Raw genomic sequence first — 60,948 nt, 5'->3', positions numbered from 1 at the left:
TGAAGAGGCATGGAAAGGAGCCATTAACATAGCTAGATCCATTTTTACGTGCAACCGCTTGCAAGAAACTGTCAGTGTTTGAAACGGACTCAGGCGCAGACCAGAAATCCTTGGCAAAATAGAGTGCGTTTATTTACAGTTAAACACAAGGTGGGAATATATATAGTGTGGCAGGGAGAGGGATCCGGTGCTCCGGGGGAAACAGGGATTAATGTTATACAATCTCCTCTCCTCGGCAGATTCCAAAAACACACAGGCTCGCTCGGGTCCAGGGCAGATCTATACACACATACAGAAAGTTGTCCAGGTTAGAAACGATCTCTAACTCGCAGATTCAAATTCACCAGATTCAGAGAGACTGACACTGATGGCTCAACAATCCAGTGAAGAAAGACACAGGTCCACCATTAAAAATAGTGCTCCAATCAGCTGGGATCGGCTGCAGGTGTGACGGTGAGCACAGGTGCATGAGCCTGTAATGAGCCCCGGCAGAGGAGAGAGAGAGAGCAAAAAAACCAAACAAAACATGTTGCCTATCACAGAGTCAGCCAGTAAGGCACGGGGACCATGACAGAAACCCAATACAAAATCCTACACTGCCTATACATCGCCTAATGTTTTACATAAGATCACACCTCATGTTTGGCTCCAAAGGGACCCCGGATATTTTCTTCTTGGCCTACCCTCAAAAGAATTAACATTAAATTACTTGCAGCACAAACTATGTGATAAACTATTGCTGTTAGCTAGGAAATGTATTCCCATTAACTGGGTTAAGGATAACTTTATGTGACTTTATGGTACAGGGAATTATTTAAAGTTATTCCTCATGAAAGAACTGCTGCTGTCTTAGGAGGAAATGAGGATCTGCTTCTCCATGTTTGGTCCCCTTTGCTTTTTATTTGCCAAATGATCTGTCCCAACTGTTAAGGGGAGGTTGTTGCTTTTAAGATGTCGGATAAATAGGAAGTGAACGTAAAGGACAACAGTTCACTCTTGTAGTTTTTTTTTTTCTAAATCTGTGGGTAAATGGATGACAATATATTTTTCTTTTTTTCTTCTTTTATTGTTTCTTTTTTGTTTGTTTGTTTCTTCTTTCTGATTTTTTCTTCTTTTCTTTTTTTCCCATATGTGCTTTTGCAAAGGTATGTAATGACTTTAATGTATGTGATTTCCTTTGGGGTTTTTTCTCTTGTTTGTCTGCTTTGTTATGTTTTTATGCTTTTCCTGATGATGAATAAAAACTGTTAAAAGGGGGGGGAAAAGGATTACGTCGGCATCAGAGTGATCCAGTGATAGTTATCAGTACAGGCAGCGTTATGTTTATATCCTCAAAAATCAACAGACTCATATTCATGTTTGTGTCACAGAGTGGTGACCTGTCCATGTGTACCTCTGCTGTCAGAGCCCTCCCCTGCTCTCACACCAACAAACAAACAAGGAAGTCATATTTAGATATTAGAAGGTAACTTCCTCGTTCTGCTTGTTGGACAGTCCACTGTTTGAAGTTTCTGTCCTTTTTCCAGAGCTTAATGTAAACAAGTCCTTTCATAACTCATATCTACACTGTGTCTTTGTGTCAGTGGGGAAGTCTGTATCTTAAAATTCAAATACTGAGTACAAAGAGAGAGTGTGTTAGTACAGATGGTTATTTACTGCACAGCTGTCTGCATGAACACCAGAGGAGAACCAGATGTAAGTTTCAAACCTGCAGGCTCATTTCATGTCTGTGTACAGAGGTGCTGTGTGGACCACATTTGAAACATTGCTTTTTCTTCATGGACAATTTTAAATAGATGATCATTAATTAATAGTAATCATAAATTTATTATAGCAGTGTATGATAAGCTAGATATCTATGTTTAATATAAAGTGCTGACATGCGTGTCATGGTCTGAGTGAAGAGCTGGAAATTTCCATCAGTGCCTGAGCATCCTTGGATCTGCCCATGGGCAGGACTACCTCAGCTTCACGCATCTGGAGCTAATTGGGGCAATCAGGCCCAATGGCGTGTCCAGCGGGGTGGCCTGGGGGGGCACAGGCCACCCTCCGCCAACCAGACTGGCCACCCCAGGTGGCACCCCAAAGCTAAAACAATAAAATTCAATGAAATATCAAATGTGCGATTATGTTTTCACAGTGATGCTCAGATATCCGAGTGTAAGTGAATGCAGCATCGGCTTCTGGACTATGAGCATCACGTTAGCAAAGGTAGGAGAGCCAAGTGTAACCCAGTGTTAATTTGGTTATCTGATATTGTGTGATATTCAGTATTTATGTATATATCTATATTGGGTGTTATAAAATGTTCTTCAGTGATTTTGAGGTTTTTTTATTGCTATTGGTTTGCGGCTGCTTTACGACAGTCGACTGTGGTAGTACATCCTAGTGGGAGGGGCTACGAGCTCACATGGCTTGTAGCTGAGCCAGAGAGCAAGCTTGGGTGAGCTAGCGGGGAATATCTCCTTCTGCAGTAGCCTTGAAAAGGACTATTGTTCGTTCTCCTGCCAGGTAAAAATCTGTTTCGTATGTATATTATACTATTCCATGTGTTATCATGTGTTTGCTATGATGTGATGTGTAGTAATGGTTATTAAGGTGCTAATCGCTAATCGAGGCTAAGCTAGCAAGCTCGACAATTAGCCGCCATGCTAAGCGGACGTTGGTAGCCAAGTTCGTATGTCACTATAGGGGCTATGAGCTCACGTGGCTTGTAGCTGTGCCAGAGAGCAAGCTTGGGTGAGCTAGCGGGGAATATCTCCTTCTGCAGTAGCCTTGAAAAGGACTATTGTTCGTTCTCCTGCCAGACGCCTCGCTGCTGTGCTGCCTCGCTGCTGTGCTGCCTTACTACTACTGTGCTGCCTTACTGGTGCCATTAAAGGACAACCGGCCGCCATCCCTTCATCCATCCGGACCTTGATTATTTGGACCGAAGTACTCACACACACGCCCGCACTCAGTGTCATACACTCTCTTTATTTTGCTGGCCAGCTAATACCATTGTTTTTTTTTGTTTTGTTTTGTTTGCATTCACAAAGACTATCCAAAGACATTTTGGTTATTGTCAAACAGACACTCTCTGATTACGGACTGAGGAGGTTGTGGTGTTACAACCCCAGGACTGAGAAAAAGGACTCTTTACATAATATATTCACTTGTCTCCTGGTTAGGAAAAGTGACTATTGATGGAAATATTTTTCTTCTTTTTGTCTTTGTTTACATTGTATCCCAGAGAGGTTTTAAGTTGTTCAGGTTGAAACGTTTGCACTTAAAGTCGGTTAAGTTTCCTTTGATATATCAGTGTCAAGCTAATGTTTAAGAGGGTATGTTAAGGACAGATGTGCTCCAGTCCGTCAATCCTTTAAAGTGCTGGACACCGATGGTAAATTGCCATCAGACCCTAAATAAATTGTCCTCTGCTGTTATCCATATTGCTTCACTCATTCTTTGGTGAGTAGACGTATTGGTTACACAAGCACAGTGAAAGACAGCACTGCAGGAAACAATTCTTCGGTGAAAGAAAATGAGGACAGAATAAATGTCCCGGTAAGTAATATTAAGTTTGTTGAGTTTAGTAAACTTCGGTGAAATTAGAATCCCAAGGAAAAAATAACACTTAAAGAATTATTGCAGCCGTGGAATATTTCAGACAGTATGCTACTGAGGGGAGCTAACATAAGAGTTATGAGTTATAAGATGTAATCTAAGTCGTAACATTGCTGTATGGAGCTGCAGATTTGGTTGCAGGTTAACATAGCTGGACTGGCCATCGGGCATACCGGGCATATGCCCGGTGACTTATTTTTTATTTTTTTTGTAACGGCATGAACAATGAGAGGAGGTGGATTGGCCAGATGCAGGTCGATGTGTAAAAATAACTCAGTTGTTTGGTGGTGGCTATGACGGAGCTTCCACAGAGGCCAGCAGGTGGATGAGGGAAGGGGAGGCAGGAGGAGAGCCCCGAGGCGGCCGCCAGTCCGAGTGTCAGGTGAACTGAACTTCAGGTAAGAAGTTATGACCTGCAGTCTATCTGGGTCAGATATAAACCAAGTTTAGGTGGAGTTTATTTTCGTTGTGCTGACTTTTTACCGTCAGTTGCAATAACTAGTACTGGTTCTAGCCAGTTTGACAGAGTTTTTACACAACTGGGTGGGTGCTATGATGTTTCTAATAGTGAACTTTATTTTATTCATACGTTTAGTTAGTAGAGTTGCCAACGGCTCCTTAAAAAAATGGAATGGTCCCTCAATCAGAGAAAATATTACACGTTTCGTATTGAGCTGAGAAGAGACGCAGTTTGTCCCGGACTTTAGCTAGAATGGAAAAAAGACACAAAGCTGGAGTTATTCTGTCTTTGCTGCACAGCTGCCTCTTCTTCTCTCATCCTCTCCCCCTCCCTCTCCTGTTGCTACTTCAATCATGAAACTGATCAATGATCAGCTGATCGGCTTTTCTCTCTTGTTTATTTATCGCCCACTTTGTGCCAGAAAGAGGAAACCAGCGGATGTCGCGCTAAACAACAGCAGCACGTTTAAGCTTGATCAGCTGTTGTTAGAATTTATTTAATATTAATTTCTAGTATCAGCTGATGTTTGCTGGAGCCACAGCTGTAAAGCTGCTGGTCATGATGGTTTGGATATGTGGTGAGAGGGAAATATGAAGATGAAACCAGGAGATGTCCTTACTGAATCATCAGAGCTGAACAGGTGATGGAGAAACAGGTTTACCTTTTAGGTCACATGGATGAGTTGAAGTTATGAACTGTTTCTGAGAGACAAATAACACCAGGATCCTTTTTTATGTAGCTGACAGCTGGTAACTGTGCAGGGGCGGGTCTAGCAAAGTTATGCCAGGGGGCAGGTAGGGCATTAACAGGGAGAGGGGGGCACAAAGAAATACTTTTCTTTCTTATTCTCATTTAAAATATCTAGCTTTTATTAAATAATTATCTGAATCTTACAACCAAAGTTTTTATCTGACGTAAAATGTATAGAAATCATACATATACCAACAAGACTGTACATCACTGTCACAACAGCGTTTGTTTTCATTCAAAGTCTTTATGGCTTTACTACCTGGGGGGCCGGTCTCTAGTCAAAATGCCCGATTTTCTGTCCCAGTCCAGCCCTGCAGGTTAATACTGGCAGTGTCACCGTGCCAGCTGACTGTATTTCATCATCAGCCAGTGTTGTTCTTTATCAATATTACCAAAGTTTACCATAAGGCAGCATAGAAAGTATTTACTTGCTTTCAGGTTTTATTCAAATGTTAGTCTTTTCAGTTGTTTCCCCACTTTTTTCCTGTTTCAAAATCAAACACCAGTTTGTGAGAAGATTATCTTCTTTTTTTAACAGGCAGATAAAGTTTTGCATTGGCATTGGCTAATTTGTCAATTGTTTGTTACAAATGTTCGTATTTTAATATTCAAAAATGTTTTTGCCCAAAACATATGTGCACTACATGTCAGTAAAAATACTATGCAAATATTGCTGTCCTTGACTGCTGAGTAAACACTGACAGATTGTATCTCTTGTACTTTATCAACGCAGTATCTAAAAACTTTGCACCGTAGTGGTTAAAATCTCATTCTAATAAGAGTTAAAAGCTCATTCAGTTATTAGGTTTATAGGGTTATTGAATTATGGTTAATGGTTGGTAGAATTTTTTTTTTAAACATTATCTGCCAATTACATCTGCCACCCTTCTCCAAATCTGTGCCCCTACCTGGCCCCCCCCAACAAAAATTTTCTAGACACGCCACTGATCAGGCCAAAGGGGATTTAAGCTCTGCGCTGTCATCTCCTTCCTGCCAGTTTGTTAGCTACCTGATGTTGGTAACCAGCACTCATGTTCATGGTTCTGCTTTCAATTAGATTTACTTACCTTGTTTCTTGTGCTTCAGGTAGTGATGTGTCCTGTGTGTCGAAGCTTCGAATCGCGCGTCGGGTAATCGCGGGGGCGTTTTTCTGAAGCGCGTATCGAGGCTTGCGTTGATTACGTATGCAGTGACGTTCGAGGCCTCGCGGGCAGTCCGTACCACGTGACTGATTCGGGAACTGGTTCACCGGTTCGCGCCAGATTCGAAATAAAATGGGCAGCAAAACACAGCTGATTCCCTCATCACATCGTGTTGTGGAATTGGATTACGTACGTGTTACATAGCTCCTGGAGTACTGGACACAAATTTCTTTATCCAAACTTGTATAAACTTGCTGTGGTTTTTCTTGCAACCCCTGCTTCATCTGTGCCCTGTGAGAGGATATTTTCAAAAGCAGGAGAAATCCTCTCAAAAAAGAGGAACCGTCTTAAGCCCAGCACTGTGGAAAAGCTGCTATTTTTGAATAAAAACAAATGAAAACTTTTCCCTAGTGTCATGAGCACTGTTATACAAGCACATTCACATCACAACTCCCTCCCTTTTTGTTTCCATGTACATTCCTGTGTTAAGCTGCCAATTTATTATACACAAATATTAATTAAATTAATATAATATAAAATTAGTATAATATTAAATATAACTAATATTTAGAGTTCAGTTATTGGTGTCATGAACAATAGTAATTCCCTTATTCATTCAACTTGAAGTGCCACACACTAGTTTGTGTCATTATTGAGATGTACATAAGAATGATTACGCAGTTACACAATCATCCCCAAAACTGTGTACTGATAGTTTCCACTTTCTCTTTTGTATCAGATATACTGAGACAATATTCGGGATAAATAACCATGAAAAACAATTTATTTATTCAGTTTAGCGGTTTACACATCACATCATTATAATCATTGAGCCCGTTTCACTTGAATTGTCCACTTGATGGCGCAGTAGAGCAAATGACTCATCACAATGCTTCGAACCATGAGTCGACCAGTTGGGTGGAAAGCTTCAGTTCATCATGAGGCTTCATCTCACCATCACTAGCTTCAGGACTTTTTTTCCAGTGCCGACTGCCACTCCACCACTTGGATCTCGGTTCATATCCACTCACTGGAAAATATCTCCAAACCTCACCTGCCTACCCACGATTGCCCCAATTAAATAAGTAAGGTTGGTTTGAGAGAATGTGACAAGCATGACCTGTAATCTAGCAAAACATTCAGCAGTGTAGTGGGTTACTTTGTAACGAGTTAGGGTACTCTACTTTTTTTGAAAAATGTACATTAACGTGTTAGCTTCTTGCATTACATAATTTGTATTTTTGTTATTTTTCTAAAAAAGTAATTTTTTATTTCATGACTTTATCTCAAAAAGAAACTAAATCTTGACTTCAGCCTGGTTTTTGGGCCACCTGCAGCATAGCCATAGTGCTGTGATACACCTGTGCCCTGCTCCTGACCTCTGTGTGTGTGGGTTTTCTACAGAGAGGGTATTTTGTTTGTACAATTTGGTAGCTGCTAGGGTATTAAATTGTATTTAAAAAAATCCATAGCATTTTATCTTACTGGCAGAATTTAAGTAATGCAAAAATACACTTACATTACATGTCTAAAAGAATTCTGGGTCCTCCTCCCGCGGGTATACAGGAAGGGCACGAAGTACTGCAGTGCGTTTCACGTTGATATCAGGCGCCTCCTAAAAAGGGAAAAGAAAAGTTCATTTAACGCAAAGTTTTCAGGTGTCATTCTTTGGGGAGAATACATGTTTATGAAACTGCATGACATCAGACTTTACTAAATTTTGGAGACTTTTCTTTTAAGATACAACCTTTCTGTCTCTTGTGACAGAGAGTCTGTTTCTTAATCATTTGACAAAAACCCTACACAGTATTTTAAAATAGTGTTCTCCAGACCAGAGCTGTAATCTATATAGAACATGGGGTTCAAAGCAAGGAAAAATTGTGTGTTTATCAGTGAAACTTTTAATTTGTGTTAATTTTATCATTATCAATATATGAAATCTTCACCTTAAGGGACTTAATGAATGGTTTCTTCTAAAAATTAGAAATGATTGAGTCATTTCACATCATATGAAAATATTAATTTTTAATACAAATTTGGCCCTACAAAAATGGAAACTCAGTAACAAAGATAATGGAGATTCTCTAAACACGAGCGAATATCACAGTAAAATTGTTGATTGTGATTTACACATTGGATGTATCCTCAGTGATTTGGTACAATTATACAACATTTTATAAGAACTGAACAACTGATGAAACAACTTACTTATGTGACCACATATGAAGTGTTATAACTTACCACAAAAGGTGAACTGTGCCACTGACCCTTGGTAGATCTGCACATGATAAAAAAAAATGCATTATAAATACTAACACAGCTATTAATAATTAGGGGTACATTTAGGATGTTAATGTCACAAAATAAAATAGACTGGTAGAAAGAAGTACAAGGAAATGGTAATGGGGGGAGCCATGAAAATAGATCTTTTCAACATGATTCAGTGTGACAAAGCCAGGGCATGATTAAAAAAAAACAGGTTGTCACGGTCCTGGGTCAGTGACCCAGTGTTTTGAGTTTCTTGTGCCTCTGAGTTTTTTGTATTATGTTCTTAGTTCTCTTTGTTGTCCCAGCTTATTCTTTAGTGTAGTGTCTTAGTTTGGTTTTCTTGTATTCTGTTTAGTTCTGAGTATTTGGTAGCTGCCCTCTGTGTTTCTTAGTTGCTCTGTCTCCCCTAGTCTAGTTTGCATCTGTGCTAATTCCTGTTTTACTTTGAAGGTCTGTGTCTCATGTGAGTGTATCCTACGTTGCTCCCTTGTCTAGTCAGTTCTGATTTCTCCCAGCTGTGCTCTCCTTCTGTGTCTCATTCCCCTCGTTACTTCCCATTGTATTTAAACCCTGTGTTTCTCTGAGTCAGTGCTGCGTCGTCCCTCAAGCTGTGTGTTTCCTCGTGTGCCTCTCTGCAAGCTGTGAGTTTATATTTTCCCAGTTTAGTTTTGTATGCTCGTTTTCTGTGAGCAGCAATTAAAGCTGTGATTTTGAGTTCATCCCCTGAGTCTGAGTCCTGCATTTTAGGTCCAACTCCTGTCTGCTGCACAGCGATTCATGACACAGGTCTTTTAACCTAAAAATGTTTTAATGGCCATGAAGAAAGGTCTCTTCAATAGATCTTTCAACTCACCTGTGTTTACTGTCTCCACCTGAAATTAATTGCAGTCTGAATTTTTTTTTTCTTCTGTCTTTTTGTCTTTGGTCTTCAGCCTTGGAAGAAAAAATAAAAATATTGAAAACCTTATCAGCACACTAAATATACAAAACCTTGCTATATTTCAATTGTTTTAGATAGAAGTTGCCACTGCTAGCTAAGTCACTTTTGAATGATGCTAATGAGAAGGAAAAAAAAACCTGCCGAACAATGAGGTTGCTGTTGTAAAAACGCCAACTTTCTTGCGTTGGCAAGGGGTCGTTAAAATATCACTAAGACCCTTTCTTTGTGTGTGATTCTTAGTAAAACTGTGTTTTAATCGGTTAAAACTGACGACATAATCTATGTTTGAAAAAGAGCGCGAACAACAGCGAACAACTATTCACCACCTGGGTCTGTGCTTTTTAACACAACAGCACATTCGAAAACAAGTTCTTGCCTGCAACATATTAATATACTTGCTTTTTTACGGAAAAAATAAACATAACGAAGGTTCCGTTTTACTTACACGTTTCTCCAAATGTGTTCTCCAGTCGCTTGAGAAGGGCAGCCATATTGAACAGAATCTTCTGTCAACGTCGTTCAGGTTAGAGAGAAAACGTCATGACGTAGTTGACGTCCACATGCGGAGCTCAGAAAAAAAACATTTACTCAAAAATCATAATTAAGAAAGCAGTATTTACTCTTAACTTCTAAGCCATGTACAATTATAACTGTTTGAATCGTTAACCGAACAGAAAAGTTTTAAGTTGTTTCAACTTTGTGAGGAATTTCAATTGTTATAGCCACAAACTTTATAAGTCAGGTAGACTGTTGGGGTTTACAGTGTAGACTTAATAGTTAATATATACAGTAATGGACTTCTATACATTTTACATCAGATTAAAACTTTGGGTGTAATATTCAGATAATTATTTATTAAAAGCTCGACATTTTAAATGAGAATAAGAAAGAAAAGTATGTCTTTGTGCCCCCTTTTCCCTGTTCCTGCCCTATCGGCCCCCCTGGCTAAACTTCACTAGATCCGCCCCTGCACAGTTACCAGCCGTCAGCTACGTAGAAAAAGATCCTGGTGTAGAAAGTAATATTAAATAAATTCTAACAACAGCTTATCAAGCTTAAACGTGCTGCTGTTGTTCAGCCGCTGGTTTCCTCTTTCTGGTGCGAAGAGACGGACTCGCGACAGAAAAGCCGATCAGCTGATCATTGATCAGTTTCATGATTGAAGCAGGAGAGAGAGGGGGAGAGAGGCAGTCGCTCCATATATCGGTCGTTAAGCTTAATATGGGAATGCTTTACAAACATTCAGAGATGGACTTACACACTTGCTTTACTTTTCTCTGAGATCACTTCCTCGGAGATGAAATGCTGGATTGCTAGCGAGGCTCCAAATACACACAGCAGCTCTATCACGTGACCACACTGCTCCCACGTGCTACGGTTATGAGCCGAGTTACGCAGTGTCGCAAGTTTTGTGAGGTGCTTTTTTGATATTTAATGGATCAGATTACATTTTTTATTTCCCTCCGCTATCCGATCCAGTAATTTACGTTAGTGTCGGACCGATACGTAATATCGGATCAGTCCATCTCTAGTAATAAGGCAATGATTTTCTTTTCTTGACTTGTGACCAGGAGATATTTTATTTTGTATTCTTATGATCACAGTTATAATCAGAAGTATCAATCATTAATCATTTACCATGGTTGAACCAGTTGACAGAATAATCTTTGAACTACATCTGGGTTACTTTGACTAGAATATTAATCTACACAGATTATCAGTACTTTAATCAGTCTATTGTTGTTCTACATTATTCTTGTTATTTGCTTAAAGCTGTTTCACAGTTCTGTGACCACTCAGAAGCCTGTGGGTCCTGCTGGACCCTGCCTTAGTTCTATGTTCAGTTCTGCACGTACACAGGCCCTTAAAGAACTTGCACGCTCTTAGATAACACATGCACGTTTACACACACACACACTTAGTAAGAATAGGAGGGTCGTCTGAGGACAGTTTTCTGATAGATATACTTTCACAAAAGGCACAAATGTAATACACACTTGTTTTTCTCTAAAAACTAGTAGTTGATGTCCATATTAGGTAAACTCTCTGAACAGGCCCAAACTGTTATCATTTCCAGTAAGGTCTGACTGTGTGACGTCATCATTGTAATAAAAACCTTGGGACGTGGTTGTTCGGGGGAGATCAGCGCTTAGAGGCTTGTGCTGCTCATCTTCCCCATATGTTCATATGTATAATAAAATCACCTATTCTGACATCTACTGAGACCATGCAGTCGTTTGTCTTCTCCTCAAATTCGAACCATGACAGACTCTTCTGTGATTTGAAAATCATTTACACATGCTTCTTGATGTCAGCAAATTCAAACTGAGGACATTGATTGGGAGAGCTCAGAGCCATCCATACCCACCCAGGTGTTTTGGAGCCAGAAATGGAGTCTCCACTGAAGGCTGAAGATGTCGAATCTCTACACCTTGACATTGATCCCCTTGTGCCTTCATCTAGTTTTGGAAGAGACATTTCCTGGACCGCACTCTCACGTGCTCTGTACCTACATCACCATCTCTGATAGTCGCAGCTTGGCTCATCACAGGGTGAAGTTATAAGAACATCTTATTTTACCAAGTCCTCTCTCAGGTTCCTAAATCATTGATGGCATTGAGATAGTTTTTTACAATAATCTCTTCTTCTGTAATATAAGAACCTCTCCTGCTTTTAATGGTACTTTTCATTTACTTCCTGGTGCATTCTCATCCCAAACAGATGCTGACAAGCTGACACAGTCAGATGGAAGAGGGAGAGAAATCTGACAAAACTGTTTTTTTTAAATGATTTCAGTGAACCTCATGTCTAACAATGACAAATGTATAAAATAAAAAAGATGAAAGTAACACGTCCTCTTTAGTTTTCTGTGTTACTAATACTCCACTGATCAGATGTGTGGCTGGATGAGGCTCCTAAACATGATGAAATGCCCACAGTGGGAGGCCTTTGTCATCACATGCTTGAACTCATCATATGTTTGCATTTGCTGAACAGGCAGTGGGACTGTATTACTACATGCTGTAACTGTCGGGTAGCAAACTGCATGAACACCGTACTGAATATGACAGCTGTGGTTGAACTGCACGGACACTCTGAAGCTTCTCCTCTGGCAGGACAGGAGTGAGGCCTCGTCCTGTGAGCCGCTGTGAGGATGTACTCGGGGAAAGGACAACTGGACTGTCACCGGCCTCAGACTCTTCACCTTTTTAAAGACAAAGCAGTCATTTAGACAGAAGACTGGACAGTGTTCACCTGCACAAAGAGAAATTAAATTAAATGTAATTATTGACCAACACTCACAGTGTAATCTACAGCTGTGACCCAACATTTAGAGAATAACAAGCGTTGCTTTTCACACAGTTTTAGATCTTTTTGTCAGATGTTTTCTGAAGGATAGAAACTTCTATGTTTCTACAGCATGTGATTGATTATATTTGCTCAGCTCTGAGTTCTAATTGTAGCTGATGAGAAATGACTGAACCATCCTAGTGACAGCTCTGGATCTTAGACTGTAGGATCCACAGGAAGTTTATAAAGATGATGACCCCGAGCGTGTTTCTGCTGTGCTGATGGATCTCCACGGAGCGTCCTGACTCTGTGTCACATGTTAGCTTCATGTGGGTCAAAGGTCAAAGCTGCTGACTGTCAGGAAGCTTCAGAGAAGATCAGACAAAAACAAAACACAGAGCTGAAGATGAAGCAGATCTACATGTGACTGTTGATGGTTTCAGATGTAATCAGTGTCAGGAATAATCAGATCAACATTTCAAGATTTCAAAGCGTTTATTGTCATATTTACAAAGAAAAGCGTTTCTCTGTGCAATGAAACTCTTTCTTTGCTGTCCACACACAGATGCAGGCTAATATATACAAATAGAACAAGATAAGATACAAATACTATGAATAAATGAGTGGAGACTAAATGTAAGTGTGAGGTAGACGTATGTGCAAAGGATCTATGAGCTTGATATGAAAGATGACCTGATGTGCAAACATTACTGTTAAAACAGGTCAGCTGTTCAAGAGTCTGATAGCAGTGGGAAGAAGGAGTTGTTGAGTCTGGATGTTCTGGATTTTGAACTTCTGAACCTTCGTGCTGAGGGTAGAACTGTGAACAGTCCGTGTTGGGGGGATGTGGGGTCTTTGAGGATGGCTTTCTCAGACGTGCTGCTAACAGGTGAGTCTGTTACCTGGACTGGACTGAGTGAGCTGCTGTGTCACAGCTTTATCAGTGACACACTCAGCATGTGTGTGTGTGATATGTCATAGTGCTTGAAACACACATGAAAATATATTAAAGGTTGATTCTTTTTTTCTTTTGGTTTGTGGAACAAAAATCAGCAACAAAGAAACGCGAGCGTAAAACTTGGTGTAGAAGTGCAACAAACGTAAGCCGGCTCATTTGACGCAGTGACGCTTGAAAAGGATTTGCGCACCTACATCATTATTTACGGTTTAAGTTGTGCTGCCTTCAGGTGCACCTGGTAAATTCAGGAATCTCTACTCCAAACCACAGCAGGTTGTTTTAGAGGCTTTTCTGGGTTAATGTTGGTTTGTTGGCAGAAACATGTCTGTGATCGCTGTGTTGTTCTTTTTGATGCAGGATTTCATGTAACTCGGTGCTAAAATCATAACAATGAAGTTTAACAGTTCTAGTGCTCATGCGTCAGCTAGCATGCAGCCTGTTTCAGTTGCTCCTGCTTTTACTCTTTACTCTAACTTTTTCTTACTTATTTCTTTGTCCTTTACTGAGTGTGTCCATCTGTTTAAAAGCTTTCTTTTCAAACATGTGGATCAAGAGTTTTTGTTCTGCTGTTGCTTTCACTGAGGAATGGGACCGCAGCACAGCAGCTACACACCAGAGATCAGCTGAGCCGCCTGATGCTGCTGTTGCAGATTAACCGGTGTCTCAGATTAACTGGAGACGGTCAAACAGATGTGTGACAGACTTTAAGGAGCTGCTGCCAACAAACCAGCAAATAAACACTGAATATTTCATGTGTGACATTTGTGAGGTGGCCTTAAACACAGTCCGTCAGTCTTTTTGCTCTTGAACAATGAAATATTAAAAACTGTCTCGAGTTTATTTGGTGATGTTCTCGTGCACGAGGCGAAAACAGCAAACAAACGTCACAGTAAATCTTTCCAGCTGATGTTAGGCATCCTCCACCTGCTGCATCCACTTCAGCCTCTTCCTGCTCATGTTCCTGTTTAGAGGCACAGTCGGCCTGTAAATGGAGAAAACTGAACACAGGAATATTTGGATTTCCTTCTTTTTCTCTGCTCATGTTCAACTTGTCTGATTCAAGCTGGGAATATTTATTAGAAACAAAGTGAATAATATTATTTTATTATCACGTTGATGCAGCACATGGTTCAGTTAGCTTTGTATAAACACGTGTTAGAAATGTTCTTCAATCAGCTCTTTTTACTCTCATTTCACAGCCACTACTTTTTACTTTTACTTGAGTAAAGAAGTTGAATTAGTGCTTGGAGTATTTTTAACAGTAGTACTTCTACTTCAGTACAGACTGTGTGTACTTTTACCACCTGTGTCTGAGACCTCCTTCAGGGTCCACCTGAAGCTCTCAGTCTGCTGTGGAAAAAGGAAAGCTGGGAATATTTATTAGTGTAGCCTGGTCTCAAATATCTATTTTAGACACTACAGGTTAAAATGATATAAATATTGTCATGTAAAAACTTTATTGTAAATAGTTCATATGTGTTTAAAAAACAAAACAAGAGTTCAAATGCATTAAAAACGTGTTTAAAATCACAATAAATAGAAGTCAATTATAATTTAAGTGTTCATGGAGTTAAAGTTACAAGAAACCCAAAGGTTTGTTATCTAATGTAAAACAAGGAAAACTTTGTATTTGCTTCAAGTTGTTTTACAAGCTCATTTTGGGTTGTCAATCTTGTATTTGTTCTTATCCCATTGGTTGATGTAAACATATTGTCCAATCAGACGTAAGGGAGGCGGGATCTAAGTGAGGCGAAGAAAAGAAAAACTAAGCTAGTGAGAGTCGGCAGCAGCACGTTACCGGAGGAGGTTGTGTACCAGAGCTAACGGGAGAATAGTCAAAACAATAGCCGTGGATGCAGAGTCTACGTTCCTGTTATGGACTGTTTTGCCCTGTGATGAGTGAGTACTGAATGTGGAGTTAGCATTGAGCTTAAACGGAATGTAGAAGTGCTTAAAATGTATGATGTTAATCGCGAGTTAGCATGTTAGTATTTTAGAGCCTGTATTGGCTATGTATGCTGAGTATGTAAGCTACAGATTACTCTATGGAACTAAATAGTAATCTCTAATGCACAGTGGACCGAGAGGAATTCTCTGGACCCTTCTGCTGTGGATAGGATTTCCGTGGGTTTGTCCCAGTGTGCTCAGCAGCCCATGTATGCCGCTAATTCCGACCACGTTGCCGAGTGGAGGCCGCATGGTCACAAACCGAGCCTGCCCCTCAGCTTGTCCTCGCACTTAGCCCAAAGGATTTGTGAGTAGCCACGAGCACGTGCGTTTTGTTTTCTGCTTGTTTATCAAGCGAAGCGGCCATTTGTGTGTTTTTTCTGGCCCAACGAGCCCGAGCAACGATCAGGCCTGCAACGGTTTCAGTAAAGGAGCTCTAAAAGGTTACAAATTTGAACTGAACTTGAAAGGGGAATATCTTGGATAAATGTGTTGTTTCTAAACATTGACTGTGAATTGTGAAGAGGGAAAAACCATCCAATTGAATTGTAAGGAAACACTTCAGAACTTGGAATATTGTTTTTTTTTTTATTTTATTTAAATCATACTTTGGTTTGACTAAATCTTACATTTTGAATTTAAAGTTTTGTGTTGTGTCATATTTATGATTTGCAGAGTTTATAAGTGATAAGGGTTATTAAAAAGGTAAAAGAGAGGTTTAGCATGTTAGATAAATTCATTATTCTTAGTGAAGATTAAACAGAACTCCTTATTTTCACTAAGTGGAGGCACCGCCAACATTAAGATTTCTAAGTACAAAGGTTAAAACTGGTTAGCTATCGTTTCTCCTGTTTACCAATAAAACAAGTAACGTACCCAGGGCCCCGCTCAGAGTACTATCACCATCTTAACCGAGGGTTAATCCAGAGCTACTTGAGTTGGGTGCTACACATTGGAGGCACCGCTGGGATTGTTTTGTTGTATTATATAACTTTTAAGTTACCACTAAATCTGCTGTAACCTTAAAGTGACTAAGAGTCACACTGGTCCTAAAAAGTAATTTTAATTTATTTCTTGTCTTCCCCCTGCAAAGTAAGTTGTTAAAACTATGGCCACTAAAAGTAATGTTTCACAACCAAATCTTGCAAATTGGTGCAGAGGTGAAGGGCTTGATCAGGCACATGCCATCCTAGTTCTTGGAGTGTCTGAAGAGGAAGAAATATCCACAGTAGAAGAAACACTCGAACAAGTAAAAACCTTGGGCAAGGTAAGAGTAAGAGGAAAAATGTTTGATGCCAATAATCAAACCCTGACCATGTTATGTGAATGCCGTCAAGAAGTCGATCCTACCAAAGTTCCACCAGAGGTGATTTCCTTTAGAGAAGGAGGTAAATGGAAAATAGTTGTTGCCGAACAAGAAACAAACTCTGACCTATTCACAGAGAAGTTGGACAGATTTCTACATGATGAAGGGAAAACATTGGAGGATGTTAAAAGACTATGTGATCCTAGCACCTCATGGAACAGCAACCCTGAGTCAATCATTCGGGCGGTAGGTGATGTTTTGCAGTCCAAGCCAAATGAAAGCCAGTCATACCGTCGTTTTAGAATCTTCTCTGGAGTCCACCCTACTCCACCAGGTGAAGACAATTTAGACAGCTGGTTAGAACAAGTAAAGTTCATGACTGATGAGTATGAGTGCTCAGATAAGGAGAAATGTAGAAGGATTATTGAGAGTCTCAAAGGGCCAGCGCTGGAGATCATTCAAGCAGTGCGCATGTCTAATCCCATGGCAAACCATATGGATTACTTACAGGCATTGGAAAGTACCTTTGGAACCTCAGAATCCGGTGAGGAATTGCATCTCACATTCAGAGCTATGCATCAAAGACAAGGTGAGTGCTTGTCTAACTTCTTGCTGAGACTGGAAAGATTACTGAACAAAGTAGTGCAAAAAGGAGGCCTACAGGTAGATGAAGCCAACAGAGCAAGACTTGAGCAACTCATTAAAGGTGCCACTGAATCAGACTTCATGCTGCTTCAGCTAGGTCTAAGAGATAAGCGAAATGATCCCCCGACATTTTTAAGCCTACTCAAAGAAATTTGAGAAGAAGAGGAGCGTGAAGCTGCAAGACAAAAACTCAAAAAACCAGCACAGAGACCGCATGTGCATGCAGTGCAAGTAGCAAGTGAAACAGACTCTAAAGGCTGTCAGCAACATGATTTTCAGTCTGAAATTCAGGAGCTAAAAGAAAAGCTGAAAGAGCTCAACAAGCAGTCTCATTCTACAGAGTCAAGCCACAAAAAGATGTCCAGAGAAAAGAAAAAAGAGAAATCAGACACAAGCAGCGAAGTGCAACAGTTAAGAAAAGAAGTCAAAGAGCTGAAAACACAGTTAAGTGTAATGTCAGTAAAGCCACAACATTATGCAAAAGAGAGAGGCCATTATTCTAAGTCCAAAGGAGACTTTAGTCCAAAGTCATCTACCTTTAAGCCAAAGAGTAGTAAAGAGTCAGATAATTTCTGCTACAGATGTGGAGAAAATGGCCATTTTGCAAACAAATGTACAGCTCCGGAGAATGCTCAAAAGGTAATCAAAAAGCTTATTCATCAAGTGCATGGAAGCCCACATGGACAAAGTCAAAGTACAGACGCTCAAGATCAGTGTGTTGCCCGAGTTAATACTACCAATGTTCCAACTCAAAGTGTCAACATACCGGAAGGTCTTATCGGTCCATCATCCATAGCTCCTATTAAGGTCAATAACATCTCATGCCATGGTCTCATGGATTCAGGGTCAACAGTGACCATTATCTTTGAGGATTGGTATAGAGCCAACATACCAACAGTCCCTATACAGCCCATTTCCAATCTAGCCATCTGGGGCCTATCAGCTGAGTCCTATCCCTACCATGGGTATGTAGTAGTAGAGATAGAGTTCCCTGAGGATGTAGCAGGTGTCAAGGGTCCCCTTAACGTCCTCGCTCTCGTCTGTCCTGAGCCCCCACAAGGTCATGAAACCCCTGTAGTGGTTGGTACCAACGCTTTTCTGTTCAGCCGCCTATTTCAGCTGTGCAGAGATAGCGGTAGTGAGAACAAAGTCAGCTCCATGAGGATACAGGCAGTTTATGACAAAATCCAAACTCAGTCCCTAGGACCCCATGCAGCCGACGATCCCATAGGGCAAGTGAAATGGCAAGGTCCAGGGCCACTTACCATTGCTCCGGGAAAAAAATGTTATGCCACGTGTAAAGTAGAGCAGAAAAGAACTAAACCCCAAGATGTTGTGTTGGTCGAAGCACCTGCCATGCCCCAACTCCCATCCGGCGTGTTGGTCCAGCCAGGTGTTCTCCGTGAAAGTGACATGGATGAGAACAGTTTCATCGTTCTATTACAGAATGAGTCAGAAAAACCCACCTCTATCCAAGTCGGCACAGTTATTGCCGAGATGCATGCAGTGGACGTAGTCACCGACCCTAAAGCTTTAGAACCTGAAGCTAGTACCGTAGCTCCCGAACTCTTTGATTTTGGTGACTCTCCTGCCCCTGCAGAATGGAAGAAAAGACTACAGCAAAAGCTAGCGCAGAGACGTAATGTTTTCTCTCTTGATGAATGGGATGTGGGGTTAGCTAAAGACGTAGAACATAATATCCGCCTTAGCAACTCTACCCCCTTCAGAGAGCGTTCACGTCGTTTAGCTCCGGCTGATATTCATGATGTACGACAACACCTACAGCAGCTGTTAGCTGCAGGCATTATCAAAGAGTCTCGAAGCCCATTCGCATCACCTATTGTTGTAGTGCGAAAAAAGAATGGCTCCATCAGAATCTGCATCGACTACAGAACTTTGAACAGTCGTACTATCCCCGACCAGTATACCATCCCTCGTATTGATGACGCCTTAGATTGTCTTACAGGCAGCAAATGGTTCTCAGTCCTCGATCTTAGGAGTGGGTACTACCAAATTGCCATGTCCGAGCAAGATAAGGAAAAGACTGCATTTATCTGCCCCCTGGGGTTCTATCAATTTGAACGAATGCCACAAGGCATCACAGGAGCCCCAGCCACTTTTCAGCGGCTCATGGAGAAGGCAGTGGGTGATATGCACCTTCTTCAAGTCCTAGTGTACCTTGACGACATAATCGTCTTTGGTAGAACACTCGAAGAGCATGAGCAACGTCTCCTCAAAGTCTTAGATCGCCTTGAGGAGTTTGGTCTGAAATTGTCACTTGACAAATGTCAGTTCTGTCAGTCCCAAGTCAAATATGTTGGTCATATTGTCTCAAAAGATGGTATAGCCACGGATCCAGAAAAAGTAGAGGTTGTCAGGAACTGGCCAGAGCCAACAGATCTGAAAACCCTTCGCTCATTCCTTGGTTTCTGTGGGTATTATCGCAGATTTATTGCAAATTATTCAAGCATAGTCCGCCCATTAACTGAGCTTACCAAAGGTTATCCACCTACTCAGAAAAACAAGCGATCTCAAACCAAATACCCAACCAAAACGTACCTCAAACCTTCTGAGCCATTCAAAGAGCGATGGGACCACTCCTGTCAAGCCGCATTCAGAAAAATCATTGAATGTCTGACCAATGCCCCTGTTTTGGCATTTGCAGACTCCACTAAACCTTATGTCCTACATGTGGATGCTAGCCTGAACGGGTTAGGTGCCGTGCTCAATCAAGAGTACCCCGAGGGCCTTAAGCCTGTTGCTTTTGCTAGCCGAAAGATCAGTGAGTCAGAACGAAACTATCCGGTCCATCAACTGGAGTTCTTAGCACTTAAGTGGGCGGTCGTGGATAAATTTCATGACTATCTTTATGGAGCTAAGTTCACGGTTAGAACCGACAACAATCCCCTAACCTACGTGTTGACCACCGCAAAGCTAAATGCTGTTGGACATCGTTGGCTTGCAGCTTTAGCCACGTACGATTTCAACATCCAATATCGTCCTGGTCGTCACAACATAGACGCAGATCTATTGTCCCGACAACACACCAATGACACTGAATGGACAGATGTTCCACAGTCTGCAATAAAAGCTATCTGTAAAAAGGAATCTATCTATGAAGCTACTAAGTCCCCTGTCAGGCTAGTAGACCAGCTGGGAGTTCCTACATCCGTGATTCCAGAAGCTTATGTCCTTCCAGTAAGCCTAAAAGCAACTTTGGAAAATCAATTGACTCCTACAGACTTACAAGTTGCTCAAGATCTGGACCCAGTCATTGGACCAGTCAAACAAGCCATCCAGACTGGAAAGCAACTTATCACATCCAAAAATTCACCACCTGACATGTCTTTGTTAAGTCGTGAGAGCAGGAAACTTGAACTGAGAGACAAAATACTATATCGGCAGAGAAAACTGGACAATGACACAGTTCACAAACAACTGGTTTTACCAGATCGATACAGAACAAGTGTAATGAGATCACTACATGATGAATGTGGACATCTAGGAGTCGAGAAGACAACAGAACTCCTCAAAGACCGTTTCTATTGGCCACGCATGAATGCTGATGTGGACCAGTACATCAAAACATGTGGACGTTGTGTCTCTCGCAAAACTCTCCCACAACGGTCATCGCCACTCAGTCAAATCACTAGCAAAGGTCCTTTAGATCTAGTCTGTATTGACTTTCTTCAGATTGAACCAGATAACAAAGGAGTTGCTAATGTATTAGTAGTGACCGATCATTACACAAGGTACGCACAGGCATTCCCTACAAAAGACCAAAAGTCAGTCACTGTTGCAAAAGTATTATGGGAGAAGTACTTTGTGCATTACGGATTACCTGCCCGGATACACTCAGATCAAGGTCGAGACTTTGAAAGTCGCCTTATCAAAGAGCTCTTGTCTATGCTAGGTATCCGAAAATCACGTACCTCACCATATCATCCGCAAGGAGATGCTCAGCCAGAACGTTTCAACAGAACCTTGCTATCAATGCTTGGAACTCTTGAACATGTACAGAAACAAAACTGGAGTCAGCACATCAGCCAGTTAGTACATGCCTATAACTGCTCAAAGAATGAGTCTACTGGATATTCTCCATACTATCTAATGTTTGGACGTAATGCCAGATTACCCATTGACATTTGCTTTGGCGCTGTTCTTGAAGATGACGCGGAGATGACTCACCTGCAGTACGTCGACAAAATGAGGAAAGAACTCAAACAAGCATACTATCTAGCTACCGAGAATGCAACAAAGAACCATTTGAGGAACAAGTCACGTTATGACCAAAGAGTAAGAGACCAACCTTTACAAGAGGGAGACAGAGTGCTGATAAGAAACGTTGGCCTTACTGGTAAACACAAACTGCAAGACCGATGGAAGTCAATACCTTACATTGTCGTCACACAGCTGCCAAACCTACCTGTGTACAAGGTAAAACCGGAACAAGGATCTGGAGGTGTTAAAACTCTACACAGAGACCATCTGCTACCAATCGGTTATCTTGTCAGAATCGCAGATAACTCAGTTTCACCTGAAAGAGTAAGAACACCAGTTACTAGAAGACGTCATGCCAACAGACGTCAGATACGGGACCAAGAAGACCGATTATCTGATGTCTTGCCAGACACAGAATCTGAGAATGAGTATGTCTACCAGTACCCCACCATTTCCAGTGACCATATTCAGGGACATGAATTCAGGTCAGACAGACCTAACACAGAATCTTTTCACTCTGATAATTCCCCCTCATCTGAGAGTGAACCGGAATTGGAGGAAGGACCTTCTGAAAGTTCTCATGAAGAGGAATGTCAGCCATCAAATGTGGAAGGAGACACCAGTGATACGGCTGCAGACACCGAAGCGGAGTTGAGGACTCCTGCAAGACCTAAAACTCGAAAGTCAAAGCGAGAGGTGAAACCAGTAATCCGTTTGACCTATGACAAACCTGGAACGCAGTCTGAGGAACCTGTGACTATTGTACACCAAGGCATGGTTATACAGTTGAACCTCAGTAGCACCAGAGATAAAAACCATCATGTAAAACACTCTAAACACCCAAGGCATTACTCTGAGCCCAAGTCTAAAATCCTGCGTTAGATGAGGACATCTAAATATTTTAGACGGGGAGGGTGTAGCCTGGTCTCAAATATCTATTTTAGACACTACAGGTTAAGAGGATATAAATATTGTCATGTAAAAACTTTATTGTAAATATTTCATATGTGTTTAAAAAACAAAACAAGAGTTCAAATGCATTAAAAACGTGTTTAAAATCACAATAAATAGAAGTCAATTATAATTTAAGTGTTCATGGAGTTAAAGTTACAAGAAACCCAAAGGTTTGTTATCTAATGAGGAAAACTTTGTATTTGCTTCAAGTTGTTTTACAAGCTCATTTTGGGTTGTCAATCTTGTATTTGTTCTTATCCCATTGGTTGATGTAAACATATTGTCCAATCAGACGTAAGGGAGGCGGGATCTAAGTGAGGCGAAGAAAAGAAAAACTAAGCTAGTGAGAGTCGGCAGCAGCACGTTACCGGAGGAGGTTGTGTACCAGAGCTAACGGGAGAATAGTCAAAACAATAGCCGTGGATGCAGAGTCTACGTTCCTGTTATGGACTGTTTTGCCCTGTGATGAGTGAGTACTGAATGTGGAGTTAGCATTGAGCTTAAACGGGATGTATAAGTACTTAAAATGTATGATGTTAATCGCGAGTTAGCATGTTAGCATTTTAGAGTCTGTATTAGCTATGTATGCTGAGTATGTAAGCTACAGATTACTCTATGGAACTAAATAGTAATCTCTAATGCACAGTGGACCGAGAGGAATTCTCTGGACCCTTCTGCTGTGGATAGGATTTCCGTGGGTTTGTCCCAGTGTGCTCAGCAGCCCATGTATGCCGCTAATTCCGACCACGTTGCCGAGTGGAGGCCGCATGGTCACAAACCGAGCCTGCCCCTCAGCTTGTCCTCGCACTTAGCCCAAAGGATTTGTGAGTAGCCACGAGCACGTGCGTTTTGTTTTCTGCTTGTTTATCAAGCGAAGCGGCCATTTGTGTGTTTTTTCTGGCCCAACGAGCCCGAGCAACGATCAGGCCTGCAACGGTTTCAGTAAAGGAGCTCTAAAAGGTTACAAATTTGAACTGAACTTGAAAGGGGAATATCTTGGATAAATGTGTTGTTTCTAAACATTGACTGTGAATTGTGAAGAGGGAAAAACCATCCAATTGAATTGTAAGGAAACACTTCAGAACTTGGAATATTGTTTTTTTTTTATTTTATTTAAATCATACTTTGGTTTGACTAAATCTTACATTTTGAATTTAAAGTTTTGTGTTGTGTCATATTTATGATTTGCAGAGTTTATAAGTGATAAGGGTTATTAAAAAGGTAAAAGAGAGGTTTAGCATGTTAGATAAATTCATTATTCTTAGTGAAGATTAAACAGAACTCCTTATTTTCACTAAGTGGAGGCACGGCCAACATTAAGATTTCTAAGTACAAAGGTTAAAACTGGTTAGCTATCGTTTCTCCTGTTTACCAATAAAATAAGTAACGTACCCAGGGCCCCGCTCAGAGTACTATCACCATCTTAACCGAGGGTTAATCCAGAGCTACTTGAGTTGGGTGCTACATTAGAAACAAAGTGAATAATATTATTTTATTATCACGTTGATGCAGCACATGGTTCAGTTAGCTTTGTATAAACACGTGTTAGAAATGTTCTTCAATCAGCTCTTTTTACTCTCATTTCACAGCCAGTACTTTTTTACTTTTACTTGAGTAAAGAAGTTGAAACAGTACTTGGAGTATTTTTAACAGTAGTACTTCTACTTCAGTACACACTGTGTGTACTTTTACCACCTGTGTCTGAGACCTCCTTCAGGGTCCACCTGAAGCTCTCAGTCTGCTGTGGAAAAAGGAAATCCAGGTGAGTTTCTCCTGATCACCTGAGGCCGTCATTACTGTGTGAACCCACACACCACTCCTCACTCCTCCCACCCGCTGCACACAGTCACTGAGTACAGACCGGCTGATTCCTGTAAAGGGAGAGGCAGGAAGAGGCGGAGCAACACCTGAAAAACAAGAAGCTCAACGTCATTTTGCAGAAGTGACAGTGTGAGAGAGCAGCAGCAGAGCTGCAGTCGAGTCCTGTTTGTCTCTAAAAGAAGATTCACTGGAGTCCATCAGGTTCCTCTCAGCAACAGTGGTGAGTGCAGCTGATCACACTTCCTGTTTCTACACAAATCTTCACTCTGTTCACTTCATCAGGACTCATCACAGTCACACTGGATCCATAGAAATCTGCTCATGTAACCACAGATCCACTGTAGGAGCATCGAGCTGCTGCTTCAGTCTCACTGTGGCTCTGCTCAGGACTGTGGACTCAGGCTGTGCTCTGGACTTCAGACTGACTCCACACTTCCTGGTTATTCATCACTTCCTGTTCCTATTAGATAGATTCTGGATCTGATTGATCATAAGGATTACAGACGTGAAAACACCTATTTATTCTTTATTGATATAAAGCCTTTGATACTGTAAACCAGCAGATTTTGGTCAGTACTTCAAAAAGTCATTCACACATTTTACAAAGATTATCTGACTTCGTGTATCCTGTAAGAGTCACAGATGTTCCTCAATCATTCTGAAAACAGTCGATGCTGCACTTTATAACTTTGTGTGGAAACATGAATCTCATTATTTAAACAGATGTGTTTGAATCAGCCTGATAATCAGGCTTTAAACATGTCAGAGTTCCACACATCAGCTGTGATATTCAAGCTGACCTGGATCAAACATGTCATCAGACACAAACATAGATGATGCTGTTTAATCCCAAAGCTTATTTAAACAAACTGGAGGACAGAATTCCTCCTTAAATGTGATTTTGATCAAATCCACTGGTCTCATTTTCACACACAGGCTTTATCATGGTGGCTTCTTCTCTACTAACATCAACCTTTGATTTGGACAAACAAATATGTGAAACACAAAAATAAATCAATGTTTTCTGAGGATCCAGAATAACATGAATGATGTATCCCAGCGAGTGACTGGAAAAGTTCGTCTTCTTCCACATCCTGAGTTTGTGAGGAGCTGTGATGTTCCAGTATCTGTGAGAGAAAACAGGACAGTTTTTACTGACGCACAAATGGACCAAATATACAGACACCTCTGAATAAACATGTTCTCATCAATGCCATTAAAATACTGGATCAACAGTTAATAACACATTTCTGAGGTTTGTGATTCATCGTCCCCCTCACTGTCAGCTCTACTGGAACAGTCACTGTTTAATATTAATGGCTCGTTGATCTGGACGTACAATAAGAAGTATTTAGTCACCAACAAGGTCGAAGTTTACTTCACAGTAATTGATGGAAAATATCCAACAAACTGATTTATTCAAGTATACAAATGATCTGGATGAATCTTAGACCTTCTGTAAAACAGTCAGAGAAACAATTTCACATCTTTGTAACGACTGTATTTATCTTCATCCCCAAACGTTGATCCTGTTCATCTGGATGCTGCACTGTACAGCAGACACTACGATGTTAGGTTTGTGTTTGGATGAACCAGTTTGTGTCTGAGTGTGTTGCTGGGTCTCCACCAGTTACTCTGAGAACTGAAGAAGCTTCTCTGATGAAACGTCTTCAAGAAACTCAAAGAAGTCCAGACGCTTTTCTCTCCAAGCTCCTCAGACTACTGACACTTGTTTCTCTCTTTGTAAAAATGAAATTTAAAGTGAATTTTGAATCAAATGTTTCTCTTCTTTCTCCCTCAGAGTGCAGACATGTCTGCTGCCAGCAATCTGCGATCTGAAGATCAGTTTCTGTGCTCCATCTGTCTGGATGTGTTCACTGATCCTGTCACTACACCATGTGGACACAACTTCTGCAAAACCTGCATCAGTCAGCACTGGGACACTAATGGCAGAAAGAAGTGTCCTATGTGTAACAGAGTGTTCAAGAGACGACCTGAACTAGACATCAACACGTTGTTCTCTGAGATGGTTGCTCAGTTCAGACGTGAAGCTCAGCAGAAAGCCAGCAGCAGCAGCTCAGAGCAACAAGCTGCCAAACCAGGAGAAGTTCCCTGTGACGTCTGCACTGGAACCAGACTGAAGGCCCTGAAGTCCTGCCTGGTGTGTCAGACCTCCTACTGTCAGACTCACCTGGAGCCTCATCTGACGCTGAAAGGTCTGAAAAGACATCAGCTGGTTGATGCTGTGGAGAACCTGGAAGACAGGATGTGCACGAAGCACGATAAACTCCTGGAGCTGTTCTGTAAGACCGACCAGACATGTGTCTGCGTGCTCTGCCCTGTTTTAGACCACAAGAACCACGAGTTTGTTCCTCTGAGAGAAGAATATGAAGGAAAGAAGGCAGAGCTGGAGAAGACAGAGGCTGAGATTCAGCAGATGATCCAGAAGAGACGACTGAAGATTCAGGAGATCACAGAGTCGGTGAAGATGAGTAAAGATGCTGCAGACAGACAGAAAGCAGAAGGTGTTCAGGTCCTCACGGCTCTGATGGAGTCTGTTGAGAGACGCCTGAAGGAGCTCATGAAGGAGATCGAAGACAAACAGGAAGCTACAGAGAAACAGGCTGAAGGTCTCATCAAAGATCTGGAACAGGAAATCTCTGAGCTGATGGAGAGAAGCTCTGAGGTGGAGCAGCTCTCACGCTCTGAAGACCACCTCCACCTCCTCCAAAGCTTCTCCTCCCTGAAAGCTGCTCCACCCAGCAAGGACTGGACAGAGGTCAGAGTTCATCCACCATCATGTGAGGAGACTGTGGGGAGAGCTGTGGCTCAGCTGGAGGAGACAGTCTGGAAACCCATGAAGAAGAAGCTGTTAGAGGCTGAGCTGAAGAGGGTGCAGCAGCATGAGGTGGATGTGACTCTGGATCCTGATACAGCTCATCCTGCTCTCATCCTGTCTGATGATGGAAAACAAGTTTATCATAGTGATGTGTGGAAGAATCTTCCAGACAACCCAGAGAGATTTTCTCAGTGTGTTATGGTTTTAGGAGAGCAGAGTTTCTCTTCAGGCAGATTTTACTTTGAGGTTCAGGTTAAAGGAAAGACTAAATGGACTTTAGGAGTGGCCACAGAGTCGATCAACAGGAAGGGAAACATCACACTGAGACCTCAGGATGGTTTCTGGACTGTGAGGCTGAGAAATGGAAATAAGTACAAAGCTCTTGCTGGTCCTTCAGTCCGTCTCTGTCTCCATCCTGGTCCTGAGAAGGTGGGGGTGTTTGTGGATTATGAGGAGGGTCTGGTCTCCTTTTATGATGTAGGTGCTGCAGCTCTGATCTACTCCTTTACTGGCTGCTCCTTCACTCACAAACTCCACCCATTCTTCTGTCCCTATATGAATGATGGAGGTAAAAACTCTGCACCTCTGATCATCTGTCCTGTCAATAACATTAATCTATCCCCGATTTCATTGGCACTTGATTTCTGTTTTGATTCTGATTGAAGGGAACAAATGAACATATTGAGTGTAAATCCTCTACAGTCTCCATGTTTCTATAGAATCTGATCATCAGGACTCTGATTCACACTTTGATTCTCATGGAGTTTGATTTGAACTGAAGAAAAGTTGAATCAGGAAATGTTCCCACCAGAGGTGGAGCCAGACATTTGAAACACCCGGGGCTTAGCCCTAAAGGGTCGTATGCATGTGGGATTTTTTTTTTTTTTTTTTTTGGGGGGGGGGTAGAAATGACTGAAAGATTAATTGGCTCTGTTTCGAGTTTTGTTCAAAAAATAATGACTTCATATAGGGAAAAATATATATCACATATGCAGGACACCTTAAACTAGTTTTTTAATTAAGCAGCAAGGCAGAACAAAGTCGGGGCTGTATCAAGACACGAGGACTAAACCTCAATTCAACCAGACCCAGAACTGATCCAGAACTAAAACAGGACTACAACAGTTCAAAATCAGGACTACTGAGGATTTAACCAAGACAGACCCAGAATCAAAACTAGATGATAGTAGCACTAAAAACCATCATAGACCTGCACTACACTTATTTTTTTTAATTCTACCAAAGTACACTATTTAGATTGAGAAAAGTTTATATAATTATTTAGCCTTGTTGTGCAAACAAGCCTGCAAAATTTAATAAATGCAGAATTTGAAAAATAACAAACCTAAAAAGAAACACTAGGTACGAGATACATGAGGACCTATGATACGGTGATACTTTTGGTAAACAACCATTTGACTAACACATGTGTCTCACCTGCTCTTGTTCATCTCTGTTCTGTCCTCATTCTCCATCTCCCTCTCTGCTCCTCTCTCTCTCTTTGTGCTGACAATCATCAAATATACAGTTGAAACCAGATATTTACAAACTCTTCAGATCAAAACACAAACACTTTTTTAATTGTAACATCAAATCAGACTAAATATTTTTTTTTAGATTGATAAATATAAAAAACATATTTGTTAACTTTAAGAGTAAAGAGAGAAATTGTTTGTATTTCTTAATTGTAAATGGCACCAAATTGTATTCAAACTGAGCCACACTTATGGAGCTCCACAGTTCTGTTCCTGGTGTTTTGGTTGACATCTCTTGATGTTCCCATGTCACAGAAACAGGCTCTGTGTTTTGCCTCATATGCATCCACAGCTGTGCCACCAGTTTACTCACATGGACTCTACGAACCTATCAGAAGCTTCTTCAGCTCAGAATGGAATCGTCTGCAGTTTTCTTATTAATTAACAATAAACTTAGTGTATATGTGCTCCTACATTTGATGAAAGTGATAAAAAATAGAAGCTCTGTCTCTCTTTATTCTGACATTTAACTAATTCAAAAGATATTTCAATATTTATCTAAAACAAAAGTTTACTCTAAATTGATGTTGTACAGTAAAAATGTTTTATGTTTTCTCCCAAGTAATGCCTCTAAAACACTTAAGTTGGCTCTATTAAACGTTAGATCTTTAGCTGGGAAAACATTTTTAATTAATGATTTAATCACTGAGCACAGCCTTGATTTTATGTTTTTAACTGAAACATGGTTGGACCAAAGTAACAGTGGAGCTGTTCTCATCGAGACGACCCCTCCTAACTACAGTTTTATCAGTGAGGTCAGGGCGAGCAGGAGAGGAGGAGGGGTTGCTGTCTTATTTAATGAATCATTTCAATGTAAGCAGCTATCTCCTGGAAGTTTTCAGTCTTTTGAATATGTGGCTTTACAGCTGAAGGCCCCATCCAAAGTTGTTTCTTAATGTTTACAGGCCTCCCAAATACTGCACTTTTTTAATGACCTCAGTGAACTGCTGTCTGTGATCTGTGTTGATCTCGACTGTGTAATTATTGTTGGGGATTTTAACATCCATGTGGACAACCCTCAGGACAAAGGGACTAAAGACCTGAGTAACACTCAGCAACACTCGGCAACTTTGGGCTGACTCAGCATGTAACAGAGGCCACACATAATAGAGGACACACTCTTGACCTACTGATCTCCAAGGGCCTGAGCATTTCAAAGGTTACTGTGTCTGATGTGGGCTTATCTGATCATTACTGTGTTTTCTTTGAAAGTAAAATCTCAGCCCACACAAATATATCAACAGCAGTGATCACAAAACGGTGTATAACTGAACACAGTAGTGCAATTTTTAACCAGGTCTTCCTATTAACACCTGACCTGTCCAGAGGTAACATGTTAAATGTAATGGACACTATTGCCCCCATTAAGGTGAAGGTTATCTCTGGAAGGAAAAAGTCTCCATGGAGAAACTCCACACTGGTGAAAAATGAAAAAAGAGAGTGTAGGAAAGCTGAGCGCAGATGGAGAAAAACAAACCTCCAGGTTCACTATGACATCTATAAAGAGAAACTTCACAATTATAATTTACAACTGAGGAGTGCAAGAAGGTCCTACTTCTCTGACATCATCACTAAAAACAGCCATAATGCTCGGGTCTTATTTTCTACAGTTGACAGGCTAACAAACCCTCCTGTGGCAGTGGCAGCTGAACTTCATTCGACCATGGCCTGCAATGACTTTGCCAAATTCTTCACACAAAAAATCCAAAAGATTAGACAAGCAATTGGTACATCAACAGCAGATCCAGGATATGTACTGTGTCCACCAAAAAACTGTTTAAACACCATGAAACAGTTTCAACCTATTAACAGCAAAGACCTGGAGGACATCTTAGGTCAACTGAACTCCTCCTGCTGTTTAGATGTCCTGCCAACAAGTTTTTTCAAAAAGGTCTCAAAGACTTTAGAGTCAGACCTGTTACAGATCGTCAACTTTTCTTTATTATCAGGTGTGTTTCCAGAATCATTAAAAACTGCTGTAATAAAACCTATACTGAAAAAGGACCATCTTGACAAGACACAAATGAACAACTACAGGCCGATCTCAAATCTCCCATTTTTAAGTAAGATCATTGAAAAAGCAGTTTCTCAACAGCTCAATTACTTCTTAAAACAGAATAACTGCTATGATGCCTTCCAGTCAGGTTTTAGACAGAACCACAGCACTGAAACTGCTCTGACAAAAGTGTTCAATGACATATGTCTGAATACAGACAGTGGAAAAATGTCAGTCTTAGTTTTACTGGATCTCAGTGCAGCATTTGATACAGTTGACCACAACATATTACTCAAACGACTGGAGAACTGGGCAGGTCTTTCAGGAACTGTACTAAACTCTAAACTGGTTCAAAACATACTTAGAAAACAGGAAATACTTTGTATCAATAGGTAACTTCACATCTGAGCAGACAAGTATCACATGTGGAGTTCCCCAAGGTTCCATCTTGGGACCCCTTCTGTTTAACATCTACATGCTCCCACTGGCACAGATTATAAACAACAACAAAATAAACTACCACAGCTATGCAGATGACACACAAATATATATCACAATGTCACCAGGAGACCAGGGCCCTGTACAGGCTCTTGGTAAATGCATTGAGGAAATTAATGACTGGTTGTGCCACAATTTTCTCCAGCTAAACAAAAACAAAACTGAGGTAATAGTCTTTGGCGCCAAAGAAAAACGATTACAGGTCACCAGAGAACTTCAATCTATACATCTAAAAACCACAAACCAGGCGAGAAATTTGGGTGTAGTGATGGATGCAGACCTAAACTTAGAAAAACACATTAAGACAATAACAAAGTCAGCTTACTATCACCTCAAGAATATTTCAAGGATAAAAGATCTGATGTCTCAACAGGACCTGGAAAAACTAGTCCATGCATTCATCTTTAGTAGGCTTGATTACTGTAACAGCATCTTTACAGGTCTACCTAAAAAATCAGTCAGACAACTACAGCTCATTCAGAACTCTGCTGCTCGAGTCCTCACTAAGACCAAAAAAGTGGACCACATCAGTCCAGCTCTGAGGTCTTTACACTGGCTGCCTGTCCGTCAGAGGATAGACTTTAAAGTCCTGATGCTGGTCTATAAAGCTCTGAATGGTTTAGGACCAAAATACATCAGTGACCTCCTGACCCAGTATGAACCTTCCAGATCCCTCAGGTCATCTGCATCTGGTCTTTTATCAGTTCCCAGAGTCAGAACCAGACACGGAGAAGCTGCATTCAGCTTTTATGCTCCTTATATCTGGAACAAACTCCCAGAAAGCCTCAGATCAGCTGAAACACTCAGTTTATTTAAATCCAGGTTGAAGACTCTCCTGTTCTCAGCTGCATTTGAATAAAGCACCAAATCCACAATGTTAAGCTTAAATTTCAAAACTTACATTAACTACTGATTTTATCTACTGTTCTGATTTTATCTGTTTTGATTTTATATACTGTTTTGTTTGTTTGCTTGTTTTAATCAATTTTAAATCATGCTTTTTATTTGTTTTTGTTTCTAATGTCTCTGTAAAGCACTTTGAACCACCTTGTTGTTGAATTGTGCTATACAAATAAACTTGCCTTGCCTTGCCTACTAAAGTGTATGTAAATATCTGGTTACAAATGTGAATATCCTGCTGTGTACTGAAATCCCTCTTGTTTTGCATAGAAATATACTGAACAACATACAAAGCATAAAATAAGTTTTTATGCTTTGTATAAAAAAAATGAACTAAAAAAAAAACTAACTAAAATTAACTGAATTTATAGCAAAAATGTGTTTAGTTTTCGTTGATGTGTGCGTGTCCTACAATAGACGAGGGTAAAAATGAAGTTTAGTTTCCAGATTTTTTTCTTGCTGTGTCTCATTATGCCAGCAGGTGGCAGCACGTTAGTCGAGTCGTCTGTGTTGCTGCTCCGTCCACGCGCAGAATCATCTCAGGAAAAGTCGGGAGAAAGCGCCAGAGTCCAATTTGGGATTACTTTGAATATGACTGTGTTTTGGATAAAGCAAGTGTCTTGTAGTGGAAAGAGACAAATTATGAGGGACATTTCTAAAGGGAAAAAATCCCACAAACCTTAAAGTGCACTTGAAAAGCTCACACAAGAAGGCTAACCTAGCTTACCTTGAGAAGGTAAGGGAGCACACTCAACCCTCATCCCCAGAAACAGAAGCTAACCCCAGGCAAGGCAGCGTGATGCATCCCGAGACAACAGGATGGGGACATCTACATAACTGTGTGAGTCAATTGCCTTCAAAAAGTTTATCAATTCACTTGAACCAAAATTATGAACACCCGATGCTGCAAGAGTTAATAGTCTCATTGGGGCCAAGATATACATTTTATAGTTGCCTGGTATCAATGGTTGTTCATCTGCCCTAATTTATTTATTTATTTAAAGAACCCATAGGTGAGTTGTCTGTCTCTGCGTGTTAGCCCTGCGACAGACAGGCGACCTGTGCAGGGTGCAGGGTATGGTAGCTGGAATAGCAACATACCAAATGATAAGCAGAAGAGCATGACTGATATGATGAAACTGGGATTTTGTTACACTTAATTATTGCAAACACAACTAAAACTATAACTGAAACTAATCACAACTAAACTGAAACTAAGGATTTTCAAAAAAATAAAAACTAAACTAAACTAGCAAACAATTGGTAAAAACTAATTAAAACTGATATAAAATTGAAAATCTGAAGTCAAAACTAAATAAAAATAAAAACTAATGAAAATTGCAAAACTATTAAAACCCTGGTGAGGACAGTAGACAAGTGGGTAGATGTTCCATGGACTAACACTCATCAGTTCATCTGCTATGACGGTGAGAATATGTGGGCAGCAATATGATGAAACAATATTTAATAATGTTATAATCTAATTTATATTCTGTTTTACATCGTGTGTTCCTGAAAGAAACAGTTTGAAGAATGAGACAAATTAGTTAAAGATATTTTTGTGTTTCTGACTCGACAGAAACAATGAAAGACAATAAAACCTTTCATTTGAATGAGACGTCTGTGACCTGGACTCAGGCTCAGAGCTACTGCAGACAGCATCACACCGACCTGGCCAGTGGACTCGATCAGATATACAGTGAAGAGTTTAAGAAGCTGCTGAACTCTAAAGCCCCTAAGGTAAACTCGTGGATCGGCCTGTTCAGAGACAGCTGGAGGTGGTCAGATGGGAGTAACTTCTCTTTCAGATACTGGGACTCATTTAATGATGGACTAAACAACAGGACATGTGCTACGACTCTGTTAGAGAGATCAGGAAGATGGAGCTCTGCTGGATGTGACCACAGAAAGCCTTTCTTCTGCTATGATGGTGAGTTTACACAGATTTATCTCAGCTGTTTGTCCAACAGATGAACTGCTGGAGTCTCTGAGAGGATTTAGGTCAGTATGTTTCTTCAGCCACTTATTTGTGCATGTATGTTGAACTTCTGTCAGAGGTGAAGATGTTTAGCTGATGGTTGGAACAGAGATTTCTCTGTAGAGCTGCTGATTCATCTGAAGAATCACTGAAATGTTTTTAATGGTTTCCTTGATTTTTATGGCAGATAAACTGATTCTGATCAGGAAAAACAAAACCTGGGAGGAAGCCTTGAATTACTGCAGACAGACACATCATGACCTGGTTTCAATCAGCAACCCTGAGGAGCAGCGATGGGTCCAGGAAAGAGCCAAAAACGCCTCGACTCCTTTCGTGTGGCTGGGACTGCGATACTCCTGCTTTCTGGATTTGTGGGGTCGGTGACGAGCTAGTGTGCTATGAGAGGTGGGCTTCAGGGCGAAAGACTGAAGACTGTAGCATGTCTGCAGCCATGACCACAGGAGGGCAGCACGAGTGGGTCAGTCAGAGGGAGAATGAGGCATTTAATTTTATTTGTTTAAACATAAAGTCACTTCTTAGATTGACATGTACTGTAGAGTTCCTGGGGTGAACTCTGTTTGAAGTGGGAGAATGACCAACAGATTATTACCTGTTATTACCAACAAGACAGTGTACATCACTGTCACACCTGAATTTGAAATTTCCACTGAAGTCACGGGTAAGAGGCAAGTGGAACCAAGATCTAGGCCATTTGCTGTTTGAAGTTTGCAAAGACTGCTAAATTGTGCCAGTGGTAGTTCACTCTTTGCAACATAGTAGCTGTTCTAAACAGATTTTCAGGTTTATTTTTAGTATGTTATTTGCAATCGGTGTTTGTTCTGGGAAAGATATTGCAGACTGAGCAATTATGCATTTCTTGCATTTCTCATGGGTTCTAATGGGGGCCTTTCTTAAAATGACTGGTCCCAGTAACAAAGGCGCTTGTCGACTCAGAAATCGAGAGAAAACCAACAACACACCCGGCAGAACATTATGTTATTTACACGGGTGCACATAAGTGGTCCGCATGTGCTCATTCGCTGTCAAAATAAAAGACGCGCACCAGATAAGAAGTTGCAACGCGCGTTTGCGTCCATATAAAAAGCACTGTTTTTGTCCGCTAGAGTGGGATTTTCACGGCACATTCTGCACCACATCTCTGTGCGTTCATCATTTGTTTGAAGCCAGCTCACCTCCTGCAACCACTTTTCCGAGAATACGCGCTTCTTTTGTGGTTCGGACTCCTTCTGACATTTGTTTGGAGGTGGAGGAACACCAAAGTAATTGCTTAAAGGAGCTTCTTCGACATCTTTAAGAGTTCTAAACAAATGTCTGTCCTCCTCCAGAAAATCTTATGTATGCAAACACGCGTTGCAACTTCATATCTTGTGCGTGTTTTTTATTTTGACAGCGAATGCGCACCTGCGGACCACTTATGTGCAGCCCTGGTTATTTAGCTCGTCATATTGCAGCCACAGAAATTATTTTGTCCATGAAACCATAAAGCTGCACTTTCTTTTTGCCTTATACTCTGATTTGTCATAACTTCTCCGTTTTGTGGTAAGCTTTTCTTTGGCTGTCACTTCTTCACCCTGACCTGTCTTATTTGGCTCAGCAGAACTAAAATATATATCCTGCTGCTTTTACACACGCACTCACATAAGCTCAGTGATTCTCTGCGCGATCAACCTCTCACATGTTTAAGCTGCGGGAGATTTCACTTGTCATGTTTGCATAGTAAGCTAACGATTAATAAGACGATGTCAGAGGAATTGGTGCACAAATTATCATCACTCACAGATCAGTGCTGTTGCTCTCTATACACAGTTCGCGCGATTGCAAAGTGAAAGCAAAAAACAAGCGCAAATTCAAACGCGACTTCAATATGTCACATATTGACAGTGGCTCACCGATGCCAATGACATAATTACCCAGCTACATTTCTGAAAGAATGCAAAAGCATTGACATATATTTTTCCTTCCTACAATAGCCCGACGGGCAGGGCAGAGATAGATTTTGGTAGCCCGACTGGAAAAATTGCTAGCCCCGGGACGTCGGGCTAGCGATTTTGCGAGCCCTGGTATTAAAGAAACATTTTAATATGCCTATATTTGGTTTTAGTTACAATGAATTTGAATGAATTTTATGTGGTTCGTCTGACTCAGTTTGTAGTGTTACAGTTATAATAGAACCCAAGTTTAGATAAGATAATATGTCTACTGTTGATACTTTATTACCTTAATAACTGAATGAATGAGCAGAAGACTGAAACCAAGAACATTCATCAATCTAAAAGTAGAGACTCAAATGCTTGAAAACTTTGGCATCTAAAGCCTCTCAAACATATTTGTGCCCTATACACTAAGACACATAGTCGAACCTTTTTGAACATTTATCCCACACTTAGAAAGGGACAGTAGATATTGTCAGCATGTCCTTTTGTTAATTCACTGAAAAAGGAAGAATTAGGCAGGGAAATCTTTTTAAAGGACTGCTTCTTTCAGGTCTAGGGACATAATGGAAGATTGATTATATGTCCTTCTGGGTTTGTTAGTACCACATGTTAGTAGCACAGAACTACTTTTATTCTTTGAATCCCACTTTATTGGTTATTATTCAAAATCTCAAAGAGATTGTTAAATCCAGTTTATTATACTTCCGGCGCCGCTCCGATCTGACCGAGTCCTTTTTTCTCTTTAATATATTTTTCTCTGTTGTTTTGTGTTTATCGTTTTTGTTTTTCTATTGTGGACTGCTGTCCCCCACAATGGAGTTCAGAATTTTATGGACAGTCATGTTCTTTATTACATTTTTTACGGCATCTGTGTCCGGAGAGTGCGTGGAGGTCCGACCTCCCATTGTTTACAGCAGAGATCAGCTGTTAGCCCTCGGAACCTCCGCTGCCCTGCCTACCGCCGAGCAAGCTAACATCCGCCGCGAGGTGAGGAGGAAAAGACGCGGTACTCGGGCCGGGACCGGACGTTGCAGTAAAGTTAGGAGGTACCGGCCAGCGATTCCATCTATTATTATGGGGAATGTGAGATCTCTCCCCAATAAAGTAGACGAACTGGCGGCCCTTACCCAACATCAGAGGAGCTACAGGGAGTGCAGCCTGATGTGCTTCACAGAGTCGTGGCTAACTGCGCTAACTCCGGACTCACACGTAAACATGGATGGTTTTCATCTGATCCGGGCCGACAGAACAACGGAGAGTGGTAAGAAGAGAGGAGGGGGTCTGGCTGTGTTTGTGAACGATAGATGGTGTAACTCTGGGCATTTATCTATCAAAGAGACGCTATGCTGTAAGGACATTGAGCTGCTAGCAGTTAGCATGAGACCGTACTATCCACTGCGAGAGTTCACACACGTGATCATGATAGCTGTGTATGTCCCGCCCTCTGCTAGCGCTGCAGCAGCCTGTGAGGTCCTGCACACTGTGACCAGCAGACTCCAAACACAGCACCCTCAGGCCTTTTTCCTGATCTCTGGGGACTTTAATCACATCTCCCTGTCCTCCACTCTCCCCACCTTCACCCAGTATGTCACCTGCTACACCAGAGACAATAAAACATTGGACTTATTGTATGCCAACACCAAGGAGGCATAGAGCTCATCACCTCTCCCTCCCCTGGGGGGCTCAGATCACAATCTGGTTCATCTCCAGCCTGTGTATAAACCTCTGGTACACAGAGAACCAGTTGTGAAACGCACAGTAAGGAAATGGTCGGCAGAGACTGAAGAGGCCCTGAGGGACTGTTTCCGTTCTACTGTGTGGGACAACCTCTGCAGCCCCCTGGAGGATGACCTCAACAGCATCACAGACTGCATTACGGATTACATGAACTTCTGTGTGGACAACACCGTACCCATCAAAAAGGTACGTTGTTTTTCTAACAACAAGCCATGGATAAATCCTCTCCTCAAGGAGAAGAAGAGTCTTTAGATCTGGAGACAAACAGGAGCTGAGAGTTGTTCAGAAGAAGCTGAAATGGAAGATAAGGCAAGGAAAGGAAAACTACAGGAGGAAGATGGAAGAGCAGCTGCAACAGGACAACATCAGAGGGGTTTGGAACAGCCTGAAGACAATCTCAGGACAAAAACCGACCCCCCAGGCTGCGGGAGACCTGGGGTGGGTGAATGACCTAAATAAATATTTTAATAGGTTTGATCAACGACCCACCCCTCCCACAGCATCGTCTCCCCCTGCTGCAATCTCCTTCATCTTCAGGGACTGCCTGTCCTTCATTTCAGGACTTCACACCTCTCAGGTTCACAGCTCCCAGTCATTACACCCACCCCTGGCTTCTGTGGACTCCAACATACACACCCCTCCCCCAAAATCCACTCTTTCTATCTCAGCACTTCAAGTGAGGAACGAGCTTCGCAAGATCAAGGTGAGGAAGGCTGCAGGTCCAGATGGCGTCAGCTCCAGGCTCCTGAGATGCTGCGCAGATGAACTGTGTGGCATCCTAGGTTATCTGTTCAACCTGAGCCTGTCACTGGGGAAAGTTCCACAGCTGTGGAAGACCTCCTGTGTGGTACCGGTACCAAAGACCTCCCATCCCAAGGACCTCAGCAGCTACAGGCCGGTAGCCCTGACATCACATCTGATGAAGACCCTCGAGAGGTTGGTTCTAAACCATCTGTGCCCCCTGGTGAGGTCTTCATTGGATCCGCTGCAGTTTGCTTACCAGCCTGGCATCGGGGTGGAGGACGCCATCATCTACCTCCTGCATCGAGCTCTGACTCACCTGGAGAAGCCTGGAAGCACTGTGAGGATCATGTTCTTTGATTTCTCCAGTGCTTTCAACACCATCCAGCCACGACTTCTGAGAGACAAGCTGGAGCTATCAGGAGTGGACGACCACATGTCCCAGTGGATACTGGACTACCTCACAGAACGCCCACAGTATGTGAGGACACAGGGCTGTGTCTCTGACACGCTGGTCTGCAGTACGGGGGCCCCAGAGGGAACTGTGCTGGCACCGTTCCTCTTCACCCTCTACACTGCAGACTTCTCCATCAACTCCCCACGCTGCCACCTACAGAAGTTCTCTGACGACTCTGCCATAGTCAACGCCGGGAAAACCAAGGAGTTGGTGGTGGACTTCCGGAGACGCAGACCCACCACACTGACACCGGTGAACATCCAGGGAGTGGACATTGAGATAGTGGACTCTCATAGGTACCTGGGTGTTCACCTGAATAATAAACTGGACTGGAGCCACAACACTGATGCTCTTTACAGGAAGGGTCAGAGCAGACTCTACCTGCTGAGGCGGCTGAGGTCATTTGGAGTCCAGGGAGCGTTTTAAAGACCTTCTATGACTCTGTGGTGGCATCTGTCATTTTTTACAGTGTTGCATGTTGGAGCAGCAGTTTATCGGCAGCTGAGAGGAAGAGGTTGGACAAACTCATCAGGAAGGCCAGCTCTGTTCTGGGATGCACCTGGACCCAGTGCAGGTGGTGGGAGACAGAAGGACTCTGGCCAAAATAACATCTCTGATGGACAGAGTCTCCCAGCCCATGTATGTAGATGTTGCTGCAGAGGTCCTTCAGTGACAGACTGCTGCATCCTCGATGCATGAAGGAGCGTTTCCACAGGTCATTCCTCCCTGCAGCTGTCAGACTGCACAATCAGAACTGCTCCCAACAAACATAGATGTTCACATCTGCGCTCTAACTGCAATAAGTTAATCAACCGATTCGCACTACAACCTGGTTTGCCTCTTATCTGTAGTTATTTTTATTCAATTTAATAACTGTACAGTACTCTGTATATAGTAACCATTGTCCTTAATGTAAATATGTAAGAAAAATTGTGTATGTTTCTGTTCTGTGTCCTGTGTACTGTTTGTTTGTATATGTGTCTTTTTGGCTGCTGTTACAACCAAATTTCCCCTTGTGGGACAATTAAAGGATTATTCTATTGTATTCTAACACAGCCAGATAACAGTGATGAGTTCGTTGAAAATAAAATACAGGACCCGATTGTATTCAATGCATCCTTAATGTCATGCAAAGAATTTGAGCTTCGCAGGTTATTAATTATTTCCTTTAAAGTCGAGAATGACATAGGTTCAAAAGGTTGAAAAAACCATTGATTATTCGGAAAATGGGGCTTGATTTACTGCTGCAGAATGTGGGGCTCTTAACACTGAGATTTTATCTATAAAATGATTTAGAAATTTTTCGCAGAGAGCCGGGGAGGCCTCCCTCGAAACATCAGAGCAAGGATTAAAAACTGAGTTAAAGATTTTAAACAGAACTCGAGGATTGTGACTATTAGTTGCAGTTTGGCAGCCTGCCATAAACCAAAGACTTTTTCTCATGGGATGTACCACTTTCAGATGGGTGATATAAAACAGTCCAACTGATAGTAGGTTTAATTTCATAAATCCATGACTTTTCAACATCTTTGATGTCACCTGGTCAACTGTAAGTATGCAACCTTCTGGTTTTCTGCTTTTTGTTGTGTATCTCTTTGGGCTGTGGCTGTACTTCAGTCTACAGTTTATCTCAAACATGCTTTTCCATAATAAATACCAACAGGACAATGTGCAATCAACTTTTACTTTGAATCCTCAATGCACATGGCACAAGGACCACCATACCATAAACACTCTCTCTGTAAACAGCAACCAAGGTTACTGTAAAAATAATTTAAATGTTGGACATAAAATTACAAAGTGAGGCAAGTAACCATATATATTGAACATAATTGTGTATAAAATCACCAAAATAATATTGCATCATACATTTATATTATGAACTACACAATTTAAGCGTGGCCAAAAAAATAAATACGCGTGCCATAAACGGGTCATCAGTTATTAGAGAACAACTGTCAGGCTTCATCAGTATTTTAACATTGATTTAACATTTATTTAACACTTAGATTTCAGTCTTGAACCTTAATGAAGATTTGGATGAAAAATCAACATGAATTCAATTTCAGCTTTTTCCAAAAGTCTCTGGGATTTTTAAAGTTATCTCAGGGTTCAGTAGATTGTAGTTTAGAGACAGAGCAGGACTGGAGCTGATTCAGCCTCTCAGAGACTGATTATGGTCCATCTAAGCTCACAGCAGAAGGATGAGGCCATCACAGCTGCTCCACCCTTCACAGGAGGAACCCCGACTCCTCCTGGACTAAAGGTTTGAGCAGATCACCTCTGCAGTTCTTCATCTGTCCACCAGATGTCCTCAGCGCACCTGCATTTGCAGATCACCTGACCATCTGAGTCACCTGACCACCTGCTCCGTTTGTTTGTTTTTTAAATCTTTCTTTTCCATCCATGTGATCTTCATCGGGCTCTGATCAAAATGAGTTTATTATAATGTCATTATTAATTTCTGTTTTCTATGTGTCTGTGTGTGTTTGTGGGCCTGGTGCCTCTGTCTGCCTGGACACCGATGACATCATGTGGTCCCTGTTCTGTGATTGGCTGATGTTTGTGTACGAGCTCGCAGACATTCAGAGAGTCACAGAGCTCCTGCTGATGATGATAAAGATGAAGGTGTGGGTGCTGCTCCTCGTCCTCTCTTCGGTCCTCTGTGTCTCCGCTTACGGTGAGTCTCTAAATCACTCATTAACTCTGTTTTAATGAACTTATTAAAAATATTAGTGAGCAAATGAACTCTGTCAGAAGTCCGAAACAAAAGAGACGAGCACGCGCACACATTTATCACGTGATCGTTAAACTTCACCAGCTGATTACTGGGACACTGTTTGTCTAAATATGAGCTTTTCCACAACACAAACACTCTTCCCCAGTCTGACAAAAAAAATCAGAAAAACACAAATGTAAAACACACATTTTTAACAACATACGTGTTGCCTGACTAATAGTTTAAAATAAAGAGATTGTAATGAACTTTATATTTGAGGATTAAAGCATCAGGCTGATGGTTCCTGTGTGACTCACAGTTGCTGACAGTCAGCACTGAATAACAGACACTGAATAAGCTCTCTGTTCTCCTCAGGTCTCTACGAGATGAACTCCATCAGTGGCTGTTCAGACACTGATGGAGAGGATGTGCTGATACTGGATGATGAGGTGGTCTGGTACGCAGACTTCAACAAACAGAAAGGTGTTGATTCTCTGCCAGCCTTTGCAGATCATCCACACTGGCAGGAAGGAATGTATGAAGAAGCTGTGGCTAATCAACAGATCTGCAGACAAAACCTGAAGGTGGCTCGTTCAGCTATGAAGGACTTCCCCAAAGAACTCGGTAAACATAACTCATCAACCGCACAGTCCACATGTAAAGAACAGAAGCACGTTTCCAGCTTGGGAGTAAATCCTGTAAATATTTCACTCTGTTAAAGTGATGAAAAACAACAACAAGAGCTTTATGGCAGATAAATCGCGGAGATCCAGTTGTGACAGGCTGACAGGTTAGATCAGCTTTGCTGTCATTATCCTGACACTCAGGTGTACAGTATGTAGTTGGCTCACTCTAGTTTTAAATAACATATGATGCAAACAACAGAATAATGGTGTTATCCTGAGGTTAATCCAAGCTCACAAAGTGTCTGTATTCACCAGATTACAGATGTAAACTAGAACAAAAACACACAAAGATAATCCAAATTTGGTGAGTTAGTGTTATCTTAAAAAAAACAGCAACGTGTGTGAAATGATTGTTGAGAAATCTCCAAGTATTGTGAAGAAACAGAAAATATTTTCTAAATTCATCTTTCTGAGTTAACTTCAGTAATTAGTTCCTGCAAACTATTAATGCGTTTTTTTGAGAAAGACATGAACAAACCTGAGTGGCCTTGCAAGTCGGTTCCTATCAGTCACGTATGTTATGACAGCCCCGTCTAGATCGTGGGACTTGTTAACCAGGGATGGTTTTAGAAGCCCAGACCGCAGGCTTCAGGGGAAGATTTTACTTGCTAGAGCAACCAGTTAGATCTATTTGGACTTAAATACATTTATACTCAAATTCACACCTTTATTGTTTCACAAAAAGTTAGAAAGGGAAGTTTAGACACAGTTTAGACTTTAACAGCAGATTAAAAAAATAATAATCGATTCTAATTACTTAATGAACCCACTCTGAACTAATGGTGATGTTGTTCCTAGCTTTGGAGGAGAGAGGTTGGTGGTGAGATAGGCCCTTCCAGTAGTGTAGGTATGTTCCACCTCAGTGCTCTGTGTTATTGAAAATAAAAAGGAAGCTACGATTCACAGGGAGAACCTTAAAGGCTTAAGAATCTGCAGTCCGCCTGGTAAATGATGGACGCCCAAATCCTTCTCAGAATCATAATCCAACACAGCGATGATGATGAGCAGAAATAGACGACATCATTCTGCTAAGACGTTGATCAGACTCATGTCTTTGATTAAGAACAAAGATGATCTACTTACTAGCAGCTCTGTTTAGCACTCTTATGTTTATGACAAAAGAATTTCTCTCTGGATAACTAAAAATCTTCTTCTCATATCTTAGTTTATATTATCTTATGCTATGGAAATATAATGCTTCCTATGAAATGAAATAGGGAACCTACAGTATGTATTTCCACTTCATCACATGACATGAAACCAACAAAAAAAATCAGTTTTTGCACATTTGTGTTTTTTCCATTTTCTCTAGAAACTGGAGTTCAGCAGCAGAAGCTTCTGATTCTTTCAGTTTTTTGTTTTCTCGTGTTATTGAGTGCAGCCTGTCGCGCGGTGTTGTGAGCAAACTGTATGTGTTTGTGCACAGATGCTCCTGACAGTGTGGAAATCTACACTATAGTAAATGTGGAGATTGGAGTCCAGAACACTCTGATCTGTCACGTGACTGGTTTCTATCCTGCTCCCGTTAACGTCACCTGGAGCAAGAACACAAAGAAAGTGGTTGAAGGAACCAGCATCACTGTTCCCTTATCCAACAAGGATGGTTCCTTCAGCCAGACGTCCAAACTGGACTTTGTTCCAAAGGGAGGAGATGTGTACGCCTGCACAGTGGAGCATGTGGCCCTGACCCAACCAGTTACCAAAATCTATGGTGAGTATGTCAGGTTCAGTTTATTATAAAATGTACCAACAACAGTAATCACAAGGTGAGTTATATTCTAAGGCAAAGGCTGCATGTGCGCAAAGCAATGGAAGTGTGTTCAATGATCTCTAATAATATGATGTGAAATATAAAAACAAGCAGAAAGTGTTGGTCCCAGCACAGAGACTGACTGTTTACAGATGTGAAGGTCCACGTCTCTCTCTGTCTCTGCAGAGGTGGACGACGTTGAATCCATTCTGGGACCTGCAATATTTTGTGGAGTGGGTCTGACTGTCGGTGTCCTCGGCGTGGCAGCAGGAATCTATCTCTTCATCCGAGGAAGAAAGTGATGCTGATCGGTTGATGCTAATGTTTTAATAAATTCTGAGGCAGACACCATCCTCTGATGAACTGATTTTTATATGATTCATTACAAATGAAACATGTGGAGGAAAACTGTGGCAGCTGGTCCGAATGATGTCAGACCCTCCTCATCCTCACTGGGACTGATTATTGATGTGAAACAGAGAGTTTCACATCATTGAAGATTTCCTGAGGAAACTTTGATTTCAGTGTGTTTCTGAATGTTTCTGTTGTGGAACGGTCTCATGCTGTATTTGGTGAGCTGATTTTTCTTGTGTGCAGAATGAAGATGAAGCTCGTGACTTTTTGAATTAAAATAACTGAATGTTTCTTTGTGATATTAAATTCATTCTTTTTATGGAGCAGCAAAACTGAAAAACAAATAAAAATCTGGTTAAAAGAAAGGCTAAAAAACCTCAGGCCTTATCAGACTTCTATTTCCATTAATTGTTTCAAAGGTCTTGCACGGGAACCTGAACAAATTAAACCTGATTACATTTTAAGAAAAGACTCAAACTGAGTTGAGCCACATGGTGACGGCGTTCTGAGGCAACCTTCCACAGAAAGGATGAATTCAACACAAGTTAACCTTAAATCCCACTTTGATTAATAAACACTGTGACAATAAACAGTGGGGACATTTTTCTTTAATTTTGTATTATAAATTCCGTCTTTGTCTCTTCTTAGCATGTTGTGATGTACTCAGCGTTGGCATTAATGCTGAGATGTGTTTTAGAAAAAATGCAGAACAAAAGCAAATTAAGATCAACAACAAAAAGGAACAAAGTCGGCGATGTCAGCTTACAGACTAAAAGCTGAGTCGCTACCAGTGCGGGTGTTAATAACTCAAACATTTATTTTGATATATTGATAACATGCACAGGCTTTAGTGTAAGATGTTCTCAGCTTCCACAACCACCAGTCAGGCTGCAAAGACCCCCTGATTTGGTCAGTCAGATACTGAACAGTCCTGTTGTTGACTTCACTCAGAATGAAGCCTCCAGACTCCAAACTACTGGCTTCTTTCAGTCACCTTCAGGCCGTGACACACTTAATATTGTTTTTTTTAAATCCATCGAAGTCTTGTGTCACTTCCTTCTAAAAGAAACCGCTTGCTGATCATCTTCTCTGCTCTTCCTCCTCTGTCCTCTCTTTCTTACATCTTTATCACATTATTATTAGTTTCTCTCCCTGGAAATAAAGTAAGTGTACCTTTAGCCAACAGGACGAACTGAAGCTGCATAAACACTGTGTGTGTATTTATTGATCTGTTAAAAAGTTTCATCTGAAACTACATGCCATAAAAATGTTTACCCTCTCTACACTTGTTTGGAGCAAGTTAGATGCTGAGTATTGTCTCCACCACTTTAATATGTGAACCATGAACACGTGACTAAGATGAGAAGTGAAAGAATGTGCTGAGGGTGTAAACTGTGAGCTGCGGGATGTTTGGGCGCTCTCTGGCTGACGCACACAAAAGGAAAGAAAAAAGGTTTTATTTTTTTTATTTATTTTTTTTATCTAGACTTCATAATATGTTTGAAGTTATTCCATTATTTAAAAGTTAAATAAATGATCAGATTTTGGTCTTTTTTGGTATTTCAGAGGAAGTCTGTTCGAGTTAGAGCATTTCCAGCTGAATAAATTAAAGCTCATTTCTTGGTTTCCTGTCACAGATTTCTTCCTGGCAACACATGATGCTGCAGATCATGTGACATGCCCTCTGGTTTTTAGCACTGTGTTCAGTCAGACTGTCAGAGTTTGTCAGGAGAACTCAACATGGATTCATATTTTCTCTGCGTCAGCCTCTTCTTCATCATCCTCTGCAGAGCAAGTATTACACATACACTCATCAACATTCAATCAATACACTCACATGTATGTTCAAAGAGTCTAAATCAATAAATGAACGTGACATATGAGCTGGGATTAGCTTTTTGTCCTTAACCTGTGATGATCCTCCTCTTCCTCTCAGAGCTGGTTCCATTTCTTCAGTGATTGTTTAGATCACTTGTTTTCATCAGCTGACAGAGTCAAATGAGATCAAACACAAACATCATTTGGCTACTTTGTTTACCTTTTTCACTTCTTCACATTAACCTCCTGGGACCTGTTCTATCAAAATTTTAAATGAATATCCTCATAGTTGGCTCTGATTTTTCATAAAAACAAAAATAAAGTAAAAACAAAATGTTGTAATTCTTTGTTTTTACAGTCATCGGGCCCCAATCAGCCCAAATATCAAAGAGAAATTAAAAATGCATGTTGTGGAAGAGTTCGGGGCTTAGGAGGTTAATAATGAATACACCAATCATCAGATTAATCAGTCACTGAAAGTAACCTCAGTGTTCAGACAGTTTACTGGACATAAACTTTATCATTTGTTATGATATAATATTTGTTTTGCACAGTTTTTCAATATATCACTTATAATTTCTATTTTGTTTTTAGTGGATGACGTCAGTTATGAAATGTATGAAGTGATATGTGTAATATTGTGATGCACTGATTTGCAACCTTTTACACTGGATGTTCTTCCTGACAGAGAGCTGTGTGTCCTCCTGGTCTCAAACCAGACACAGCCTGTACAAATGTGCAAACCACAGCAATACTATACCATATCATGTGTTTATACAGCACAACTGCACTAAATCATTAGCAGTCCCCATAGGGGGTCATGTGATTGTTGGAGTTTGCTGTCTAACGTTTAACATTGTTTAACATTGAGTGTTTACAATGTAAAGCACCTTAGCAGACTGCTGTTGTGAGATGGCACTATATAACTAAAAGTGACATATTGTACTTGAAATGATGTGACAGTGATGATGTTGCTGTTGTGGTGCTCCAACAGTAGCTGTGTGTAACTCCTGACAGTAGTGTGTGTGGGAGGACCAGCTCAGCCTGAGTGACTCTCTGCTCTTTGTGTTTCAGATGGATACGAGTATTACACTTCATCCCGCTGCCTGTTTAACTCCACTGAGCTGCGGGACATAGCGTACATCAGATCTTACTATTACAACAGGATAGAGTATGTCAGGTTTGACAGCAGTGTGGGGAAGTTTGTTGGATACACCGAGTACGGTGTCAGGGAGGCAGAATACTTTAACAAGGATCCTGGACAGCTCGCCTCAATGAGAGCTCAGAAGGAGACGTACTGCACACCAAACATTGACCTCTGGTACCGAAGTGTTCTGACAAAATCAGGTGAGTCAGTGTTTCTGTGGCATCATCGGATCATCATATAAACATCATCACACTGATGCATCATCAACACAACTCCTGCCTGGACCTTCTGCACAGTTTACAGTAACACTGCTGAAGGTTTAATGTGACACGTTCAGTTAAAGCTACATGATCTCTGCTCAACATTAAAGCTTTGGCCTATTTGACGTCACACTGGAGTGTCTGTGGTTTGTGGCGTCCTGCTTTAGTTTGTTGCAAAATTTACCAAAGTCATTTTCATGTTCCAGCGAAACCATTCGTCAGACTTCACTGGACGAAGCCTCCCATTGATCATCATCCTGCCATATTGGCTTGCAGCGTCTACGACTTCTACCCCAAATATATCAAAGTGAGCTGGTTGAGAAACGGACAGGAAGTAACCTCTAACACCACAACAACTGATGAGCTTCCAGATGCTGATTGGTTCTACCAGACCCACTCCTACTTGGAGTACACACCCAGGTGAGTCTAGTTTGCGCCTGCTAACAGGACTTGCTGATTCTAATTTATTCTTGTAAGTTTTTAATGTTTTCTGTCACCTGCTTATTTTTTCCCTGATGCTGTGGAGCTTCTTCAGTCTCATGTCTACTTTCTCCAGGATAGTTCCAGCATCAGCACAGATCACCTTCCAAATTCATTTTTTTAATAAAACAGCTCTGGTCTGATCCTTGGGCGCCCTCGACTTATTTAGCTCAGTCTGGTCTGTGTCTCCAGCTCACTGACTTTTGTTTGAATAAAATGAAAATGATCCACAGATGCAGATGTTCACAGCTCAGCCTGTGAAACCTCTTCCCTCTTTTCCTTCCTCATTCCTGCTACAACTAAATTCACCCAAAGTTCCCATTTCTTCTGAGCCAAGTGTTTCAGCAGGAACTGTCTGAATTCAGCAGAGCAAAAAATAGGAAGTCCCCAAGATTGTTTTTAACAAAGCAATAAACACGTGATGACAATTTCTTTGTTTTCACTTAGTGAATATGAACATTTCCCTACATGTTGATGTGTCACGTAATAAATTTCAGAGAATTCCTCAAACTGAGCCTGTGATGGACTTGAGCTAACACATCATGAACCTCCTGTTCTAAAGGACCAGTGCTAAAGACTAAGCCTTTACACCTGGATGACGGAGATAGTCGCTTGGAACACATTTCTACAAGATGTAAAATGATGAAATGAACAAATCTTATGATTCCATAAAAAGCATTGAGTCTCCAGGTTCAAAATAATTGTGCAGCCATGCCAACTAAACCTCCCTTTTGTTACTTCAGAGTGCTACAGCAGGAAATAGAATTAGGCTGGAAAACGAAAAGTCACGAATTGTAGTTCAGCGTGAGAGTCAGTGATGTTGGTTTGTGTTGTAGGTCTGGAGAGAAGATCTCCTGTAAGGTGGAGCACGCCAGCCTGGAGAGACCTCTGGTTACTGACTGGGGTAAATACCTGTCTGTATCTACACACCTGTACACACCTGTGTGTCTGTCCACCTGTGTGACTCTCACCTGTGTGTCCTCAGTCCCGTCCATGTCCGAATCCAAGAAATTGATGATCGTTGGAGCCTTTGGGCTGATCCTGGGTCTGCTCTTTTTCCTGGCTGGAGTCATCTACACAAGGATGTGCAGCAGAGGTCAGAGCAGCACTCACACCAAACTGAAGCCAGTTCGTACCACAACATATGAGTTTGATGTTCATCAGCAGGATGATTTAAATCACAAACAAAGCATGAAAATTAGAATTATTAAGGGTCAGAGTTCAGAATCTCTCCTCTCTGTCTGATGTCCTTTGAGATTGTAGTAATAGTGGGGCCCCACAGGGCCCTGTAAGAGGACCTTTGTTTTTAAATCTGATATGTGAGAAATTTCCACATGAATCAGGCTAAAGGTCAGTTAAATATTAAAGATACTTACATTTATGTCTTATTCTGCCAGCAGACACTGATTAATAACTCAATATAACCACAGATAAATCTGTGGTTCTCTCCGCTGTGTCACACCACAAACACGTCAGCAAAGAATTTCCAAGTTTACGATGTTTGAAATCTCACAAACCCGTGGAAAATATTGCCTGCAGAAAAGGAAAGAGGATCCATGACTTCCAGAAGCTGATGGCCCTTCTAAAGGGCTTGTTCAGAGTCAGGATAACTTGAGCTAAGGGATGGTTGGATTGCCTGGATCAGTTAGATCGTTGAGTTTCTTTCTCTAATGGCAGTTTCTACCTCTCGGTCATGAAAGAAGTATGGCGTCTCCCCACCAGGCTAGCAGTGGTAACTCGAGAAGGAGGCGAAATACGAGTTTATAATAAAAACCTCGGCCCAGTTTGAATCCAAGCGTTTCCCTGATCACTTAGGATCTTCACATTTGTACCATAGGTGCATACCAGGAAGGTGAGGAGTAGCTGTGGTGCCTGCCAGTATTACTTTACCAAAGCCAAAGTCTGAGCAGCATGAAACATTAGATCTGTGGCGTGTATCAGTTCAGCCTGAGTCGTCACTCTTTGACCTTTGACCCTTGCTCTCACTGTTACAGATGGATATACACCTTTGGCTCACAAGTTCAGTGAGAAGCAGCCAGAGGACTGGAACAAAGATGCTGCAGCTCTGAGCTTGTGGAGACCTCAGAAGGAGATGTTCTTCAAACCCGACTCTGAGCTCTGCTTCACAAATGTTCTGCCTAAGTCAGGTGACTCACTGTTTCTGTGACATCATCAGATCATCACATGACAGCTCAGGTCCTCACTGATTAATCAGTTCCTGAATGAACACCTGCACACTGTGACGGTTTCATCTTTGTGTTGCAGTAAAGCAGAGCCTGCTGGTTAGCTTTGCCACATGGGAAAATATTAGAGAAGTCATTACGTCGTTTAGCACCAGACGGGGAGCAACAGCTGACAGCAGCTAGCAGCAGCTTTGGGTACAGCCAACAGTGTGGGTTGAGGGTGCCAGGCGTCTCTGGATTTGGTGCATTTCTTACTGTATTGTGATTGCTGTTGAGACCCGTGCTGTCAGCTATACTTGTTACTGTCGTTATTTGTTTACCAGAAGATTTAAAAGTGCTTAATGATCATGTTTTGTTCTTTTTCTCTGGTGTTAAGGCTAGGCCCTGGCTGTGTGTGATATACCAACTGCCTGGTTTCCACATCCTTGATATAAACGCTCATAGCTCGCTGCCTAAGATGGATATACTTAGAGTCTGGGCCTGTTCAAGTAGTGCTGACATAACTGTCGTATCTGAAAGTCAGTTATCTAATTTTATAGTGATTAAAGACGTGGCAGTTGGTGGATTTAACGTTCATCACTCTGCTGTCCGAGAAAAGGCGGTGGTGTGCGGGTTAATGTAAAGGTCTGTGTTCAGGTCTTGTAGTGTAGTTGGGCTTCTTCTTGTTGCTACCACACCATCCAGCTCTCCTGGATTTCAGTGATATGATTATTGTCTCTGCTCATTCTCTCCATCTGTTGGAGTCTGTTTATCACACAGCGCAGATCCAGCACACCACTGTACTTTATACTCTCTGGTTGACTGGTCCTCATGGGCCTTATGCAGGATGCTTCAGTTCATACAGAACTGCATAGAGCGTAATGCACGACTTGCAGGTCTCTTAGTTAACTTTACTTACAGACTTTAAAAGATGTATAAATGACTCATCAGTGGAAACATTAGACCATTTTAGTTATAAGACTATTTTTTTATTGTAGTCATTTTAATATGTTTGTCTGAAGCAGGTCTCTTTATAAACGAGACATCATGTATCAGTGGGACTACCTGTGTAAATAAAGCTTAAATAAGATAAATTATAATTCCAGATTAAGAGTGAAACATTGGAAAGCTGTGTGAGGGAGCCACACAGCGAGGGAGGGATGCAGGAAACTGTGATGTTTAAATTGTCATTATTATGTTCCAGTGATGCCGCTGATTGGTGTTCATGCCATGACGCCCCCTGGTGGTCATCATCCTGCCATGCTGCTCTACAAAGTCTACGACTTCTACCCCAAAAAGGTCGCTTCTGCTAAAGCGATAAAAGCAGCTGATTTGCTTGAGAAGACTTTACCAGATGAGCTGGAGCCCAGGTGAGTCCACAGCTCTGAGTGCAGGTACAAAGGATGAGGAGCAGATGGTTTATAAAGAGACTCGGGCTGCAGGGTGGCTTTATTTAAACCAGAAGATGAAACTGCCAGGAACATTGAGGGCTGGATCTCTGTGTGTAACCACACGTGTGCCTGCATGGTGAGCTCCTGTATGAATGAAAGGAAACACCAGTTTACATCAGGCTCAGTGTCAGGATTGTGATGTGGATGAGTCATTCTGGGCTTTTAATTGCAACAGTTTGTTTTTAATACAACTGCTTCTACATATTAGCAGTGGGCACATTCACAGTTTATAAAAGTGCACTGAGATTTTTATAAACTGTGATAACTGTGAAAGAGAGCAGACAGGACTAAGAGACAGAAACAGGACTGCTGGATGAGCTACACTAGTATGAGCAGAGACAGAGCGATGCCCTGTATCATCATTAGCTAAGCTCAGTATGAGTCATCTGTGAGGAGAACTCCTGTCTCAGCTGACATTCTTCAGTTTTTCTTTGCTTTTAATAGAAAATGTTTCTGATTCTGTGCAGCCAAACAGTTAAAGATCATTCCTACTGTGGAAAAAAAAAAACTGTTTTTTGAAAGCCTAAAAAAATACAGGAAAGCAGGTCACACCTATTTATCTACAAATTAATGACACAAGATGAGAGCCGGGGCCCCTCAGCCCCCCCAAACCATATATGATTTGAATCTGATGCTACAAACACAGCAGATAAACCCAGCACCTGCTCCTGCTGGCGCACACCAGCGTTGGTTAAAGCAGTACAGGTTTGTACAGCTCCTGGTCCAAAGCAGTCAGACCTGGTCTAACAATGTTTCCTCTCTCTGTGCCCCAGGACTGATGCTGGTTCCCAGTAGCTGATCCTGATTGTGGATTCTGCTTCTGTCTGTCAGCTGGAAGTAAAGCTGCAGCAGCTGGAAGCTCTGTGTTTGATCCAGGCTCTTTGAGTCAGGCTGCATGTGGACTGTGGTGGATCTGCTGGAGTCTCAATGTGTTTAGAGATTTCATCATGTGTGTGCAGAGTATTCTTAGAGTCTTTACACCAGCCAACCAGGTGAGCTTCTTCCTGATGGACCTGAGCTGGAGGAAAGCCAGGTGTGTGCTGGGAAACTGAGTCTTTTATTGCTTTGTTTGGCTGTCAGGCTGGAGGGGGCGGAGCTCTGTGGGTGTTTGTCTGTGTGGGACCTTCCAGTGTTAACAAACGCACACGCACATAGAGATGAACCCAGACTCAGACACTGTCAGCTGTTTGCTGGATTTTACTTCCTCATTCTTTTCTCAATAAATCTGTTTCCACAGTCATGTGATCGGTTTCTTCTTTCAAACCCTGTAATGACAGAGAGCTGTTTAGGCTCTGCGGTGTGGGCGTGTGTTTACTTTGCTGTTAATAAAGTTAAGCAGATCAAACAGACAGCACATGCTGACCTCTCACCTCTGTGAGCAGCCAATCACAGCAGGCCGAGGACTAAAAAAAACAAACCTTATCTCATCCTGACCCTGTCAGTGGACCCAGGATGAAGCTCTGGATCCTGAACTGAGAGCAGCCGGAGTCAAACAGAGAGTCGGAGGTGAAGGTGAGAATCTCCTGAGTGTGTGTGCTGCTGACTCCATCAGGTTCAGATGCTGTGGTGCCGTCACTCACTGCTGTCTTTCTACAGATGTTTCTCAGCTTATAGCATCAGAACAAATCAGTGTGGTGTGTTTTTGACTGCTGTGTTGCAGTTTGATGGTCCGTTTTCTCAGTTTGTGACTTTGTGCCACAATCACAGCTGGAGAATCTTCTAAAACCAAGGAAGGGAGCTCTGGCTCTTCCTTTATTACCTCCTTTAGGAGGACACACTGGACCGCCCTTTATAAAATAGGAGCATATAATGCTGTCCCATAATTCACAGCAACACACTCAGACACAGATCATCATGTATGTGATGGCTGTTGTTTGAAACAGCTTTTGTTGTGTTGCTCTTTACTCACCTGCTGACATCCTGCAGCTCAGCAGTAAACCATCTGCATGCTGAATATGATGAATAAGATAATGAAGCTTCACCTGCCTTCAGCAGGTGCACATAGTAACTCTCTGTACTGAAACTTCTATCTCTGGAGGCTTCCTCGATGTCTGCTGACCACTCAGTGTCTGATGTTGATGAAAAAGAGGAGGAGGCTCAAAGGGTGGAGCTGGCGATATCAGAGCATGAGGAAGAGGTTGTTTGGGTTTGGGAACAACTGTATTCCAATTTCACAGTTGGTCTAAATTTCCACCAAGGGTCTGAAGCAATGTTCCCTCTGATGGTTCACGTGTCTGAACACACAAACTCCCTGAGCAGCCCCTTGGACCACTGTGAGCAGCAGCAGACGTGTGCACTGTGGTCACGCCAGCATCCAATCCATCCAAGTTACATGTTTATTAAAGTAATCAAGTTACAGCATTTATGTTAGACTACTTTTAATTAACTGCTTTAGCCCACTTACAATGAAAATGAAAAAAAAAATCTTGTTCATGACCTGTGTAGTATGTTAACACTGTTGGAAGTTAAAATAAGAGAGTCTGTAACTCTCTGTCTGCAAAATACAGTAAATAATGATCAATGTTGGGCAATTAATTATATAGTTACTCCTTCAAAAAAGTTACTGAGTTATGCAAACAACAATGTTTTTTGCAGCTGTTTACAAAAATATGCAGCCAATGTGTTTAAACAAACATTTCAAACTATTCAGAATCAGAATCGTGTTTATTGGCCAAGTATACTGTATTAATATAAAAGTTCTTCTTATTTGTCTCCTCAGAGATGATGCTACACTTTCAGTTATAAGATCTGAGTGATACACTACGAGCTAGGGTCAGAAATTAATGACTAACACTGACTGTACTATGAGTGTCTCTGAAAAAAAACACAAATTGTATGAATTTTACATGATTCCTCCTTGGTCCCACTTTCTAGCCCACATACTTCAATTATAGTATTAAAGTTCAAGAAAAACATTCAGTAAAAGGACTAGACGTTACAATCCCTGATAATGCATTGCATTAAATGGAGGAAATCTTGAAGGATGGCTGTGTTGAGGAAGGGCAGCCCAGAAACTTTACCAGCAGCGCACAACATTGTGTGCCGTAACTTTCAGTCTTTTACCCAAGCTGCCATTTTTCCTTGGTTAGCTTTAGGGATTAGAGATCTGATCAGGATTATCAAAATATAATTTGGGACACATCGTCCATCGATTCATCAGGTGTTTCGGCCCCTCCAGGGTGCACCAGGCCCACGGAGTGTGTCACTGGTTTATGTTGTATTTTTATTGCTTCTTCTATTCACTGCAACTGAAAAATATTAATTACCTCTTTAACATTTATGAAGCCTCATTTCTTCAAAGGGATAGAAAAGGTGATAGAGAGAAGTGAGACGAAAGGGACAAGATAAAAAACTATTAAGAGGTTAACGTAAATACTTCACTACCAACCAGAATAAGGCTCTGCATTAAAAAAATGTAGGAGCATTTTCCCTCTTAAACACCCGTAAAAGCATAAAATGTTGAATGGTATATTTGACATAGTAATGTGGCCCTAACCCATTTGACTCAACACAGGAAACCTCACCCGGCCTGGACATGGAAAGGATGACAGATTGATAGCTCTTTCTCGTTTCTATTCTCAGGATAACAATATGTCTTATCTGCCTGGAACATAAAAGCTCCATCTCACTTTCTACACAGTCTAGGCGTTTTGGGAGTCATATTATCATTATTTAAACCTAAGGATTAAGTAATGTCTTTGTTTCTCACATAATATACCGACAGTGTTATACGTTTAGTCAACTCCACAAACACAGAATTGAGATATCAGCAGGTTTTTGCACTCTAAACTACTCTGACTAAAGGGTGCACAGTTGCTGTGTGTTGGATATCCAGTAAATCATTAATTATTAAGGATAATCTTAAGTTACAAAATGAGTGCTCTGTTTACATATATGTGTTTGTGTGTGCACGCCTCAGCTCACTGTGTTTCACATTTTGTCGCCATCTGGTGGGCGATTATATCTACTGCAAAGCACTTGCTAAATGTGCTGCTGAAAGACAGAATCATTGGTCTGTTGAATGGTACTCTCTGTAGAATAGTATAGTATTCTCTTTAGAATAAAGTCAATAAGTCAGACATGTGCAAACTGGAGCACCCCCCAAACAGGGAGTCCTGAGGATGCAAAGCAGCCCCTCCAGACTGTACCACTCTGTGCCTGTCTCACGACCTTGTTTCAGAAATGCTCAGTGTTATTTGGACATGAGTATGAACAAGGATCAGAAGATCAACTCTGTTTACTGGCATTAATTGACAAATGCTGTCAGTCAACGTAATAGTCGTGAAGGAAAACCTCTTCTTGATTCCTGATGCCACTGCCTGTTTTTTCTTCATATATATGGGTGTTGATCTATTTTTGTGTTTGACGATTTTACTGTCTTTGAATCTCAAGATGTGAATCTGTTGTGGGGGATTCAAACACAATTCTCCTGCAATCACCTCTCCCACATGCACAACTACCCAATTAAAGTCTGTATTCAATATTGGAGATGTTACATTTCAGCAGTTAGAGCCACAAATGTCTTGATGCATGCTCAATCATCCACAAACTTTTTTTTTTTTACTGGCACACATCATTTGTGGGGCATCTTATTGCGACACCTGATTGTTCTCTAATTTTAGTTTTAGTAATTTGTTTAAATGGTTGTACAAAATGAAAAAAACAGCAGGTGTAATGGCTGCATTTTAGTTGATAAATAAATAGATAAATAGTTGTATATGTTTACAAAATGTACAGTTTATATTTGCATTTCAAGTTATAAACATTTACTCAACATGTCTGTGGGGTTTTTTACAGTAAAAAATACTACTAGGATTTTAAGTTCTTTGTGTGATTTCAGATCAGTAATACTATTGCAGTATGTCAGTGAAAAACAACTAAATCCAGTTGAGCTAAAAGGAATGATACCAAACAAGGCAAGGGGAAATAAAATGAAACAATTTGAGGGTGAAATACAAACATAAACTCAAAATGAGTCAAAAATAGCCGGTTGTATTTCAGACCTCAGTGGGTTAATCCAACAAATCATGGAAAATTACGTTTAAATTTGTTTTCATGACAGTACAGATTTCTGACATTTTGTGTAATTTAAGCTGTAACAATGTGACTGTTTTCTAACAAAAACAGTGGTAGACTTGTGTTTGTAAATGAACCGCCCCATGTAGTGTAGCTTTCTGGATTTTATACTTATTGTGCTACATATTTATTTATTATACAGGCTACAGTACATAAGATCAAAACTCACATGTTTTATGTAACTAAAGTGTATAATTATGTGGGCTACAGACAATAATTAAGTTACAGACGATATTTATATGAAAAACATGTATACTTACTGCATTTGAATCATTTTAACCATATGTAACCGCCTGCATATGTGTTTTGATTTTGCCACCCCACTTGATTTCCATGCCACCCTCATGCCACCCTAAGAAAATTTCTCTAGATCCGCCCCTGCTCCAGATGCTTTTCTTTCCAAGCTCCTTAGACTGGCAAGTCCCTGTGTTTATTTTTATATGGTTCTCATTGTGAGTTTTAACCACAGGTTAATGTGCTGCGCCACAAAGCTCAGATCATTTCTAACTGCTTCCTTGATCATGACAAAGAAGTTTTTTGCACTCAAATGGCCTCCACAGTCACCAGATGTTACTCCAATAAAGTAGCTTTTGAATGGAATGGGAGATTTGCCTTATGGACGTGCAGCTGACAAATCTGCAGCAACTGTGTGATGAAGTTATGTCAGTTTGGAATAGTGAATATTTCCACGTGTTGAATCTCAAAAGAGATATGAAGAATGAAGGTAGGTCTACACTAGCAAGGTGTACCTTATGAACTGGCCAGTAAATTTATATTACAGTATCTGAATTAAGCAAATAATTCAGATAAAATGGGTGTATTTTAAATATGGTAATATTTCACTTTTTAAAAATAAATTCCTCTTTTTCCATCAGTGATTTTTTTTTTCTAGTTTGTTCATAAAGAGCAAAATATCGAGAGTGCATTTCATCATTTGCTCAGTAGGTTGTGCTATTGCTTTTTGGTTGCTCTAATGTTGCCTGGATTTAGGGGGAACGTCATGAAAAGGAACAAAAATTCTTGTTATTCCTCACATACCGTTGGACAAACTTTCTAAACGGTTTAGAATAGATCAGGATAAATACAGTAAGAGTATTAAAGAAACATTTTAATATGCCTATATTTGCTTTCTTTCAGTTACAATGAATTTGAATGAATTCTATGACTCAGTTTGTAGTGTTTGTGGAGATTAGGAAATTATTTTACTGTTACTATTCATAATCATTACTATTGCATTAATTATCATTTCATCAAAGCATTTATTGAAGCTGTTGATGCTACATTAAAGTCTGTATTTCAGGTGTTAGCATAATCACATAATAATCTTTCATTGCAGGTGCAACTGTAATCATGTTATACACATTGCATTTTGGTGCTTAATAAAGAGTTGATGCTCGGTCAGATAGTTGATGGTCAGAAGCTTCGGTCGGCGCGACGTCCCGCCGATCTATTGAGTAAAGTGGCTTAGAGCTATGGAAAGAACACGCTTACAATGCATATACACCACACATAATCTAGAAACAGGCCTGAATAGAGGCCTGTGTGTATTCAGCAACCTGCTGCGTTGGAGTTTGCTTGGTAACAGATGACTCAGAATGAGTGAGGAAGTATACTTCTAAAATGTCTTTGTTTTTTGAGTGAGGTGAGGCGAGGCATTGCATGGTACAATTCAACAACAAGGTGATTCAAAGTGCTTTACAGAGACATTAGAAACAGAAACAAATAAAAGGCATGATTTAAAATTGATTAAAACAAGCAAACAAACAAACTAATTAACAAACAAACAAACAAACAAAACAGTATATAAAATCAAAACAGATAAAATCAGAACAGTAGATAAAATCAGTAGTTAAAATGTTAGTTTTGAAATTTAAGCTTAAAAGTGTGGATTTGGTGCTTTATTCAAATGCAGCTGAGAACAGGTGAGTCTTCAACCTGGATTTAAATAAACTGAGTGTTTCAGTTGATCTGAGGCTTTCTGGGAGTTTGTTCCAGATATTAGGAGCATAAAAGCTGAATGCAGCTTCTCCGTGTCTGGTTCTGACTCTGGGAACTGATAAAAGACCAGATCCAGATGACCTGAGGGATCTGGAAGGTTCATACTGGGTCAGGAGGTCACTGATGTATTTTGGTCCTAAACCATTCAGAGCTTTGTAGGCCAGCATCAGAACTTTAAAGTCTATCCTCTGACGGACAGGCAGCCAGTGTAAAGACCTCAGAGCTGGACTGATGTGGTCCACTTTTTTGGTCTTAGTGAGGACTCGAGCAGCAGAGTTCTGAATGAGCTGTAGTTGTCTGACTGATTTTTTAGGTAGACCTGTAAGGATGCTGTTACAGTAATCAAGCCTACTAAAGATGAATGCATGGACTAGTTTTTCCAGGTCCTGTTGAGACATCAGATCTTTTATCCTTGAAATATTCTTGAGGTGATAGTAAGCTGACTTTGTTATTGTCTTAATGTGTTTTTCTAAGTTTAGGTCTGCATCCATCACTACACCCAAATTTCTCGCCTGGTTTGTGGTTTTTAGGTGTATAGATTGAAGTTCTCTGGTGACCTGTAATCGTTTTTCTTTGGCACCAAAGACTATTACCTCAGTTTTGTTTTTGTTTAGCTGGAGAAAATTGTGGCACAACCAGTCATTAATTTCCTCAATGCATTTACCAAGAGCCTGTACAGGGCCTCGGTCTCCTGGTGACATTGTGATATATATTTGTGTGTCATCTGCATAGCTGTGATAGTTTATTTTGTTGTTCTTTATAATCTGTGCCAGTGGGAGCATGTAAATGTTAAACAGAGGGGGTCCCAAGATGGAACCTTGGGGAACTCCACATGTGATACTTGTCTGCTCAGATGTGAAGTTACCTATTGATACAAAGTATTTCCTGTTTTCTAAGTATGTTTTGAACCAGTTTAGTACACACATATACAGTATGTAGACTTGTTCCTAGGTAAGAGTTCAGACATATGTTGCTTGTAACTGCATTTATTTTGGGCCTGCATAAGTGACAGTTTAGTTCCAGAAGTAAGCGAGAGTAAGAAGGTCAACAGGAAGCATCTGGCGGAGAAACAGAGGAAGGAACTGTTCTTTTTGAATGTGTCAAAGGTTGTGGTTACTGTAACTGATGCATGTTATCTATCTGCTTTGACGCACGAGGGGCGTCATAAAGGATACCCTGATATTATAAAAACAACTGCTGGTGTATTGTTCGGGGGAGATCGACGCCGACTGTGTGACAGTGTTCATCTCCCCACACGTGTGTTTAATAAAATCATTGTTTTGACGCACTTGGACCTGCGGTCGTTTGTCTCTCACCTCAATCACGAATCGGGACATGTTACAGATATAATAGAAGCCAAGTTAAGAAAAGATACCATGTCCACTGTTGATACTTTATTAACTTAATAACTGAATGAATTAATAAGCAAAAGTATGAAAGCAAGAGCATTTAAAAACCTGAAAGTAGAGACTCAAATGCTTGAAAGCTTTTGGATCTAAAACCTGTCAAACATATGTGTGCTTGCTTATTAGGAGCCCAGAGCTACTTGTACTCTTTGAAGCACACTTTATTGGTTATTAATCATAATCTCAAAGAGATAAATTAGATAAATCCAGTTTATTAGCCTACCCTTTTACAAAGACACATAGTCGAACCTTTTTGAACATTTATCCCACACTTAGAAAGGATACAGTAGATATTGTCAGCATGTCCTTCTGTTAATTCACAGAAAAAGGAAGGAATTAATCAGATAAATCTTTTAAAAGGACCGCTTCTTTCAAGTTTAGGGACATAATGAAAGATTGATTATATAATATATAATATAATATATTATATAATATATCGTTTTGCCTCAACTGTCTGTATTTTGAGTGGTTGCATAACCTGCCACTGTGTGCTGTTCTTTCGCAAAATATGAGCGTTATGGTATTGATGTATTCAAAGTCCATGCAAAGAACTTCTTTTCATACATGTGCAGTTGCTTTGGGCTCTACGTATACTGGACAGCAGATTCTTCATGACTCTTTTCAAAACAGCAACATCCATACTCAAAGAATACTCACTCTTGACCCCTGTACTCCTTTGTTTTTCTAAATTCGACA

General features: G+C 41.0%; 4 protein-coding genes and 1 long non-coding RNA gene across 5 annotated transcripts; 4 read left to right on the top strand and 1 right to left on the bottom strand.

Moving 5' to 3' along the window:
• Nucleotides 1-7,264: 7,264 nt before the first annotated feature.
• Nucleotides 7,265-9,720, bottom strand: LOC120740799. The gene is made up of 4 exons (XR_005697496.1): nucleotides 9,612-9,720; nucleotides 9,080-9,159; nucleotides 8,200-8,236; nucleotides 7,265-7,573 (listed from the first exon to the last, which is right to left on the bottom strand). It is a non-coding gene; the product is annotated as an uncharacterized LOC120740799 (long non-coding RNA).
• A 5,182-nt stretch (nucleotides 9,721-14,902) lies between these two features.
• LOC120740782 (paraneoplastic antigen Ma1 homolog) lies at nucleotides 14,903-17,476 on the top strand. Its single transcript, XM_040043261.1, has 2 exons — nucleotides 14,903-15,314; nucleotides 15,492-17,476. Exon 2 carries the CDS (start codon nucleotides 16,471-16,473, stop codon nucleotides 17,467-17,469), a length of 999 nt encoding a protein of 332 aa, XP_039899195.1. The 5' UTR covers nucleotides 14,903-15,314; nucleotides 15,492-16,470; the 3' UTR covers nucleotides 17,470-17,476.
• Nucleotides 17,477-24,129: 6,653 nt separating this feature from the next.
• On the top strand, nucleotides 24,130-28,036 carry LOC120740766 (E3 ubiquitin-protein ligase TRIM39-like). Its single transcript, XM_040043242.1, has 2 exons — nucleotides 24,130-24,529; nucleotides 26,111-28,036. Exon 2 carries the CDS (start codon nucleotides 26,120-26,122, stop codon nucleotides 27,809-27,811), a length of 1,692 nt encoding a protein of 563 aa, XP_039899176.1. The 5' UTR covers nucleotides 24,130-24,529; nucleotides 26,111-26,119; the 3' UTR covers nucleotides 27,812-28,036.
• Nucleotides 28,037-41,413: 13,377 nt separating this feature from the next.
• On the top strand, nucleotides 41,414-44,819 carry LOC120740787 (H-2 class II histocompatibility antigen, A-U alpha chain-like). The gene is made up of 4 exons (XM_040043270.1): nucleotides 41,414-41,625; nucleotides 42,040-42,288; nucleotides 43,777-44,061; nucleotides 44,287-44,819. Exons 1-4 carry the CDS (start codon nucleotides 41,478-41,480, stop codon nucleotides 44,400-44,402), a joined length of 798 nt encoding a protein of 265 aa, XP_039899204.1. The 5' UTR covers nucleotides 41,414-41,477; the 3' UTR covers nucleotides 44,403-44,819.
• Nucleotides 44,820-45,191: 372 nt separating this feature from the next.
• Nucleotides 45,192-53,012, top strand: LOC120740780 (H-2 class II histocompatibility antigen, E-S beta chain-like). The gene is made up of 9 exons (XM_040043259.1): nucleotides 45,192-45,907; nucleotides 46,092-46,249; nucleotides 47,347-47,619; nucleotides 47,886-48,099; nucleotides 48,996-49,063; nucleotides 49,145-49,255; nucleotides 50,154-50,306; nucleotides 51,526-51,691; nucleotides 52,546-53,012. Exons 2-9 carry the CDS (start codon nucleotides 46,195-46,197, stop codon nucleotides 52,565-52,567), a joined length of 1,062 nt encoding a protein of 353 aa, XP_039899193.1. The 5' UTR covers nucleotides 45,192-45,907; nucleotides 46,092-46,194; the 3' UTR covers nucleotides 52,568-53,012.
• Nucleotides 53,013-60,948: the final 7,936 nt, after the last annotated feature.

The sequence above is a fragment of the Simochromis diagramma genome, unplaced genomic scaffold (assembly GCF_900408965.1).
Source record: "Simochromis diagramma unplaced genomic scaffold, fSimDia1.1 OVJJ01000768.1, whole genome shotgun sequence".
NCBI classification, from domain to species: domain Eukaryota; kingdom Metazoa; phylum Chordata; class Actinopteri; order Cichliformes; family Cichlidae; genus Simochromis; species Simochromis diagramma.
This window is presented reverse-complemented; position numbering and strand designations above follow the sequence as displayed.

What these genes read in the sequence shown, in the direction of transcription:
- LOC120740782 (XM_040043261.1), top strand. Translation starts at nt 16,471, where the DNA reads ATGGCCACTAAAAGTAATGTTTCACAACCAAATCTTGCAAATTGGTGC.
- LOC120740766 (XM_040043242.1), top strand. Translation starts at nt 26,120, where the DNA reads ATGTCTGCTGCCAGCAATCTGCGATCTGAAGATCAGTTTCTGTGCTCC.
- LOC120740787 (XM_040043270.1), top strand. Translation starts at nt 41,478, where the DNA reads ATGTGGTCCCTGTTCTGTGATTGGCTGATGTTTGTGTACGAGCTCGCA. An exon ending in CCTCTGTGTCTCCGCTTACG is followed by an intron (nt 41,626 to 42,039) that starts GTGAGTCTCTAA and finishes TGTTCTCCTCAG; the next exon opens with GTCTCTACGAGATGAACTCC. An exon ending in GGACTTCCCCAAAGAACTCG is followed by an intron (nt 42,289 to 43,776) that starts GTAAACATAACT and finishes GTTTGTGCACAG; the next exon opens with ATGCTCCTGACAGTGTGGAA.
- LOC120740780 (XM_040043259.1), top strand. Translation starts at nt 46,195, where the DNA reads ATGGATTCATATTTTCTCTGCGTCAGCCTCTTCTTCATCATCCTCTGC. An exon ending in CATCATCCTCTGCAGAGCAA is followed by an intron (nt 46,250 to 47,346) that starts GTATTACACATA and finishes TTTGTGTTTCAG; the next exon opens with ATGGATACGAGTATTACACT. An exon ending in AAATGTTCTGCCTAAGTCAG is followed by an intron (nt 50,307 to 51,525) that starts GTGACTCACTGT and finishes ATTATGTTCCAG; the next exon opens with TGATGCCGCTGATTGGTGTT.